The sequence below is a fragment of the Phocoena sinus genome, chromosome 4, assembly GCF_008692025.1.
Source record: "Phocoena sinus isolate mPhoSin1 chromosome 4, mPhoSin1.pri, whole genome shotgun sequence".
NCBI classification, from domain to species: Eukaryota; Metazoa; Chordata; class Mammalia; order Artiodactyla; family Phocoenidae; genus Phocoena; species Phocoena sinus.
In genome coordinates, this window is record NC_045766.1 from 18,968,305 (window position 1) to 19,039,991 (window position 71,687).

Genomic DNA, 71,687 nt, shown 5'->3' on the forward strand with positions numbered 1-71,687 from the left:
ATTAATTAATTAAAAACAAAAAGAAGAGAAGAGAAATAGAAAAGAAAAAATATATATGAAAAAAAAATACATGGTGAGGAGCCAGGGCTCCAGAGCCAGCTGGCCAGGTCAGATCTCAGTCATACCGTTTACTGGAGACAGGACTCAAAGCAAGTTTAACTGCTCTGTGTCTCACGTCCTAGTCCTAAAATGACTGTAATAGCAGCACCTCCTCAAAGAGTTACTGTCAGGTTCAATCAGTGAATTTTGCGTGTGTGTGTGTGTGGCCGCACCACATGGCATGCAGGATCTTAGTTCCCCGACCAGGGATGGAAACCGTGTCCCCTACAGTGGAAGCTCAGAGTCTTAACCACTGGACCGCCAGGCAAGCCCTCAGTCAGTGAATATTCGTGAGAAACTTGGACCAGTGCCTGGCATATAGTGCTGGCTTTCATTACAATGTTGGTCCTGCAACCTCACTTATCCTTATCCTTATCCTAAGGAAATTAAGACTTATCCTAAGTCCTTATCCTAAGGAAATCTTTCTTAAGCTCACAAAGATGTATATACACATTTGTTTATCATTCCATGATTTATCAAAGGCCCAACGTAGGAAAGCTTGGCTAAATAAATTTTTGTAATCTTTACCTTGTGATACTATGTGACCATTAAATATAATTATGTTGATACATGCGTATTGATGTAAGGACATTTATAATCTATTTTCAAGAAGGAAAATCAAGTTAGAGAAGAATTAATATAGTTGAACTCTAGGAAGGAGACATATGTATGTTTTTAATCAGTGCATGCATACCTAGTAGTTGACTCTGGATTTGGGGGTTATTCAAATTTATTTTTCTTTTTATCTGTGTTTTCTAATTTTTCTACATCAAGCTTACTGCTTGGATAATTTTAAAATAATTTACTATGTTACATATTGTGATGGTTAATTTTACATCAGGGTCAACTTGACTAGGCTAAGGGATGCCCAGATAGCTGGGAAAACTTTATTTTTGGGTGTGTCTCTCAGGGTGCTTCCGGAAGAGATTAGCATTTGAATCAGTAGACTGAGCAAAGAAATTCCACCCTCACCAGCCTGGCTGGGCATCATCCAATCCATTGAGAGCCCAAATAGAATGAAAAGGCAGAGGAAGGATAAAGGACGATTTAGCTCTCTCTTCTTGAGCTGGGACGTCCATCTTCTGCCCTTGAGACTTGTAATTCCTGGTTCTCAGGCCTTCACCCTCCAAGACTGAGAAGCTTTCCTGGTTCTCCAGCCTGCAGACACCAGATCATGGGACTTCTCGGCCTCTATAACTGCATGAACCAATTCCTGTAATAAATATCCTCTTCATATATCTATATGTATATCTGAACCTATATCTATATCCTATTGCTTCTGTTTTTCTGGAGAACCCTAATACACATATGTTGCAAAGTTCTTATAAATCTTGCCCCCCAAAAAGTTTAATGTATTTGAAAGTAGGGAGGGGTAAACAGCATAGAAATGCGAAACTAATATGTGAGTCTCCAGAGTAGATAGAGAAACACATTTGGGGACATAGAACTTGATAATGTACATTCAAGAACAGAGTCATTCTGTACAGGTGATTATCACTAGCATGTGTAAGCACATGCAAAAGACATGGGTACTCACATCTATTTCACTTGGGTCCCCCTGAAAGCGGAACCTGAGGCAAGGACTTGGGTACAGGTTTTATTTATTTCAGAGATGCTCCCAAGAAGCGGAAGCGAGAGGGTGAGAAAAATGAAACCAGAGGGAGAAAGGCCAATAAAGGGTGTGTTACTAAATTGTAACTGTTGCAGGAGACTGGGATTCACTCCCCCTGGGGACTTTGAGAAACTGCAGAATTAACCTCAGAACTGTCCCACCAAAGCATGGGAAGGCTGGAGCGATTACTCACCAACTCCCACTCCACCTTGGGTGTGGGCTGCCCTGGTAGAGACAGCTCTCCAGCATTAGCAGGCTGTACCTGCAAGTAGCCTGTGCAACCTCCCACCAGAGACAACCCTGAGGCCGAAAAGCAGAGGTCCCAGAGCGCATTGTGATGTGGGGGACCGGCAACGGTAGTGCACTCAGAGCTACAGGAAACCAGAATGTGGCGAGGGACCCCACAAGCACCTTTTTACACCTTCCTTGCCCAAAGCCTGTGAATAAGAAAGCATAACTTTGTCGGCAGAACTCTGCGAGAGGGATGAACTGCCCCCACCACTCCCCACTCACTGTCCCTTCCCCTCCTCACTTGCCACTGAGATCCTGGTTGTACACCTTCTCAGCTGCTCAAAGGTATGAGATCCAGGGCTTCCCTGGTGGCGCAGTGGTTGAGAGTCCGCCTGCCGACGCAGGGGACACGGGTTCGTGCCCCAGTCTGGGAAGATCCCACATGCCGTGGAGCGGCTGGGCCCGTGAGCCATGGCCGCTGAGCCTGCGCGTCCGGAGCCTGTGCTCCGCAACGGGAGAGGCCACAACAGTGAGAGGCCTGTGCACCTCAAAAAAAGTAAAAAAAAAAAAAAACGTATGAGATCCACAAAGGGAACTTACTCCCCAGGAGCTAAGGGGTGGGCTGACCCGAGTCCCACGTAAGGCCCTTCATAAGCTAGCCTCTGGCCTCACTGAACAGCCTGGCACCATGATACCCCCAAGCCTCCTTTGCCCCAGATCCCCTTTGCCCTCTGCAGTGCCTTCCCTCCTCACTTTCCCTGGTTCCTCTTGCTAGAACTTCAGGGCTTAGCCCAGGTATCAGGACCACGCAGAGGTCAAAAGAAGCCTGGATGGAGGGCTGGGGAGAGGGACAGACCCGAGGTAGTGGGGAGAGATAGGTGACGCAAGACTGGCCACGAGCTGAGTGGACAATGGTTGAAGTTGGGTGTTGGGAACGTGGGTTCATCACGCTATTCCCTCTACTCGTGAGGCCTGGAGGTGCACGGCTGGGTTTCCCTTTAGGGAAAACAGTGGCTGTTCAACTAGGTCTCACTCGCCTGGGCACCCCAGTCAATGGCCAAGCTGGCTGGGGGCACGAGGTCCTGGCCATTCCTGCCCAGTGGGGACTCCCTGGTGGGCAGTGCCTGCTCTGGAGCTCCCACAGGGTTGGTGGAGATGTCAGCCGCAAGGCGGTCTGGGGCTCCCCTCTCCCCACTCCTGCTTCCCGCTCTCCCTTCTCCCACAGGGGTCAGACCTGCATTACACGTGAGCGCTTTCCCTGCCCGATCCGGCTTCTTCCGCCGGTGTGACTCCCCAGCAAACCGACTGCAATCCTATCTCCATCTTGGCAACTGCACCCCAAAGGCCCTAAACTGACACAGTTGGGGTACAGATGTCTCCAGCCCCCACCCAGCCCCTGCTAAAGTGCCCAAAACAGGAAGAAATACCAGAGAGTGAGAAACATTGTACTGTATTTAAAGGTTTACATATAATAAATTAAAGCTTTTCAAATTTTAAAAAAAAGTAGTTATATACATAACCTAATTTTAGAAATAATATCAAAAATTTAATTTGTGGTTCTTTGGGGATATGAGGCCCTCCTTCCCTCCCACCCACGAGCAGGCCCTGCCAGACATCAGCTCTGGGAAGCTCTCCAAGGTCACCCCAGGCTGCACTGGGAGGCTCTGTCTGCGCTCCCATAGCATCCTCATCTCTGTCAACAGATTATGACCCTGTACTTTTCACCCCCCATCTCTGCCTCTACCCCAACTCAGCAGTCAGAGGCTGGAGGACCTCAGTAAATGGCTTTGGGTCAATCAGTGAATGACTGGCTCAGGCATAAGTCCCCAAAAGGACCCCATAAAAGACCCATCTCTACAGCGTTTCTGCAGGTTTACAAAACACTCCGGACTAGAGACCAGGTGTTTCCTTTCAGTCTGGAGTGAACATGGAGGTGGAGGAAGGATGCTCCTCTGAGGTCCTGTTACAACCCTTTCTCAAGCCCTGGGACCCAGGGGCACTGCCAGGGCCCCTCACAGGGGGCGGGAGAGATCATATCCATCTTCTGCTCTGCTTCTCTCCAGGGGAGAAGACCTCTCGGTTACTGGTGACGACAAGAGGCCCAGCAGCCCCATCTGTTGCGGTGGGGGGGGGGGACCGTGAGCCAGCCCCACCCCGCTGGGCGACGAGGCTGGTCCTCTGGCCGCCAGGCTCTGGGACAGGATCACCAGCCAGGGGCCCTGGGCTGACCAGGGCTCCAGGAGCTGGCACCAATCTTCTCTGGGAGCTTCGAGCGAGACAAGGGCTTTGGTTTCTCTCTCTGGATCACGTCCTGGGGGAGATCTTCCAAGGAAGAGGTCTCCAAGTCACTCTCATCTTCAGAAAGCTGCAGGGAGGGGAGGGGGAGAAGAAAATGCATCTGACAAGGGGGGATGGAGGGAGGGGAGGGGGAGAAGAAAATGCATCTGACAAGAGAGGATGGAGGGAGGGGAGGGGGAGAAGAAAATGCATCTGACAAGAGAGGATGCAGGGAGGGGAGGGGGCGAAGAAAATGCATCTGACAAGAGAGGATGGATGTGCAGGACGGACATGGGGACAAAATGCGGATTTGGAAGAAAGCAGGAGAGGGATGCTTCTCCTCCTGCCTTCTCATTCCCCTGAGAACCTGCTTCAGAGACCTGGGGTCACAGCAACGCAAACACCCCTGAAATTCCACTGGCCACACCAAGGCAAGCTCCTTGGAGAGGCCTGTGGCAGAGCAGGTTGCTCTTGTTGTAATTTAAACTTCGTCCAGACTTTTTAACTGCCCGCAGTGATGGATCTAGAAGCCTAGAGCCTCAACTTCTCCAAATTCCTGAGCTGATGCACCAGGGGCTAACACGCCCAACCCACCCGCCACAGACTTCTTGTCTAGGGGCTGGGAAACACTCTGACCATAGGAGCGTGAGGGGAACTCGAAGTGCCAGGAATCTTTCGGCCTGGAAAGGGTCTGCGCTGGGGCCAACTGAGGAGCCCAGAATGGGCCAAGGTCCCAGGCTGTCCTGGAACCAGAGCCACGGTCATCCCCCCAGAGCTCTCAGTGCCCAGGTCATTTGCCTGGAATGTAAGGCCAACCAATCAGAAACCAGCAGGGCCCGGGGGCGGCAAGCAGGCTCTGAGCAGTGCCTCAACCTGCTTAGGGCTGTCAGTGTTCTTTCACAACATGGGAAAAGGGATGAATACTTTTTAAATCCTTTAGACTCATTACTCTCAAACACACATGGGCTGCATAATAAACCAAACATGTTACGTAGTACAAGGCAGGTATTTGGGGTTGGGGGAGTATGCTAGGGAGAACCAAAAAGTGATGGCCCACTCCTTCTGGATTTTAGGGCAATAGCATCCCAGGATGCATCTTCTTGATTGAGAAAGGAGTGTAAAGTAATAAGAGTGCAAAATGTTTCTGCCTAAGACAGCAACAGGAATATGGAAGTTGTTCCCTGATGGGGGGTGGGCAGCGAAGAGGACGTCCTGACGGGAATGGTCTGGAAGGCTGAGCATCTGAGTTCTAAATCTGATGGCAGCGGGAGCCTGAGAGAGGCAAGGCCATCGAGACATTCTTAGTGATGAGAAATGGCCTTGAATATTTAGCCTAAATATCCCCCTTGTGTGCTGTGACCTACTCTGACGTACTGTGTGATGCTACTCCAACACCCCGCCCTGTGAAGAAATCTGCTCTGCACACAGCCTCGCGCTGGGGTCCTCGGGCATGAAGGAAGGGGGAGGGGTTGGCTGTGGGGTGAGGCGGAGCCGGAAGAGAGCAGCTACTGCCGGAAGCCAGACACAGAGCTGGGTCCAGGCTCTATCAGAGGCAGGAAGTGGGAGCGTGTGCGGCCCGGAGACACAACCCACTGAGCGGTTGTTCGTTTAATGAAACAACAAGCACTGGAAAGTGGCCATCGCTCTACCTGTGCAAGGGCAGAGGAGACAGTGAAGTCACCCGCAGTGTCACACCAGGGCCCAGGCTGACGCTCGCTGGGCCCTCCCTCAGGCCCCCAAACTCAGAGCTGGCTCTGTAGGGAATTGCAGGGCAGCCTCCAAGGTCCTACAGCCTACCTGGGGCTTCCCTCCTGGCACAGCAGCCCTCTGTGGCCCGGCATTGGGCTTGCAGAATAGACTGACCTCTCCAGCAGGTTTCTTGGTCGAAGCCCCCAGCTGCATCTCATGATTCCTGACCATCGACCGCACCAGTGTTCCTGGAAGGCAATCAAGGGGAAAAGCCCGGAGTCTGAATGCATCATCCTTATGGGTCACATCCAAGCCCTGGTGTGGATAAAGGGAGCGTGGAAAAGGGTCAAGAGGAAGAAGGAAGGGCAGAAACAGTACAAGAGGGGCCGAGAGAGAGAGGCCGAGGCCGGCGTGTGCTTGGAACATCCTGTAAGCGTACTGTGCACTTAAGGACACGGCTGGCTACACAGGCTTAGGAAGCTGCCCTTCCCTCTCCACGGGAGGCCGGGAGGAATCCCTGCTCAGTTGGTACATGAACTGCAAGACCAACGTGCAGTTCCTCCTCCAACACCTTCACAGAGAAACGAAGAAATATCATCGATATAAATTCGCACAGGAGGGCTGCGGGCCAGACACGCTTTCTGTGATCTCCACGCAAGAAGGGGGCTAAGCAGTGACTGCGTCATCAACGGACTCTGGTGACGTTGGGAGAGCAAGGTGGGTGTCCAGACCTCAGGACCGGCCAAGAAGCAGGGAGCTAGCCACGGACTTCCAGGATTCAAACATCTGGGGCCTGAGCAGAGGTCCGGAGCTACGACAGCCCTCGGCTCATTGATTCATTCAAAAACTGTTTGTTAAGGGCCTAATGTGTACCTCGCCCCTCATTACCCATCTTGTCCGGAAACCTCATTTTACAACAAAGGAACCGAAACCCTTCACACAAGCACACGCAGGGAGCAAGTGACAGAGGCTGAAGCGTGTCCGAGGACTCCAGATTCCCGGTTCCTAGATGTTTACACCCTATCATCTCGCCTGGCAGGTCGTCAGTACTTCTCCAGAGATCTGGTTCTAGTGGTCGATGGATTGGCAGGCTTGGAACACACTGTGGACAAGATGAAGTACTGCAGAATCCATGGACACTGGACTTGGCAGATAGAGCTGGGCTTACACCCCAGCGCTTCCACTTACTGACTTTGGAAAGACAAAAGTTCCATATTCTTTCATCTTTGGCTAGAAAATGCAACTGAAGCCAGAAGCTACAAGCCTCTTAACATTTTTATAAGAAACCTTCCTCTCCTGAGGAAGCCAGCGCACCTGAGCTCTTGCCAGGTGTCTGGGCGCTCCCCTCCGAGGTCTCGGTGTCAGACCAGTCTGAGTCATCCTGCGGCCGGGGCCCCATCCTCGAAGGAACTCTCGGGGGCTGGAGGGACGCATGAGAGCCGGTATCTGCCTCCGAGGCCTCTTCAGAACTGAACGGGGGCGTACTGCTGAGGAAAAGAAGAAACGGGCGATGTGTGGGCCAGAAGGAGGACGTTCAACACCACACTTCACCACTTGCAAGCTTGTCTGGTTTGCCCAGAGCCAGCCCTGCTCCCTCCCTGGGCCCAGACACCAGCCAGGAGTCATCTGGAGAGTGGCAGCCACACCAGCTCCTCCGTGAGCAGATGAAGACCCAGTGTGGCAACCGAGGCTTGGGGACAGGTGAGTAAGGGGAGGGTAGGTGTGTCCTGGCTGGGAGCAAAGGACCCCGGTCTCTTCATGGGAGGTAGGGCTGGACCGCACCTGAGGCCCTTCCTGTTCACTTCTGCCTCTGCCCCTCCCCTGTCTGCAGAAGGCTGTGGGGGGCCCACGACAGCGCGGGAGCCACACCACAGACCAAGGGAGAGCGCAGAGCCTGGCTCACCTCAGCCCGGGCCCCAGGGGAGGCGGGGTGCTGGAGGGTCCAGGCGCTCTGGAGCCAGGAGTAGGGGTGGGCCCCTGGGCCAGGCCCGGGCCATGGCTGCCGCGGCTCTGAAGAGGTGACACGGGGGACTCTGCCGGCTTGGATGACTGTGCCACGTGCAGGGTCCTGGCCTTTGTCTGGGCCTCTTTGGTGACCGGTGTGCTCTGCTGGCTTTTGACTAGAAACACAGGTAAGAGTGAGTTTCAGAGCATACCCATCTGGGCCCTCGAGCCTGAGAGAAGCAGAAAGAGGCTCCACACACGGGAACTGGGCAAGTCACTCTGTGCAGAGTACCGTCATAATCACAGCGGACTTAATAATTTCCCCCACCCCAGGGGTCCTGCTGCTGGCCAGACCTGGGGCCGGGACCCACGGTTTCATCAGAGACCAAGAGAGCAACTGGTGTTCCAGGGTTATGGCATCGTTTCGGGAGACCCGCGGGAGGCAGAAGGTCTGAAGAGGGTCCAACATGTCTGCAGCTCCCCCGACACAATCGTAGAAGCTGGCCTCGCCAAGGCCACCTACTCCCCTCTCTACCCAACCCAAGTGGCTGCTGCTGGAGTGCAGGCAGCCCTGCAGGAAGGCTCTGCTGCCACCAGAGGGCGCCGGTGGACCACCTGGCCCATCGAGATCCACACACCCGCCTCCCAGAACTCAGCTTGTGCAGGAGTGCTTAAGGCAGGCAATTAGATACAGCCCCTCCAGTTAGCGAATCACAAGGGGCGGGCAGTAATGCAGGATTGGCAGTTTTTTTATGGGAAGAGACGAGGAGAGAAAGTGCATCACAGGGAGTCCGAGTAAGTACTGTTTCATCAAACCCTTACGTGTGGACTGAGCCACAGCATAAAATGCATTTCTTACTGTAGTTCACAGTTCGAAAAGACGGTTCAAAATGCACAGCTCTCGGAGAATGCACTTACACAGAAGTGGGGTTTCTAGGAAAGAGTAAACTGAAAGGAGGGTGAACTTGCTGAGGGAAAATAACAACAGCTACAGTTACTATGCGCAGACCAAGCTAAGCACTTTACACCCAACATCCATTTAGCCCCAGGCAGGCTTCCAGGGATTCGGGAACACTCAAGACCCACGATTCCATGGAAGTCAGCGGCAGATGCAAACCCAGGTCATCAGTCATCCCAAATCTAGGGCTCTTGCCACTGCCTTGGCTGCACCCCGCAGCTTTGCCCCAAAACAAAAGAGGCATACTCTGAGCAGAGACAGGAGGTGAGCTTTCGTACAGCACTCATGGGGCCTAGAAAGAGAACACGTGGGTGCAGAGCTGGACGGAAGCCTACAAAATGCCGAGAGAACAGTGTTCATCTCACAGGTCAGTGATGGGCCCTGGAGAAGGCAGGACCCAAGGCCAGGGAAGCGGAGACAGAAGGTGGGGGCCAGGGGAGGTTCCCACTGCAGGCTCTGGGACCAAGCACTGGAGGGGAGGGTAGCACCTTGAAGAGCAAGAAAACTTTCTCTTCTTTTGGAAACCAGGACTCAGAGGGGGCTTCCATTCACCCTCCTTCGGGGCCCGTCCCCTCTCCGAGCTGCCCCAGCCTGTGCTTGGCCCTGTCACATCACCTAGTCCTGGCTGGTTTCCAGCTAAGGGAGCCGGCCCCAGCCCAGGTCAACCTCAATAAATACTGCACTCAATTAAACAAATTAGGAATGAGTGAGCATTTGAGGCAGAGGGTTATGTGAAAGGCAGGTTAGCAGCCAGGACAAACACCCTTCACTCTGAGATTTCTGTACAAGACTAAAAACTGTCCTTTCCTTAGAGCTTTTAAGGCCAGAAATTTAAACCAAATACAACAGAGTTACCCAGATCATCGACACAATTTTCACCATATTCTCAAAGGAACTGTCCTGTTCTCTATTTAACATTTTTATATAAAATGACACCACTTTTAAACATAAAGTACCCACTTCATACTTATGCAAGTAATAATTTTCATGAGCTCTCAGGATTGCTATGTTAGTAATATTTTTCCAATGTACATGAAGAAAAATAAAGATTAAATCTTGAAATTATTGATTCACGTACCAACTAAAATCAACCCTCAAAGCCACCAGCGATGGGTGGACCACACTCTGGAAACTTCCTTTGCATACAGAGCTCAGGTTGGGGCCTGCCTGGACACAAGGAGACAGCAGAAGCGATGTTCCTCTGGCTGCACACGTCCATGACCGAAAGGAGCTGGGGCATCACCCGGCCTGTGGATCTGAATCTAGAGGTGGGGGCTCCTGAGCCAAAGAACACAGTTCCCTTGCTCCCTGAGTGCCCTGAGGACAGAGCGCAGAGGGTCCTCGCCCACATACTTCAGTCCTCCACAAGACCCACAGGGCCTTTCAATATCACAAATTCCAGGGACAAAGCAGCGGCTGGACCCAGCCCAGGAGACATCTGAGTTCTGAGGACTTGTCCACCTGCCAAACTGTCCCAACCACTGCCCCAGAGCCGAGTATTCATTTGATAGATCCTTGCCTCCACCTGCAGCCTCTGTGCTGACAGGCCTGGTTTATAGAGCCACAAACAGAATGGGCTGCTCTCTGTTGCGGCAAAGCTCAACTTGTGATCCAAGCAAGTAAAACACTGCAGAGCTAAGCTGCTGAAGGGGGCAGCGCGTCGGAGCAGGGCCAGCTCAGGGCTGAGCACAGCTCTGGTCCTGGCTCTCCTCTGCTTCCCCGAGGGATTCTGGTGCCCACCCCACCCCATCCACAGACTCTGTTTTTCCAGCAGAAGACTTTTGGACTCAGACACCTGGGAGGACCCTGTCGTCTGGCCCTTCAGAGCAAAGCCCTGGATGTGGACGGGGGGGGATTACGCACCCCCTTATACGCAAACAAGCCTGCACCCTCGCAGGTCACAGCCCCGAGCAAGCCCACTCGCCAGCTCACCTGGAGCCTCGCCGTCTGGCTGGGACACCGGGGCCCTGTTCCACTGTCTCTCCTCCTTCACTCTGCTGCTGGCTTCCTTGATGAGCTTCTCCCTCAGACTCAGAAATTCAGAAAACCTCCCCGCCTTCTGCTCCCGCTGGGTTCGCAGGAGGGACTCCAGGTGTCGGAGGGTGTGAGCAGGGATTCCCTTTGCGTCCTGGAAGACCACAGAGGTTCCCTCTGGAGATGGGCTCCCCTTCTCCTTCCCTAAGCCTCTCAAAGCTTTTGCTGGCCTGGGAGTCACTGGGATCAGGGCCGGTGCTTCTGGGAGAGGAGCTGAGCATTAGAGCAGGGCGAGCAGGACCTGGGGGCCCCAGCAAAGCACACACAGCAGGATGGTGCAAAGGGGCTACGCACCAGTCCATCGACATCAAGCATACAGGCTTAGGTGGGACATGCCTCTCCACCACCCGACCGAATCCTACAGTGGGGAGACCATGGCTTGCTCCTTTTTGTACCCCTATGCACTATCGTTATGCTGGACACATTGTCCTCCGTGGCTAACAAGATTTGAAAACATCAACTGCAAAAAAACAAAGCCAGGCACCCTTCCAAAACCTACTGGAACTTGCTTGGGCTTTTGACATCCACCTAGAGCCCATGAGAAATCATTTAAGATTAGAAAGAACTGGTTTAATCAAGTCTGAACATAAGGCCAGAGTTAGATAGAGCAGTAGTTGAAAACAGTCAGTGATTAGGGGGCATCCTTGCTACATTAAACCTAGGTGTCTGTTGTTGTTGTTTTTTTTTTTTTGGAATTCTCAATGATGCGATGCTCAGCTTCTTTGATAACAAGATGTGTTTTTTAATAATAGATGTCACTGGGCTTCCCCGGTGGCGCAGTGGTTGAGAATCCACCTGCCAATGCAGGGGACACGGGTTTGAGCCCTGGTCTGGGAAGATCCCACATGCCGCGGAGCAACTAATAAGCTCATGCACTGCAGCTACTGAGCCTGCGCTCTAGAGCCCGTGAGCCACAACTGCTGAGCCTGCGAGCCACAACTACTGAGCTCACGTGCCACAACTACTGAATCCCGTGTGCCTAGAGCCCGTGCTCTGCAATAAGAGAAGACACTGCAATGAGAAGCCCGCATACCGCAGCTAGAAAAAGCCCGCGTACAGCAATGAAGACCCAACACAGCCAAAAATAATGCCTTTCACGATAATATGCATACTCTGGTTGAACACGGGCATGTAGGGACAATGGTGTTCAAATGCTAATTTGTACCAGAATGTTCAGAGCCTGCTCCACCCACAGCCACCTGCTGAGTGGGCATGGCCACGTGTGCCACCGATGATGGACACTTCACCCAAGGGGCCCCTCCAAAGGCCACACTGAGCCAATTAAATTCCCTCTGTCAGAAACAGAGACACAGTCCTTTGGGGTACATATAGTCCCTTTGTGCAGGAGAAGATGGGACATCTTGTTTGATAGTTCCACTGAGACTCTATCCAGTTGGAGAGGAGTAATCTGTCAAAGTAATATCCACGTATTGTCCACCGTCACACCTGGACCTTCAAGCTAAGGCACATCCCCTTATTATTCATTCCTATAGCATCCAATACCTCTCTTGCAGAGTTATTTCTCACAATGGTAAGTTATTAAATTTCTGGACAATCACTGTTTAATACCTGAGTTCCCTACCATTTGTAAACTCGGTGAAAACAATGACCAGTTCTGTCTAACTCATCACTGTATTCTCAGCATCTAGTACACTACTTAGCACAAAGGTGCTCAGTAAATATTCCTCGAGTACGTGAGCAACAACAACAAAACAGAGACGCAGAAGAAAGTAGCCAATGAGTGGAGAGCACGGAGAAGTCAGGACACAGGGTGACATCTCAGGAAGCCACTGGAGGAAACAGAGAAGCGACCACAGTGTCAGCTGTGCAGGTTTATATTCCTGGATACCAAAGGTGCCCCACTGGAACAAATAAGATGAATCAGCTTACCACGTAAAGAACAATCGACCCCTTGTCGGTTCAAGAATGCCCTGTGTCTAAACGGTAGGTACCGGCCCTGGAACTCACTCGCTTTATCCCCATGCTTTCCAGCTTCTCCTCCAGGGTGTCCTCCAGGACTGGCCTGAACTGCTTCAGCAAGGTGGGGTTTCGACTGAGAGCTGCCAGCACCTTCTGCTGTCCACTGCCAGAGTCCTCCAGCTCTGCAGCACAAGACGACCACCAAGGTCAGCCTGGATGCCCGAAACCTCTACTCCCAAAGCCACACCACACCCAGCCAGGGATCCTGGTCTCCAGCCTGTGCACCCAGGGCCACCAATCCCCTCTGAGTGTCCATCCCCGGGTCCTTCTCCTCCTGGGAACCACTGCTGCAGACCCCCGACCCACCTTCAGGATCCTCATCCCCTGCCGGTCTGGACCTTCAAGATCTGGCTCAGTCCTGTCCCAGGTTAACTGAGAGATCTCAGGCTTTTGACTCACAGTTGAGGCCTGACAGCAGTTTGTTCCCTGGGCTCTGGTCTTCACGCCCCCCGCCCCCGCCCCAGCTTCATTGAGCTATAACTGACATACAGCACTGTATAAGTCTAAGATGTACAACATAATGATTTGGCTTACATGCATGATGTATGTATACATATACATATGGTGGACAGATAGCTCCCTGCTCCCCTTGTTTACTGCCTAAATCAGGCGTTCTCCCTCCAATTACATACATCAGAATTGCCTGGGTTTAAAGTGTACATTCCCTGGCCCCATCCTCCAGAGAGTCTGATGCCATAGGTCTGGGGAAGGGCCCTGGAATCTGCATTTTAACTTGCCCAGATGATTCTGATGGAGGTGAGCCACAGGCTGCACCTTGAGAAATACCGACCCAGCGGGTAACAAGATAAGCAATTACAATAAAATGTGATAACTGCTACAAAGGGGCCATCCCGGGTGAGTCAGGGAAGGCCTCCCAGAAGTGCCCTTCAGGTCCAATGCCGGGGGCCACTGTGGTTACAGAGGGACCAGCCTTTTGATTCACTCAGTAGACGTTTACTGACAAGTAATGTGGAGCTTGAACAGGCCAGTGCTGAGGACACTAAAGAAAACCCTCAAGGAGCTCACAGTCAAGGCGATGGCCTTAACCCTGGCTGCCTATCAGAATCACCTGGGCTCCATCCCAAGCTAATTATAGCAGAATCTCGGAGGGTGGGCCCCAGGCCTTAAGATCTATTTGTGAAACTCCCCAGACCTAACAACAGCCATGCCTGAGAACCAGCTGTTCTAGAGCAGCGGTTCTCAAAGTGTGAGCCACGGCATCGGCACCACCTGTCACTTATTAGAAACGCAGATTCTCAGATCCCAGTCCAACCTACTGAATCAAAAATTCTGGAGCTAGGGGCTTCCCTGGTGGCGCAGTGGTTGAGAGTCCGCCTGCCGATGCAGGGGATGCGGGTTCGTGCCCCAGTCCGGGAAGATCCCACATGCCGCGGAGCGGCTGGGCCCGTAAGCCATGGCCGCTGAGCCTGCGCGTCCGGAGCCTGTGCTCCGCAACGGGAGAGGCCACAACACTGAGAGGCCCGCATACTGCAAAAAAAAAAAAAAAATTCTGGAGGTAGATCCCAGCAATCTGTGTTTTAACAAGCCCCCCACTGCCCCTCAGGGTTGACGCTCTTCCATAAAGTTTGCACAGGGCATGAGCCCCAGTTTGGGCTGCATGTTGAAATCACCTGTGGAGGTTTAAGTACTACTGATGCCTGGGATGCCCCTCACCGCGTGTTGTGATTTAGGTAGTAGGGGACTGGCATGGTCCTCCAGGGAGCTGCAAGCAGCCTGGGAGCTTCTTAGTGTACAGCCAGTTGCAGAGAGCCGTGGGCCCCGCAGCGGTCCTCAAACTAGAGCAAGTCCCAGAATGCCCTGGAGGGCGGGTGCAGACAGAGATGGCTGGGCCCTGCCCCAGAAGTTCTCATTCAGTCTGTGTGGCATGGGGCTGAGAATTTGAAAATTCTACATTTCTAATAAGTTCCCCAGGGATGCTGCTCTACTGGTCTGGGACCAGCAAGTGAAGAAGCACAGCACAGCCTGACAAAGGTCTAGGTCCCGCCTGCAACAGGATGGGGCGTGGAGGGGGTGGGGAGACATCTCCCTAACTCGCCCTTCTCAGCCTCCTTCTCTTCGAACTCTAGGCCCCCACTGGAGGATTTGGTTCATCCCCACTGTGGAGCTTGTGTAACTCTAATTTTTGCTACTGTATCCCAAGGTTAAACGCACTGGGTGGGGAGGGAGGTAGCAGAGGACTGATTAGGTAAATTTAGGTTCATCCATCCAATGGAATACTGTGAAGTCCTGAAAAATTAATGCAGCGGCTCTATATAAAGGGATTAAGCAATAACCACAGAAAAATATGTACACTGTGCTCCCGTTTAGGAAAAAGGAAAAGAACGCGTACATCTATGTGCCTGTGTTTGCACCAAGTATCTCTGGAAAGGTGCGTGACAAACCATTAACAATGGAATCTCTGGGCGGAGACTGGATGGCCCGGCAGGAGGGAGACCTACTTCTCACTGTGCACCCTTTTGCTTTTCTTTCCTTCTCCCTTCCTTCCTTCCTTCCTTCCTTTTTTTTTTTTTTTTGGTCAATAGCATAGATTACTGTCTCAAAAGTAAACTACTACATTAAAAAACAAAATAAAACACCCCACGATGAACTCTTTGGTGACACCAATAAAACCCTTTCCTGGGTGCACCTGTTGGGTCGCTCTGGGACTGTCACATCACAGCCTGGCTGGGCAGGCAGGCCTGGTCAGCAGGTTGGCTGTGAGCTCTCTGACCTTTCCTGGGAGCTCCTTCTTCCTGACCCTCTCAGGAGAGTCTATTTTTTTCACTTCTCCTCCTTTGCATTCCCTGGAAACATCTGGTTGGGAGCTCGGCAGAGGGAGTGAATTAAAGCAGCAGGTACCCAGGGCTCTGCAGAGGGCGCCTAACTGATTCCTGCACATCAGTTAGGTCCCGTGTGATCTGTCTGCAGCACGCTCGCCATGCAAAATAAAACCGCAAAGGTCATTTGAAGCCCACGCAGGGAGGCTGCATCCACTGCTCTGGGTAGTACCAGGCAAGTGGTGGGGCAGGCACCAGGGACAGGCTATGCAGCAGACACCGCGCCAAATCCTGACTCCACCACCTGCCGGCTCTGTGACTCTGGGAAAGTCACTGACCCTCTCTGAGCCTGGGTGAACCAGCAGGCTGCACGTTAGTACCTGTGTGTCATGTGCCTGGCAAGCACAAAGTGCTTAAGAAATATTGATTTCACGTCCCTAGTTCCCATGCCCCAGCCTCAGGTAGCCAGATCCCGTTAAGCAGGGACAAGCTAAACAATGAAGAGCGCAGCCCCCAGGGAAGAAAAGGGAGCCTCACCTTCCTCGGAAGAGTCCTTCTCTGTGTCCACAGCTTTCGGGCCCTTGCGGATCCCTGAGGAGAGCAGGAGTAGTTAGTGTCTCCAATGCCTTGGACCCCATCCCCGCCTTAGAGGAAAGCACGGGACAGCGTGTGAGTGCCCTGCCAGACACGGCAAGCCCTCGAGTCGGTTCTCTAGCAGAGAGAGGCAGGATGGAGCAGCAGTCACAACCATGGACCCTGGAGGCAGAAAGATCAGGGTCCACGTTCCAGCTCTGCCCCCCAACTAGCTGCACAGGACACGGTAAGTCCTTGAACTTCTCTAAGCCTCAGGCTCCTCATCCAGAAAGTGAGAACAATAATACCCGCCCCATGTTAAATCACGGGGACAATGGATTTGAAGTCCATGGCACACAGCTCCTATGAATGGCACACACCCCAGCCCCAGCACCCAGGAGATCAAGGCCATAGGAATAGTGCCTCTCTGAACTGGTTGTGAGGCTGGGAAAGAAATGTCTAGCCTCGAGGCAGGGGACGGGGGAGATGTGTGGGTCTGCAAGGAGAGGCAGAAGGGAAGCTACAGACATAGGGCAGAAGAGGCGGGGTGGAGTAGAAGGGCCAGGTTTCATAAGCAGGAGCGGTCCCCTGTAGGTTGCTGGCGCCCTTTAAACGCCAGCGCCTGTGTCCATCAGACACACACAAGCACGCACACCAGCACGCCGGAGTACCCAAGAGGAGGAGGGCGTACCCTCCAGACAGGCCACGTTCACACAGATTCGCAGAGACTTGGGGTCAACTCGCTACACGCTGGAAACAAGGTAAAGCTGGAGGGAACTGAATCACAGGCACGGTGAAGTAGAAAGAGCCTGTTCAGGAGCCCTGCCTGCCCCATCCATCACTGCCCCCAAGATCCTCACTCCCTGCTCCCACCTCATGCCTCCACCGTCCTACAGAGAAGAGCAGGCCAGGCAAGAAACCCTGCCAGCCACATGGAACGCCTTCAGCACAAACCTGGGCTGCAGCCCTGTCTGTCCCAGAAACCGACGTCTTCTCACCCTCCTCCACCCAGCCAGAGAGCCTGACGCTACAGGTTCCTGAGCTGCTGCCACCAGCCTCGTCCTATACATTGACTGGTGGAGGACAAGAGACAGGAGAGGCCAAGACGATAGCCACGATTGTTACAAACCTCCCCGTACAGACTTACCCTCCACCTTCCTGAGAGACATGGTCTGGATCTGCAAAGATGTGGAACAGAGCAGGTTACAGCCAGCAGGGGACTCCGCTGTGAGCGGTGGCTCTGCCTAGTTCTGTGAAGAAGGGACGGCCAGTGTTTCCATGCCAACCACTGGGAACTAGAGGGAGCTCACAGTACTCTGCCCCAGCCCCTCAATGGCACCAAGGGTGAACAGCAGCAACTGAGATGGCACCATGCTCCACTTTCCCTTGGTGAGGAGACAAGAATGCCCCTCTTCAGAGAGGCCTGTGGTTTGAAGGGCAGGAGCCCCATGCAAGCAGAGGGGGCAGGCACACAGGCAGTACTGTTGGTATAATTGGTGGAAATCAGCCAGGGCAAGGGAGGCTCCCCTCCTGCGATGTGGGCATCTGAGCTGAGTGCCCCGTGGGAGGGAGGAGGCATGATGTGGACGGTCACCGACTCTCTGCTCAACCCCTCTTTTCCAGGAAGTGCTTCTTCCTCCTCCTTCCACGTAGTTGCAGACAGGACAGCCCCTTGTGGCAACGAGTCCCCCACACCACAGCCAGGTTTGGGCAGAGAATTCTGGACTGGTAACATGTGAACTCAAGAGCTCTTGACAGCCAACTGGTTTGAGTTTTGGTTGTCACTGTTTATTTGTTTGCTTATTTGTTTTGCCATGTAGGGCAGACACGGAGTGGAAGCTGACCTTCAGAGTAAAAGAAAAAATCGAAGTGGATACAGAGAGAGGAAAAGAGACACACAGCAGAGGAAAACTCCTGACTACACTCATGTCTCTGGTCCCAATTCATTCCTAGACTTGGCTGCACCCCTGCCTCGAGCTCTCTGAGACACCCCGTCTACCCTTATGACAAATCCCCTCTTCTGCTTAGGCTTGAGTTGTTTTTCATTACCTACTGATGAATGACTCATCCAACATCCATTTCTAACTATTCCTCCTTTGCTTACCTCTACCCTAGAAAGTATAAAACGAATTATTCCCTTTCTAACCTTCCTTGCAACTATAGTTGCCCATATAACACAGCTTTGAACAGTAAAATATAAGTAGAAGTCTTGGGAAAGAGCCTTTTCATCAACTGCTTCCATTGGATATGACTGTGATGGTTGGGGCTATGGCAGCCATCTTGCAACTATGAGAGTCAAGCATGAGAACAAAAGTCAATATGCTGAAGATGGTAATTAAAACAAAGAAAAAAAGAAAAAAGAAACAGAGTCTGCGTTTCCAATGGCATAATCTTGCAGCTAAACCAAGGCCATCAACTGTCACCTCTTTTGGTGTTACAATAAAAATAAACCCCTGTTAACCTATTCTGCTATGTTTAGCCAGTGGGTTCCTAACTGAAACACGTGCAAACAAGAGTTCTGGGTAACATAAGGAGGAACCCTCCAGACTGGACCTGAGGCGGCCATAGCTGTGAAGAGTTAAGTGTGTTGGGGGAGAAACAGTAAAAAGAAAAGCAGCAGGGCCATGGTTAATAAGATATGTTGACGGTGAAGTACAGCTGGGAGAACAGAAAGGCACAAATAGCAAGAGGTACAGGAACAGTGGATTAGACAGTGACAGTGGGTGCTCAGCCCAGGGAAGCTGTGTGGAGGGTGGTATCGGACCCATGGCAAAGGACCTGAGGCCACAGGAGGGCCCAGCTGGGGACAGATACTCGTCTCCACCGACCTGGGGCTCAGAAGGAGGAGCTGAGCCCAGGCTGGGCAGACAGTGATCTGCATTAGATGAAGAGTCACAGGGGCCAGTTCTAGGAGAGGGTGCTTAGTGAGTGACGCCTTTTCATCACACTAGTTTATCTGACAACTTCATCAGAGGCAGTCAATTTATGAAAAAGGAATTAGTTAAGAAATGATGTCTGAGGACACAGTGAAAGGGGCACACGCTTTGCATTCCACCTGCCTGGCGAGGGTTGAATCTCACCCCTGTAATTTATAACGTGCCCCGTGTGGACTCGAGTGAGGCGCTTGACTTCTCCTGCCTGTTTCATCATCTGTCAAATGAAGATGGGGAGAAGGTAATGTCTACCTTGAAGGGCAGCAGTGAGGCTTCCACAGAGGGATAAGCAAAGTATCAACCAGGTGCTGGCCCTCACAAGGTCTCTGGTGGTACCGTGAACCCACTAACACAGGACAGCAGGCACGTCTTCAGCACCCTCATCACTTCCTGCCCCTCAAATCTGAGGACTCTTCTCTCTCCTCAAAGAGTCTGACTAATGAGGCTAGTGCCGATAAGTCCAGAAGAATCTAAGGAAATCCTCACAGGGAAGAGGCCTAGGGCTCCAGGTCCTGGCTGGGAGGAGGGACACACCTACCATCTCCTCCTGGGAGGCGATGAGCCTGGTTTGTTCCTGGAGCTGGGCGCGAAGGGCAGTGATCTGGCGCTGGGCCTGGAGAGCTGCTTTCCTCTGATCCTGAGACAGGGAGGCCTGGAGCCTCTTGTTCTGCTCCTGCAGCTGGTGGCACAAGATGGTCGGTCAGTCACATGTTTGCAGGGACCTCTGAGTGCCCAGTGCCTGCAGGGCCTGCACCTGTAGGCAAACGCTGGTCGGGGTTTCACCTGAAGCAGGTGGAGTGTCTCCAGACCTGGGCAGGTGGCTTTCTAACAAGACTGACTTCCTTCCCATTTGAGAACATTTCAAGTGGTGCCTGAGAAGTGAGAACTGAATGCAGGCCCCTAAGATCAGGGCAAAAGGCTCCCTGTCAGGTGTGCCACCCACTGAAGGACTGTCAAGTTGAGGTCATTCGAAAATCATCAAATGGATGTTTTTAGGTGAAGACAAAAGGTGAAGGAAATGCGGTCTAAGAGCAGAGAGAAAATGACACTATTTATTTTTAAATAAAACCTCTGATGTAAGAGCAGAGAGAAAATGACACTGTTTATTTTTGCATAAAGAACCTCTAGAAGAATACAAGAAAGCAATAAAAGTGGTCACCTGTGGGGTGGGTGTCGGGGACAGGGAGATGGAAACGGAGCGGAAGTAAGACTTTATTCCATGTACCTTGATATAGTTCTTCTGCTTTTGGAACAAACTTGAATGCATTTCCCATTTTTAAATGTTTCAAATAAGATAAACCCATCAGATGGGAATTACTGGAACGGGGGGAATCCATCCTGCACCAGATTCAGACCTAAGCACCTTCACCTTCTGAGCTTTCCACAGCAGAACCTGGGGCTCCTGTTAACCGGCTTCCTCCTCAACTTGCCTCCTTGTCAGGGACATTTTTAGAGAAGCTGTTTTCTCTGCCCTGAGGCCTGCTGCTCTCTGCCCACTGGTCTCAGTGTCTGAACCCTTCCATTTGAGCTGCCCGTGAACTATCACTGAGGTCCACAGCCACCGGGGTCTCTCCTGGTTGGAGTTTCAAAGGAGGGCCCAAACACAGAAAGACCAGGCAGCTCTCTGAGTTGTACAGCACCACCCTCCTTGGAGCACCTTACGGGGTCACTGCAGAGGAAACCACAGAGAAAGGATGTGTTGGTTTCAGAAGAGAAGGCCCAGAGGCCCCTGCTCCCTGCCAGGGAAGTTGCTCTCTGGGCGGCTGACCCCTCCGTGTATTGATGGGGGTCAGCAGCCAGGAACAGTATCAGCAAAAAATTATCTGCCAATGAGTTCAAGGGGGGCGGGGCTGAAGGATGGGGAGGGCAGGATGAGAGGACGTCGTGGGAAACCAGGCTCCCCAAAACGGTCCAGTGAGACCTACCTCTCTCTTCTGAGCTGCATGCTCTTCCTGCAATACCTTCATTTTTCTCTTCCATTCTGTTTTCTGGAAAAGATTAAATGCTTATCAAGTGGGCCCCTCTAGATATTAAAATATACTATAAAGCTACACGAGTAGTAGAAAACCCAGACAAAGATGGGGAAAAAATGGAATCTTAGTCTGGGGGAAGATGGATTATTGACAAATGATGTTCAAACAAGTAGTTAATTGCCTGAAAAAAAATATGAATTTGGATCCTTATTTCATATCTTAAACGAGAATAAATTCTAGGTGGTCAAAGATTTCAACTTAAAACATGTAAGTGACGTCAGCAAGATGATGGACCAGGAGGTTCCAGCTCTCAAAACACCCACAGATGAGACCTTTATGGGAGCCTGGGAATCCAGCTGAGAGGTCCCAGCACCTCGGTGAAGCAAAAAAACCCAAGAATAGACACACTGAAGAGGGGAAGAAGAACAGTTTTCACCTCACCTGTGTCACCCCTCACCCAGGTTGGCACAGCTCAGTGCCAAGAGAGACCCACTCAGCCCACAATCTCTCCCATGGGGAAAGTGAGAGCAAGTGAGCACCCAACTGCCCCAGCCTTGAAGGATGCTGCCCAGGAGGCCCACTTCTGCCTCACCCCACCCAGAACTGAGGGAATCAGCACGGCTGACTCGGTTTTTGGTACTGGCACATGGATCTCAACACCAGCTCTAGATCCTACTAGCTAGCTTGTGGACAGTGGAAGGTGTGGAGGAGGAAAAGTAAAAGTGTAGACTATTTGTATGCAGTCAAAGTTAAGTTGTTTTTGGCTTAAAACAGAGTGCTGTAATTATAAGATGTTTTATATAATCTAATACTAATCACAAAGAAAAAACCTGTAGCAGATATACAAAAGAGAAAGAGAAAGGAATCAAAGCATACTGTGACAAAAAAATCATCAACTCACAAATGAAGACAGCAAGAGAAAAAGAAAGGGACAAAGTAACTACAGAACAGTCTGAAAACCATTAACAAAACGGCAATAGAAAATCCTTACCTAACAGTGATTACGGATTAAATTCTCCAACCAAAAGATCAAAAGTGGCTAAATGGATTTTTAAAAAAAGATCCAACTATATGCTGTGTACAAGAGACTCAGGTTAGCTTTAAGGACACACATAGGCTGAAACTGAAGGAATGAGAGAAGACATTTCATGCAAATGGTAAACAAAAGAGAACAGGATACCTATACTTATATCAGACAAAATAAGTCAAAAACTGTTACTAGAGACAAAGAAGGTCACTACATATAGGGATCAATTCATCAGGAGGATATAACGACTGTAAATATACAGTCAGCCCTCTATATCCACAGGTTCCACATCTGTGTATCCCACATCCATGGATTTAACCAACCATGGATTGAAAATATTTGGAAAAAAAGTTCCAAAAAGCAAAGCTTGAATTTGCCTCATGCTGGCAACTATTTACATAGCATTTACATTGTATTACAATATTTACAACTAGTTACATAGAATTTACATTGTATTAGGTATTATAAGTAATTAGAAGTAATCTATAGATGATGTAGAGTATATGGGAGGATGTGCAAAACATAAGGGACTTGGGTATCTGAGAACTTTGGTATCCACAGCTGGTCTGGAACCAATCTCCTATGAATGGATACTGAGGGATGACTATATACTCACCCAACATAGGAGCACCTAAATATATAAAGCAAATATTAACAGAACTGAAGGGAGAAATAGACAGTAATACAATAATAGTAGGGGATTTCAATACTCCACTTTCAACAATGGATATATCATCTAGACAGAAAATCAATAAGTAAACCATGGACTTGAACAGCACTATAGACCAAGTGTACTGAACAGACATATACAGAACATCCCATCCAAGTAGCAGAGTACACATTCTCCTCAAATGCCCAAAGAACATTCCCCAGGACAGATCACACATTAGCCCACAAAACAAGTCTTGCCAATTTAAGCTTGAAATCATATCAAGTTAATCTTTTCCAACCACAATGCTATGAAACTAGAAATCAATAATAGGAGAGAAACGGGATAATTTACAAATGTGTAGATATTAAACAACACATTCCTGAACAAAGAAGAAATCAAAAGAGAAACAAAAAAAATAACTTGTGACAAACAAAAATGGAAACACAACATACCAAAACTTCTGGCATGCAGCAAAAGCAGTTCTACGAGGGAAGTTTACAGTCATAATATTTTACATTAAGAAAAAGGAAAGATCTCAAATAAATAACCTAACTTTATACCCCAAGGACCTAGAAAAAGAAGAATAAACTAAACCCAAAGTTAGCAAAAGGCAGGAAGTAATAAAGAGTAGATCAGACATAAATGAAATAGAGAATAGGAAAACAATAGACAAGATCAACAAAAGTAAGAGTTAGTTTTTGAAAAGATAAACAAAATTGACAAATCCTTGGCTAGATTAAGAAAAAAAGAGAAGTCTCAAACATATAAAATCAGAAATAAAAGAGGAGACACTACAACTGTTATCACAGAAATGCAAAGGATTACAAGAGATGTCTATAAACAGTTACACACCAATAAATTGGATAACCTAGAAAAAAATAGACAAGTTCCTAGAAACATACAACCAACCAAGACTGAATCATAAAAAAATAGAAAATCTGAACAGACCAATAATGAGTAGGGAGATTGAATCAGTGGTCAAAAATCTCCCAACAAAGAAAATCCCAGAACTGGATGGCTTCACTGGTGAATTCTACCAAATGTTTAAAGAATTAATGCAAATTCTTCCCAAAAATTGAAGAGGAAGAAACTTCCAAACACATTTTATGAGGCCAGTATTACCCTTGTCAAATGCCAGAGAAGGACACTACAAGAAAAAAAAATTATAGGCCAATATCCTTAAAGAACATAGATGCAAAAATATTCAACAAAATACAAGCACATTAAAAGGATCATACAACATGATCAAGTAGGATTCATCCCCAGGATACAAGAATGGTTCAACATACACAAATCAATACATGTGATACACTACATTAACAAAATAAAGGATAAAATTATATGATCATTTCAATAGATGTAGAAAAAACATTTGACAAAATTCAATATCCTTTTATGATAAAAAAAAACTCTCATCAAAATGTGTATAGAAGGAATATACCTCAACATAATAAAGGCCATATATATGACAAACCCAGAGGTAACATCATACTCAACAGTGAAAGCTGAACACTTTTCCTCCAAGATCAGAAACAAGACAAGAATGTTCACTCTCACCATTCTTATTCAACATGGTACTGGAAGTCCTAGCCAGAGCACTGAGACAAGAAAAAGAAATAAAAGGCATCCAAATTGGGAAGGAAGAAGTAAAATGATCTGTTTGCAGACGAGATGACTGATGACCTTACAAATGGAAAATCCTAAAGACTCCACCAAAAAAAAAAAAAAAAACTGGGCTTTCCTGGTGGCGCAGTGGTTGCGAGTCCGCCTGCCGATGCAGGGGACACGGGTTCGTGCCCCGGTCCGGGAGGATCCCACATGCCACGGAGCAGCTGGGCCCGTGAGCCATGGCCGTTGAGCCTGCACGTCCGGAGCCTGTGCTCCGCAATAGGAGGCCACAACAGTGAGAGGCCCACATACCGCAAGAAAAAAAAAAAAAAAAACAAATCCTAAAATTCATGTGGAACCACAAAAGACCACAAATAGCCAAACCAATCTTTAGCAAGAAGACAAACTGGAGGCATCACTTCCTGATTTCAAATTATATTACAAAGCTACAGTAATTAAAACAGTATGGTACTGGCATAAAAACAGGCACACAGACCAATGGAACAGAATACGAAACCCAAAATTAAACCCACATATGCACGGTCAACAAATCTTCAACAAGGGCACCCAGAATACAAAATAGGAAAAGGATAGTCTCTTCAGTAAATGGTGTTGGGGAAAATGGATATCCACATGCAAAAGAATGAAATTGGACCAATATCTTACACCATACACAAAAGCCAACTCAAAATGGATTAAAGACTTAAATGTAAGACCTGAAACCCTAAAAATCCTAGAAGAAAACAGGGACATTGATCTTGTCAATGATTTTTGGATGTGATACCAAAAGCACAGGCAACAAAAGCAAAAATAAACAAATGGGACTACATCAAACTAAAGTTTCTTTACAGCAAAGGAAACCATCAACTGATGAAAAGATGACCTATGAAACGGAAGAAAATATTTGCAAACCATGTATCTCATAAGGAGTTAATATCCAAAATACAAGGAACTCATATAACTCAACAGTAAAAACCAATCCAGTTAAAAATGGACAAAGGACTTGAATAGACATTTCTCCAAAGAAGACCTACAAATAGTCAACAGGTATATGAAAATGTGCTCAACATCATTATTCAGCAGAAAAATGCAAATCAAACTACAATGAGATTATCACCTCATACCTGTCAGAAGGGCTACTATTTTTAAAAGTAACAAAAGATAATAAGTGTTGGCAAGGATATGGAGAGAAGGAAACATTTTACACTGTTGGTGGAAATGTAAATTGGTAGTCATTATGGAAAAACAGTATGGAGGCTCCTCAAAAAAATTAAAGACCAAGAGAGTTACTCATTTTCCCAGGGGAATCTCCCATGTATTCATGAGGTATACATGTTAATAAACTTGTTTGTTTTCCTCTTATTAAAAAAATTAAAAACAGAACTACCATATAATCCAGCAATCCCACTTCTTGATTTTGATTCAAAGGAATTGAAATCAGGATCTCAAAGAAATACTCACACTCCCATGTTCATTGCAGCAGTATTCACAATAGCCAAAATATAGCTACACTTACCCCCAGATTCAATGAGTTATATACATTAAATATGCACAGCTTTTTACATGTGAATCGTACCTCAATAAAGTGACATGTATGAATGAATGAATGGATGAATGAATGAGCAAACAAACTAACAAAAAGAAAACACAGGAATATTTTCTTTTTCTCTTTTTGGCCACACTGCGCAGCTTGTGGGATCTTAGTTGCCTGACTAGGGATCGAACCCAGGACCCTGCCAGTGGAAGCATGGGGTCCTAATCACTGTACAGCCAGGGAATTCCCATGATTATTTTCTTTTTAAATCTCAGAGTGGGCATATGCAAAAGACTGATAATCTGATCATTTTGACCACATAAACATTATTAATTTTGTATGGTCAAGACCATGATAAACAAAGTTTAAGGATGACTAGAAAACAGGGGAAAATAGCCACAACAAGAGCAGCAAAGGGTTGGTTAATTTCCATACATTATACAAACTCACAAATTGGTAAGGAAATCAACACAAAAAATAGGCAAAGGATGTGAAAGAGTTCATAGAAAAAGAACAGCTTTTTTAAATGTGAAACTTGAAACATCAAGCAGTGGAAACGCTTCACCTCTGCTAGTTAAATGTTAAGCTCTTTCTTAACAGTCTTGGAGAGCAGAAGCAGGACATGATTGAATGACTGTGCCAACTGCCCTTCCTTGCTATGGAACTATCAGTGATACAGACCATATGTAACTGGACTGATGTAAGGTTCATCCAGTGGAGGCCAGGCCAACCCCTCCCAGCCCATGACAGCAGATCATGCATAAGTCTTCCCAGTTCCATATCCAGTGACCTCACATTAGCAGCATGAAATCAGCCATGGTGGGAATATTTACACCACAGAAAATGGCAAATGCTACAAATCAAAGCTTTTTTAGTTCCAGACAACCGGTTGTTAAGTATTTAACATCACACCATTAGACCCATGCCAAATATCTTTAAAGCCAGAAGACTGTCACACTTTCTAAGAATTGTTTTCAACTGGGTTGGAATCAAAATGAGGGCAAGGGTGTCCAGTAAGATACACGGCTGAATGTATTTTGAAAAAACTCCCAGGCAAATCTGACACTGCACACATTTATGTCACCAGCCTCACCTGAGAATCCTAAGAACCCTACTCTATGCTTTCATGAATTGGCAGAAGGTCTGAAAATATAGAACTTTGATGTCTTTCAACTTCCCTTAAACCACAGAGCAAAACCGACAAACTCTGTTGGAAGACAGCATGGTTCTCGCCTGGCTCTGGGAAGAAAGGCACGGGGCATCGGCTCACCTGAATCTCCATCTTCTCCTTCAGGCCCCGGAGCTCCTGAGCCTGGCTGAGTCGTTCCTCGGGCTCCTCATCCTGCAGGGACCCAAGGCTGGACTTCATCACCTTGTGGGACTGCAGTGCCTGCAGTTTCTGAAAAGATCAGGGTGCAGTTTCATTCAGATGAATATCTAATCATGATGTTGTCTTTTATACCCGGAGCAGTGTCAGAAGGGCACATCTAACCCCAACCACAAAGCCCCAGCCTGAACTCACTAGGTATCTGCATGCCTGCAAACATTCACACAAGTTCACACTCCCCTTCACTAGTGTTCTCCTGAGAGCTCAGCCCTAGCGCAGGAGAAGCAAATTCCCGTGGAAGAACAGGATTCAAGAGTGTCATTTCCATCGCGCTGAAATTCTGCTGGACTTCAAACCCGGAACTTGCCTGACGGCTTTCCCATTTCTTCCTCAGTCTCGAATAGGCTGAAGAGAATCAGACTATCGGAGCTTTGAGGAGGGTCTCAGGCACTCCAGACCACTCCCTGAGGACTCCTGGCCCTCTTCCCACAAAGAAAAATCCTGGCTGTCACCAAGAAGGCCTGGCTTTTCACAACATGGAGTCATGTCACCAAAGCCTAGTGCTCCCCAAGCTAATAGCGTATGGTGTGAAGGAAAAGGCATGGAAAAGTGGATCAAAGACAAGGTGCCCTTCCACCCCACTATGGTTGTATTTTTAAATATATCACTACTGCAGTGACAAAAGCAATTATCTCCATCTCTATTACTATATCAAACTCATAAGCCCTATTCAAGCTTTAGAGAACAGTTAAGTCCCTGAGTTTAACTTCTCACTCTTGCTAATCTTTAACTCTTCTCAGTTCCTGCTAAAGCAATATTGGGTCCAAGTGTTAACCATTTCTAAACCCCTTGAATATTTTTGTAGAGTCAAATGCTTGATCAGATGTATGCACAACTTTTGGCCCCTGATGTGTCACTTCTGTCTTCACACTGCTGCTTATGACACACCAGAGAGCTGGCTTTCTTTGCATCACAAACCTTCGTGGTGTTTTCCTTTCAACTGGGGTAAAGTGGACTTACAGTGTTTTTCACAATCACTCTAAATGGAATCTTATATCTTTCGCCATCCCCCAGAATTTTTAAAAAATAAATCAACAAGATAATTATCCAACTACACTGAGAATCTCGTATCCAGTTTGGTTCCTATACTTTAATAAAAGTGAAATAATAAAATGTCAGGTGAGAGGAGATGGGCGGGGGAGATACACAAACACAAAAATACAACAGAAGCCATCCTATAGGGGAAAGGCAAAAAAAAAAAAAAAATGGAATGTTCCAGTTTAGGACAGTGTGATCCAAGTTAAAAGGAAACCATGGATGGTAGTAAGAATTATGTCCTCATTTACCACAACCCAGAATTTCCTAACCAAAAGTAACCTTTTGATTTTTGAGGACATGGTTTATGAACAACAACTCCAAATTCAAATCAATACCTAGGTATCTAATGTGTCTAGTCAGCGAGTACCATGTCAGGGGAAGCATGAGAGTCAGGGAGTTTCAGATGAGCTCAGAGATGATGGGTGTGGAGCTGGGGGTTAGGAGTGTTACATCCACATGGTGGGGCAGCATCTTGTCCTCCACAGATTATCCCTGTCCACCCTGGGGGAACATTTAGGAATGGGAGGACTTGGGTCACTATCGATACACACACACACACACACACACACACACACACACACATGCAGAGCTCGCATTGCACTCCCACCGCCCTCCATCCTTGGCTTTCCGTCTCAGGTTGAGGCCACCAAGGCTCCACGCATATCCTACGACAATCCCCTTCTAGAAAAGTTGTCTAGGTGTTTCTTTAGGCAAAGCATGCAATGATCATGAGAAACACTATTACACAATTCATTTTCAAATCAAGAAAAGATTCTCCTTGATGTTCAGTGGACAAATAAGAGCTAAATACATCCTGAAAATACTTCTCCTCAAACATTATCCCTGATACGGTTTTAGTTATACAGGTTTATATGGGAAGATACAGTCCACGGATAACTTTAATAAGGTTCTCTTGAATAAACTTAATAATATATCCAGTAGAAGAGCAGGGGCTTTGAAGTTTAAGGAGCTGGGTTCAAATCCCAGCGCTACCTCTTAACAGCTGTGTGACCTTAGGCAAGTTATGCGACCTCAGTGTCTTGGCCTGTAAAGGAGGAATGATAATAGCTTTTTTTTTTTAATTTTTGGCCATACTGTGCAGCACGTGGGATCTTCGTTCCCTGACCAGGGATCCCTGCGGTGAAAGCGCAGAGCCCTAACCACTGGACTGCCAGGGAATTCCCCAAAAAAAGAACTTTCAAAAAGAAATTAATAAACTAATGACATACCTACCTTTAGAATGTTATAGTTGTTTGGTTGTTATGAGGATTAAAAGTTAGTGTATATAAAGTACTCTGCACAGGGGCTAGAAAAGTTTCAGTAAATGTTAGCTATTATGTGTGACCCCCACAGACCCCAACAGAGAGCCTGGCCTGTAGCCAGGGCTCAGCAAGTACTCGTTAGAAGAAAAATGCATTCATTTACATTTTGCCTCATTTCTTGTCCAGTGATGAAAGCCCTTTGAGAAAATAAGGATAATATCTCAGGAGCTCTTACTATATGCCAGATAATGTTAAGTGCTGTCTATGTGTTAATTTAACCCTTTCAGAAACCTATCCTGCAGAAAATAAACTGAGGCAGAGGAAGGTTAGGTAACTAGCCTAAGATCACACAGCCAGTATATGATGGAGCAGGGATTCAATCCTGGACACTGGCCTCTAGTACCTGGCCTCACAGTGTATTACCCACCCCCAATGGCAGATGACAGAGAACTAGTACAAACAAAGAAATGAATTTTGAGAACAAATAAGCAGGTTTTCAACTAAAGAACTCTGAGAAGCCTTTTAGGTTGGGTACCTCTTCTAGCGCAGAGTTCTGGTTGGCAACACTTTTAAATTCATCCCAAAATAATTTTTTGAGCTTGTCTATTTCCCCGTATAGCTTGGCCCGCTCTTTTTCTTTCCATTCATCAAATTCTTTCTTAGCTTCTGCTTCCCTCTGGCGAGTGATCTCTGCTTCCTACAAAGAAAAAGCAAGAACAAGAGAATCATTAATTCCACATTATGACCAATATTTACCGAGAAACTGCTAGGGCTCCTTGTCCGTGCAAGCCACTATGGAGACCCAAAGAACATTCATCCCCCGGTCCCCAGTGCTGGGACAGGGAGTGGGATTAGTCTTATCTGAACCGTAAAGGCCCTCGAGGATGGGGATCATGTCTTTTCTCTCTTTATATTCCTCACAATGCCTGGCATAGTTGGTGCTCAGTAAATGCACGCTGAGGGAAGGAGTGATGAATGAATAAGTGCCGGAAGGATTGAGGCAAGTTTATGCATTTTCGTTCTACACATACTTACTGAGTACCTCCTCTGGGCTGCCTTTGGGAGCTTATCCAGTCTTGGTCCTCAAAAAGCTAACATTATATTGTAAGAAGTTAAAATTCAGGTTCAAATGCTCTCAGAAGGTGCTGGTGCAAAAAGCTGCAGTTCTCTTTTGGCCATACAGGTCTGACCAAGTAACTGAATTTTCCTTGCCAAACTACCAAAAATCATTTAGCACATCCAGGAAGACGCCATCATAGCTCTGTCTCCTGCTCTATGAAACAGCCAGAATTTTGGCCCTGTGGGATGCGAGTGCATCATGGGCCTCCCAGCTAGTCCGTGACCAAGCCCCTGCCGTTTCCTCTCCACACCCACCTGAAGCTGCCGCTGCCTCTCCGCTGCCCTCTGCGCTTCCAGCTCCCCTTGGGTCCACTTCAGCTTGGCCCACAGCTCTTCCAACACCTCCTCCACTGGCTGCTCCTGCTTCTTCTGCTTTCCTGTGGGATCCACTCGAAGAGAGGGTGACGGCATAAGTCAAAGTCAGTGGAATGTATACCGTCACACCTCAGTCTGAGTTCACCTTTGCCACTTACACTGTACACTGACTTTGGGCAAATGACAGAACCTCCCTGACCCTCTGTTTCTCCAAACTGGAAAATGGACATAGTAATAGCACCTAACCCAGAGAGTTACTGTGAGGATGAAATGTGATAATGTAAAGGGCTTAGCGTAGTGCCTGGCAGGACAGCTCAATCCATGTGAACTACTGTTGTCATTTAAAATAACTATTTTGACAGTACTAACACATGGTAATGTGAATGCAAAATCAGCAGAGTAACAGAAGCAGAATACCAAATAGGGTGTACACACTGATTATTGATACAAAGAACATATCTATGTATCCTGACAGCAATCAGAGGGGAATTTAAAATAGTGATAATAATTGTAGTTTTAATTTCACTCTTTTCAGGAATATAGTGTAGTTTAAAGGTGTAGTTTTAAATTTCCAGTGGAAAAAAGGCAGCATGCATTATGAAGAAACCTTAAATTACAGAAGAATATTCTAACTAAATCACATGATGATAAACTAAGAGTTAATGAAAAAGACACCAATTGTTCTTGAACATTTGTTACTTTTTTTTTTAATTTATTTATTTACTTTTGGCTGTGTGCCAGGGCTTTCTCTAGTTGTGGCAAGCAGGGGCCACTCTTCATCACGGTGCGCGGGCCTCTCACTATCGTGGCCTCTCTCGTTGCGAAGCACAGGCTCCAGACGCACAGGCTCAGTAGTTGTGGCTCACGGGCCTAGTTGCTCCGCAGCATGGGGGATTCTCCCAGACCAAGGCTCGAACCCATGTTCCTTGCACTAGCAGGCAGATTCTCAACCACTGTGCCACCAGGGAAGCCCAACATTTGTTACTTTTTAAAGTACATTTAGAGACTATTAGATGGTACTGTTACTGAAACTTTAAGCTTTACTTTGAAAAGAAATATATGGCTTTTCTCAGATGGGACTTTTTAGAAACAAGCAACTTTTAGAGGCAGTGCAAATTAATTTGGGTTAATTAAGTGATCTGAGGTGAGTCTGGAATGGGAGGGCTGGGTTATCTGAGAAGCCAGCTGCCTGACAATAAATTAATGAACATTAATGTAGCAAAAGTTGCCTTAAGAACATATTTTTCCTCTCCTTACAGCACTTTACATTAAGGAAATAACAAGGAATACGCACAACGGTTTATGTACAAGAATGTTATCATCATGTGATTTATAATAGGAAAATTTTTTAGTAGCCCATATAAATTGAGAAATAATTCAACTGTGAAATATATTATGATCGCCACATTATGAAATACTATTCAGCCATTAAAAATCATGTTTTCAAAGATGATTTACTGACTTTGGGAAAGGTGATATATTCTTAATTGAAAATAAGCAGTGTCAAAACTGCATCCTATATGACTATATTTGTATAAAGAAAAATAATGACTGCGAACATACCAACATATTAACTGCAGGTGATATTGTCCACAGTTTTTATTTTCTCTTTTCTACCTTTCTGTATTTAAATTTTCTAGATCAAAGGATGTTTTTTCCAATTTCTTTATTGTGATGAAATATACATAACACAAAATTTACCGCCTTAGCCATTCTTAAATGTATAGTTCGGTGGTATTACATACATTCATAATGTTGTGCAAACATCACCACCATCCATCTTCAGAATGCTTTTCATCTTGTAAAACAGAGACTCTATTCTCACTAAACGCTAACTCCCCATTCCCCCTTCCTCTAGCCCCTGGCAACCACCATTCTACTTTCTGTTCCTATGAATTTGACTATTCTAGGTACCTCATTTAAGTAAAATCATATAGTATTTGTCCTTCTGTGACTGGCTTAGCTCACTTAGCATAATACCCTGTTGTAGCATATTGCAGAAGTACCTTTCTTTTTAAGGCTGAATAGTATTTCTTTGTATCTATATATCACACATTGCTTATCCATTCATCTGTCAATGGACATTTGGGTTCTTCTGCATCTTAGCTCTTAGCTACTATAAATATGTGTATAAATACCTCTCCAAAGATATATATCTCTATCAGAAAAAAATATTTAATAAGTGGAAAATCTGTTTTTCTTTAGCAGCCTCTAATGCAGAACCAAGAAGAATTAGATATATAATAAATGCATAGTAACTACGTGAATTGTGCTGTTTTAAAACTCTGTTCTTTGAGAAAGAAATTAAGATAAAGGGAAAAATATTTTATTCAATGGGATTTTTATATTTAATTTATATTATATTTTATCACATTATATTTTCATATCTATATTTATTTTACGTTTTAACAGCTACTTCTTATTGAACCTCAAAAAACAGATATAAAGTATGCAAACTTCTTAATAGGAAAAACATACAGCCTTGCTACTCATTTTAGAATTTGAAACAGTAAAATTACAGTGATTAAGTCATAATAAGCTCATGACATTAAAAAAGTCAAAGAATTGGTCTGACTGCTCATTAAGCCCAGTTAAGCTTATTCATAGTCAGCACCAGAGAACAGCAAATTCCAGAAGGCTGGGAGGTAAGGGCCCTTCAAAGTCACTCTGTCTTTTGTTTGTTTGTTTTTTGTTTTTTGTTTTTGCGGTACACGGGCCTCTCACTGTTGTGGCCTCTCCCGTTGCGGAGCACAGGCTCCGGACGCGCAGGCTCAGTGGCCATGGCTCACGGGCCCAGCCGCTCCGCAGCATGTGGGATCTTCCTGGACCGGGGCACGAACACGTGTCCCCTGCATCGGCAGGCGGACTCTCAACCACTGTGCCACCAGGGAAGCCCCAAAGTCACTCTGTCTGACTGCCCCATTCATAGTGAAGGACACAGAGGAGGAAACACTGACCATGGTCACATAACAGAAGGGGACAAAGCTAAGACTGGAACCTACCTGTCACTCCCAGCCCTTTTTCTCTAAACACGTGGTCAGAAACCCTCCCCGCCCCATGTGGGATCCCCCCATCCTCAACTGGATGATGAGGTTCTGAGGGCAGCTTTGGTGGTGTACATGCCCCTCACCCACTGAACACAAGCCCAGGCCCTTGCACGGTCCCAGGAGGGCCACCTGGACTCACCATCTTCCACCACGCCCGTATGTCTGCGCTGGATGTGGCCCCGGAGAAAGGTGGCGTTCATGAAGGTCTTGTCACACAGGTGGCACTACACAGAGGGAAGTAGTGGGAAGTGCAGGATTAGCTCACCTGAGTCAGCCAGGGATTCTCCCTCTATCAAAACTCTCATTCCTTGGGCCCCCTGGGCTGCTTCATATATAAAGAGTTTGATTTACTGAGTAAGACAGTGACTGAACCCAAAATATATATACTATATATTTTATCCCCCCCCAGTATATATATGTATTTTTTTTCTTTTTCTGAATTTTAAAACACTACCAGTGCTGTGGGGAGCTAGGAACAATGATTAGTATCATCCTTTGCTGATACTAAGGAATTTTTGTTGGTTTTTCAGGGCATGATGATGGTATTACATTTATGTTTAAAAGTGGGATGGGAGTCCCTGCCTTTTAGAGCTACATAGTGAAATATTTACAGATAAACTCATATGACTGATACACTTCAAAATAATACAGGGGCGGGGGAAATTGGGTAGAGGAACAAATGCGACAACATTGGCCATGAGTTGATAACTATTGGGCTGGAGAGTGTGAAGATGAAGGTTCATTATATTATTCTCTCTACTTTCACATATGTTTGAAATTTTCCACAATAAAAAGGTTTTTTTCAAAAAACACCAATGTCCAAGTCTCACCCAGAGTTGAGAACCACTGGAGCAAAGGGTAGTAAATATAGCATCTGAAATTCCACTTCACTCTCCTCAAGCATTTCAGACAATGCCAATCCAGCATATCATTTTTTCACTGTAAAACTTCAAAATTCTTCCCACACGGCTTTTCAGGCTGCCATTGCTAGTCAATCAGAGTAAGAGGGCAGATTATTTGCTGTCTTTACACAAAGGCAAATGTGACAGAAATTGCCAATCGTCCCCCAGTACCAGTTTTCCCTTTTCCCTTGGCAAAAGAAACCTTGATTTTTAGCTGACCGTGAGGCTAATGAGAATATATGTCACCTCCTCCCTTACAACCAGGTGTGGCCATGTGACTAAATTCTGGCCAATGGCATGTAAACAGAAGTGAAATATGCAACCACTTTTGGGAGGTGTCATTAAAGAAAGAGCCATGATATTCCTCACCCTCCCTCCTCCTGCTGAATGGAATGTGCACCTGACAGGTGGAACTCAGGCAGCCATCTTGGACCAGGAGGCAGAAGTCACACAATGAGGCTGGAGAGAAACAAATCCAGAACTGGGTCCGCGATTACATGCCACCCCTGGATTGTTTACCTCTAAACTTTGTTCATGAGAGGGAGAAACAAACTTCTATCTGGTTTAAACAATTATAATTTGAGGTTTCCTGTCACCCACAGCCAAACCTAATCCAGATGGATACAGCCTGGGTTGACGGACTCTGCCCACTCCTGAGTTCTAAAGTGACACATGAATTTCTAGTTGTTTGAAGGAATATCAGCTGGGGGGCAGGGAATATGTTACAATTATTCCAAATTATAAGCCCGTCCCCTCAACCCACCCCTCCCTGCTTCCCCTTTTCCACCCCAAGCAGCACACTCACAAACCAGGCACCAGACTAGTCCCTCCACCTTGCCAGCTTTGAACCTGGGAAAATGAGATGCTGGCATTGCAATGGCCCAACTTGCTGCCACACGGACAGAGTGTTTCTGAGAATGGAATCCACGCTGACAAAGAACTGCCAAGAGCTGCAGAGAGAGAAACTAGATTCTGGTGCCATCACCTAAGTCCCACTATAACCCTGGATTTTTCAGTTAAATTAACCAATAAATTCCTTATTGGCCTAAGCCAGGTTAGACTTCTGTTTTGTCCTTTACTGCTGGAAAGGTTCTGACCCTTTTACCATAATTAACATTATATTAATTATGTCAATTACCATTCAATCCACTAACATCATGTCCTAATGATTCCTTCTGTCCACCCACCCCCAAACTATGAATTTCTGTTAAACCTGAACCAGCATGATTTCTGTCTTCATCCTCAGAGCCTGGCAGAGGGCCGGGCCACCTGACAAGCTACTAAAGGGCAACTGTCCCCGATCCACTCTCTCCATAGAAAGAAACGCAAATGCTCAAATGCCACTCTGGGGAATGAACTGTCACTTGGCTGACTAATCGAGTCACTTTTCCAGAACAGGCCTGGATCTACCAGTCCCCTGTCACACACCTCTTACACACACCTTTACACATCACACTCTCTACACACACACACAGCCTTCATTCACACACACACACCATAAATATATCGTCACATGCAAGCACGTTACACACCACACACTCTACATATATACCTACACATACCATTCACAGATGTACCTTCCACACAATCACAGACACATCTTAGACACCATCCATAAACACACACACACACCCTGCATACATTCACACATGCACACGTGAGACATGAACTCATACACACACCTGCCACACATGTACAATCTACACACACACACACCATAGACTTGATGAGACACCCTGGGGTTCTCTGGCCACCAGCGGCATCTCTGAAATCTGCTCCCAGCCCCAGTGAGAAAAGCCACAGCAGCCTCAGGGGCCAGGCAGCGGTGCCGCCGGGGTGGCCGGTGGCCAGGCCCACAGCCCTCCTGGCGGCCCCGCCCGCAGAGATGCTCACCGCATGGTAGCTGTGAGCGCCCGTCTGCAGGAGCAGCTGCTGCAGGGCGCTGATCACCTTGCGCCGCCGGCGGCTCTCCTCCCGCACGCCCCTGAGCTCGTCGGCCTGGCGCCCCAGCTCCTGCTGGCCGCGCTCCTGCTGGCCCAGGCTGGCCTGCAGCCGCGCCTCCAGCTGGGCCACGCTGGTGCTCAGGCAGTCCTGGCAGTGCAGCAGGTACTCAATGCTGAGCTGCGCCAGACGCAGCACCTTGAGCAGCGCCGGGTCCACGGGCTGCCCGCAGCGGCCGCACACCTCCCGGTCCAGGTTGCAGAAGGTAACGCTGACGATGTTCTCCTGCAGGGTGGCCACATCCAGCTCCCGTGCCACGCGGTCCACGTCCAGGGCGCTAATGCGCCTCCAGTCCATTCTCTCACGGCGAGGTTGGAACTTGAAGGTGGGGAGAGTGTAGGCTGCAAACAGGGGGTCGCTGAGGCCCTGGGCGGTGGTAGCGTGGGACTGCATGGACGGGGGGAGCCCTGGGCTGACCACTGGGGAAGGGTGCCACCAAGGCCACGGCAGCAGGCACAAGAGCTGAGAGAGGGCCTGGAAAATGAGAGGAGGGTTGAAATTAGGCCTGGTGAGTGTGGCTCCATGTGCCACGCTGGCCAGCAGGAGCCTGTAGTGTGCATGCTGTGCACTGACACAGCCAGAGCAAGGGTGTGGGCTTTATGACACACAAATGTGGATTCAGATCCTCAGCCTGGAGCAAGATCCTTTATATCTTTAAGCCTCCGTGTGTATTGGGGATCAGGGGGCCTCCTCTTCAGGCTTGCAGTTAGGAATGAGGCAGGCGAAACACCCAGGCCAATGCCTGGCATATAGCAGGTCCTCGGTGAACCCCCCCGCCATGCCCAAGTCCACTGTAAGAGTGCCTGCCAGAGGGCTTGGTCAGGAGGGAGCTGTCCAATGTATAAGCAGGTCTTTCTGCAACCCTACATTGACCTCAGGATGAAGTCAAATAACTTGCCACGGGAGGCAGAGTCACTTAATGGTGGACATTAAGTGGCTCTCCTTCTGTAATTGCAACATTTAATGGCGGGGTGCGCTACAGTTCCCAGTTTCCCCAGCTGTCAGGTGTGATCGGTATGACTATGTTCTCTCTAGTGGGATGTGAGCGAAATGATGTCCGCCCCTGCCACGGGGTGGCACTCAAGAGAGCAGCCGTGTCTCTGCACAGAGATTGTGCCCAGTCCACGACGGTCTGTTTCAAACCTCATGGTTTAGAAAACAGCTCCAGTTTGTTGTTAAATGACTCAGATTCTACTCACCACTCTCTCGTTAGACAAAGAAATTGCTCTCTTTGGGGAGGAACTTGACAATAGCAACCGGAATCTAAAATGAACATTCCAGTACTAAGAATTACAATCTGCTCTACAGATAAACTCATACAAGTGTGCAAAGGTGCTTGTACAAAAATTGTCTTTGTAGTATTATTTGTAATAGCAAATTACAAGAAAATTACAAGAAAGCAAAGTACAAAGTACAGTGGGGATATGAATGGTATCTCTATATGATGAAATACTATGCAGCTATTGATAAGAAGAATAAGGCAGTTTTTTATGTACTGATTGATATGGAATAATGACTATATATATACATATATATCCATTTCTGTTTAAATAATATATTAATATGACATTTAATAATAATTAGCAAAAATAAAGGAGATATGTATATCTCACATATGTATGTGTATATGTATTATATATACACATATGCATAAATATATATCTCTCACATTAGAATGTTGCCTATGAGGCAGGAGGGAAATGGGAATGTGAAATGAGGATAAATAAATGAATAAAATAAATAAATAAAATAGACAGATGGTGCATGGGTAGGAGATGGATAGATAGACAGATAGGTCTTACATAGACCAATGATGATAATGATATATATATATAACACATACACATATATGAATGATTCATATTAGTTATTCATATATAATCATAATTAAGTATACTGATTTATTATTCCTAAATATGGTTCATTATCTATATTTTTTAATAAGCATAGACTATTTCTAGAAAAATAAGCTGTTAGCAATGGTTATACCTGGGAAGTGGGAACGGAGGTTAGAGGACTTTTATTTTCCACTCACCACCTCTCTATACTATTCAGTTCTTTGTGTCATCATCTATTACTTTTATAATTTCTTAAAGAAAAATATACAATTTCTGCCCTTAAAGAACTTAGAATCTGACTGAACAGGAAATACATGTGACCCTATTCAATCAAGTTCTTTTTAGATCATGTGATTTACACTTTCAAGTACAGCAGAAAGTCAGAGAAGAAAAAGGTCATTGACCTCAGGAAGCTGAAAGGCCTTGAAGAAACAGTCAGGCTCGGTTTGCAAAGAGGGGAAGGCCTCCAGGAAAGGCCCCTGAGCGCCCTGAGCCTGTCTTCATCTGGGAAAGGTGGCAGTGGGAGGTGACAAGCCTGCCCCCACCTGCCCTGGGGTAATCTGGGGACTGGAGGAGAGGCAAGGGGAGGGTGCTCGGTAAGAAAACTGGCCGCAGTGCAGGGAGTGCCAGCCTCCAAGCCAGACACACACTCTAAAGGCAAACCTACCAACAGGTAGAACTATCCTCACTTTACAAACAAGGAAACTGATGTCTGGAAAGGTTAAGTGTCTTCCCCAGGTAGGGAGGTCAGAGTTGAAGTACAGCTGGAGGTGTATCTGGCTCCAAAGCTTGTGGACTTTGAACCATCCAACGTCGATTCTTGAGGCTATTCGTCTTAAAACTTTGCTTGGACATTTCTATGTCCTTTCTGCCCCCACCCCTGTCCCACCACATCCCCAGCTATGAGCTCCACAGGGGCTGAGACCATGGCTTATTCACATCTGTTGGATTCTAGCCCTTAGCATATTACCCGCAGCCCAGATTGCTATTGACCTGAATGGAACTGTCAAGATCCTAAAACTACCCATCGAACTCATTCATTCATTCACTCACCCCCTCCCCCGCTCCTTTAGAACATGCCTAGCTTGGCCAGGCCCGGTGCCAGGCACTGGGGCCACCGAGATGCATTAATCACACACCTGCCCCCCAGCCCCCTCCTCGGCAGCTTAGCATGGCTCCTTGCTGCCCCAGTACCAAGTGCAAACAAACCCCTTAGCCTGGTCTTGAAGCTGCCACAGGATGCCACGGACCCACCTTTTGCATTTCAGCTCCAATGTTTCCCCTTCTCAGATACTCCTCCCCAACACACACTCCAGAAACAAAACCATGCAGCCACGAGCATCCCCATCACGGCCATGAGGAGAAGACCAGCACATTCCTCTTAATATGTCACGTTATTTTTTAAAAAGGAGGCAGGTGACAAGACACTCACCATGCTCAGATGCAGGCTCTAACTGTGTCACCAGAGCCTCAGAGACAATTGCCACAACAAGCTGTGCTTTGGAGCAACAGCACGTTACCAGGTGTGCTGTGGGCCAGGGTAACAGGACACCTGCTTCCTGTCCTCCCACAGACCAGGAGCTCGCCTGAGAACTCGCTGTTGAACTATTTAATATTTAAGCTTTGGCCTCAGATGTCTGCCCACAGTCCCCTCTCTCATAATAAGGCCAAGAATGTTCCACCAGCCACTCTCTCAGCTCTCCTCCCACCTCTTCGAATGCCCCTTCCAGCCTCTTCCTTGAACAAGGAAGAGCCTACTATCCTTGCACCCTTCCTTTAAGGCAGGGTGTGCCAGTGCCCCTGTGGCAGTCTGCTGTTCACCCATCACCCATCTCTCCCTGCACACTCTCCCTGGGGATGAGCTCACACGTAACCATAGCTTCAGCTACCATAGGCCTGCTATAGGCTGAGCCTCAGCCACTCCCAAATCTCCTTCTCACAGGCCTGTCTCTTGGGACCTTTAGACTTAGCCTTCTAATACTGATTATACCAGAAATTGCAAATCTAAATTCCACCAGGACCAGGAAGGTACTATTAAAGGTAGGAAACATGCCAGGTGTAAGAGAAACCAAATACAAGCTTGATGATAAGTGGCAACTGATTCCCTATCTTAGTGTCCGAGATACACGTGGGCAGTGGTTCCCAAAGTGTAGTCACTGACCAGCAGCATCAGCATCAACTGGACACTCGTTAGAAATGCAGATCTCCAGACTAACTGCTTCAGAACCATTGCAGTAGGGAGTGCTGGCATAGGGAGCATTAAGGACTGTGGCAAAATGGGAAGTGCGTGCCCTGTTTACAAGGGGCAGCCACCACTGAGCTTCAGCCATATGGGAAGTGATGTTCTGTGCTCCTCATGGGCTAATTCCAAATTCACTAAGTAGATATTCAAGCAAGTATGGCCAACATGGTGAAGTAGGAAGACCCTAGCTCACCTCCTCCCACAGACACACTAAAATTACAACTATTTACACACCGGCTATCTATAAGAATGACCTGGAGACTAGCAAAAATGGTTTTCCCCAACTAAAGATATAAAGAAGGAACCACAAGATGGGTAAAAGGAGTGGGGACGCAAATTAGTCAAGACCCACACCCCTCGGTGAGCAACCCACAAACAAGAGGATAATTACAACTGCAGAGGTTCTCCCCAAGGAGGGAGGGGTCTGAGCCCCACCTCAGGGCTCCCCAGCCCAGAGGTCCTGCACTGTGAAGATGAGTTCCCAGAACACCTGGCTTTGAAGGCCAGCAAGGCTTGCATATGGGAGAGCTGGCACCAGCCCTGGGCCCCTCTGGCCCCCACAGCCAGCTGTCCCAGGACTCAACCCCGATCACCAGGGGGCTGGCAGCCACCACATGAGGCAGGGCCAGCCACGCCTACCAGCACACTCACAGCAGCCAGCCCAGCCACACAGAAGGGCCCACTCAGCCCACATGGCTGGCACCCATGGAGCATATAGCTCTGGGGACCAGAAGGGAGTGTGGTACTAGGCTCCATAGGACGTTTCCTACATGAGGCCACTTCTCCAAGATCTAGAAACAAAACTGACCTACCTAATACATAGAAATAAACACAGAGAATTAGACAAAATGAGGAGACAGAGAAATATGTTTCAAACGAAGGAACAAGACAAAACTCCAAAAGGAATGAGTGGAGATAAGCAATCTACCCAATAGAGAGTTCAAGGTCATGATCATAAAGATGCTCCACAAACTCAGGAGAAGAATGGATGAACACAGCGAGAAGTTTAACGAGAGTTAGAAAATATAAAGAACCAAACAGATCTGAAGAAGACAATAACTGAAATAAAAACACACTAGAAGGGAATCAACAGTAGATTAGATAATACAGAGGAATGGATCAATGAACTGGAAGACAGAGGAGTGGAAATCACCGAAGGTGAAAACTAAAAAATAATTTTAAAAAATGAGGACCGTTTAAGAGACCTCTTGGACAAGATCAAGTGTACTGACATTCACAATATAGGAGTCCCAGAAGGAGAAGAGAGACACAGGGGAAGAGAACTTAACTGGAGAAATAATACCTGAAAAGTTCCCTAATGTGGAAAAGAAAACAGACATCCAGGTCCAGGAGGCACAGAGAGTCCCAAGCAAGATGAACCCAAAGAGTTCCATACCAAGACACATTATAATTAAAAATGGTAAAAACTCAAGATAACGAGAGAATCTTAAATGCAGCAAGAGAAAAGCAACTAGTTGTGTACAGGGAACTCCCCTAAAACTATGACCTGACTTTTCAGCAGAACTTTGCAGGCCAGAAGGGAGTGGCACAACAAGAAAAGATGCTCAACATCACTCATCATCAGGGAAATGCAAATCAAAACCACAGGGAGATATCACCTCACACCTGTCAGAATGGCTATTATCAAAAAGACAAGAAATAACAAGTGTTGGAGGATGTGGAGAAAAGTGAGCCCTCATGCACTGCTGGTGGGATTGTAAATTAGTACAGCTTTATGGAAAACAGTATGGAGGGTCCTCAAAAAATTAAACATAGAACTACCATACAATCCAGAAATTCTACTTCTGGGTATTTTTCTGAAGAAAACAAAAGCACTAATTCAAAAACATAAATGCAGCCCTATGTTCATTGCAGCATTACTTACAATAGCCAACATATGGAAGCAACCTAAGTGTCCATCAACAGATGAATGGATAAAGAAGATATAGATAGATAATTACTCAGCCATAAAAAAGAATGAAATCTTGCCATCTGTGACAACATCGATGGACATGGAGGGTATTATGCTAGGTGAAATAAATCAGAGAAAGACAAATACTGTATGATTTCACTTACATGTGGAATCTAAGAGACAAAACAAATGAACAAACATAACAAAACAGAAACAGACTCATAGATACAGAGAACAAACTGGTGAGTGCCAAAGGGGAGGGGGCAGAGGGATGAGTGCAATAGGTGAGGGAGATTAAGAGGTACAAACTTTTAGTTATCAAATAAGTCACCGGGATGTCATGTACAGCATAAGGAATGTAGTCAATAATATTGTAATAACTTTGTATGGTGACAGACGGTAACTAGACTTATTGTGGAGATCATTCTGTAATGTATAAAAATATTGAATCACTATGTTATATACCTGAAACTAATATAATATTGTAAGTCAAATATAATTCAATAAAAAATAAGATAGTCAAAGACCTCTATGAACTGTTTCCAAACTACCTTTCTAGCTGCATCTCCCACCTACCATTTACTTGCTGTCCATACTTTCATATCTATGGGCAATTTATTCATAGGCACTATTTTTAAATGCTTTATAAAGAATAACTCATGTAATCCTCACAACAACCCTTCAAGGAGGTACTATTATTATCTAAGCCACAAAGAAGTGAAGAAGCTTGCCCCAGGTGCAGGAAGCAGGATCCATCCCACGCAGCCTGGTTACAGAGTTGCGCTCTGAGCCACTATGCCATGCTGCCTCTTGGGATAGACGGCCCTCCGCCACTTCCTTCTGCTTCTCGTGCAGGTGAACTCATGCTCAAGGCCTTGCTCAGACATGAATGCCACCATAAATACCTCCCAGGCCCATAGGCAGAATCCCTGGCCTCTCCCCTGGGCTCCCAGAGCACAGAGCGTACACTCCTTTGGTCGCCCTCACCACACTCTGGTCTGTGCTGGGTGGCTGTGCAACATTCATTCACCCATCCCACCAACAAATGGCTCCTGAGCCCCTACTAAGTGCCAGGCACCGTGACTGGCCCTTGGGACGGATGGTGACCCAGGCAACGGTCCCTGCCATTGTTTTTGTTTGTTTGTTTGTTTGTTTTTGGCTGCGTTGGGTCTTCGTTGCTGCATGCAGGCTTTCTCTAGCTGCAGCAAGCGGGGTCTACTCTTCGTTGCGGGGCACAGGCTCTAGGTGCATGGGCTTCATTAGTTGTGGTGCACGGGCTCAGTAGTTGTGGCTTGCGGGCTCTAGAGCGCAGGCTCAGTAGCTGTGGCGCACGGGCTTAGCTGCTCTGCGGCATGGGGGATCTTCCCCAACCAGGGCTCGTACCCATGTCCCCTGCATCGGCAGGCGGATGCTTATGCACTGCGCCACCAGGGACGTCCCCCCTGCCATTGTTAATAAAAATCGTGAACACTTCTGGAACTGTGTGCTTCACACACAGTTGTAAGACTTTGCATGAATTATCCCATTTGATTCCCACAACAACCCAGTGGACAGATGAAGAAATTTCAAGGTGAACAAAGAGGGCAGATGACTTTCCCACAATCACACGACTAGTTAAGTGTTGGGGTCTGGCTCCAGATTTTGTTCTCCAGAAAGTCAGAAAAATACACCGAATTACCCCCCAGAGCATTAAGTGCCAGGGAAGGAGCTAGGACAGGGAGCCCCAAGGAGGGGCCATACAGGACATTTCTATGTCCTTTCTGCCCCCACCCCTGTCCCACCACATCCCCAGCTATGAGCTCCACAGGGGCTGAGACCATGGCTTATTCACATCTGTTGGATTCCAGCCCTTAGCATATTACCCGCAGCCCAGATTGCTATTGACCTGAATGGAACTGTCAAAATCTTAGATATCTGTTTCAAGATTCTATATTCTCGGGGTCTTGGGGAACTGAGGCTATGGACCAACAAGAATTAGGATAAAGAGTAAGAATGGACTTAGGGGCACTTAAGTTGTACTCCTTGGAGAGAAACGCCATTCAGACTTAGTAAAATGCTTGATGTGTTGACCATCTGTGTCCATAGCCTAATCCTCCAGGCCGCTAATGAAAGCTTAGAGGGCAGGAGCCCTCGTGGGTGGGCACAGGCTCGTCAGTGAGTAAGTGTCCCACACTGACTGTCAAGAGGTGGCAGCAGTGCTCTAGCTGGCTTCCTGAGCAGTCCATAAACCCTCATGTTTACACTCTGAGCATAGTCTGTAAATACCCAAGGTGGCAGCCCCACTCCCAGTTATACAGAATTCTGAATCAGGGATCTGAGTTCCTGAGTTTTTACTAAATCCCAAAAGTACCACCCATTTTTGTCACTAGAACCCCAAGAGTCCAATTCTCAGAAGTCCTAGGGTTCTGACATCAAATGGTGAGCAGAACTGTGGGAATTTTTTTTTAATTGGAGTAAAATTGCTTTACAATGTTGTGTTAGTTTCTGCTGTACAATAAAGTGAATCCGCTATATGTACACCTATATCCCCTCCCTCTTGGACCTCCCTCCCACCCACTCCCCATCCCACCCATCTAGGTCATCACAGAGCACCGAGTTGAGTTCCTTGTGCTATACAGCAGGTTCCCACTAGCTATTTATTTTACACATGGTAGTGCATTTATCTCAAACCTAATCTCCCAATTCATCTCACCCTCCCCTTTCCCCACCGTGTCCACGTGTCCATTCTCTACATCTACATCTCTATTCCTGCCCTACAAATAGGTTCATCTATACCATCTTTCTAGATTCCATATATATGCGTTAATATATGATATTTGTTTTTCTCTTTCTGGCTCACTTCACTCTGTATGACAGACTCTAGGTCCATCCACATCTCTACAAATGACCCAATTTCATTCCTTTTTATGGCTGAGTAATATTCCATTGTAATCGTACATATGTACCACATCTTCTTTATCCATTCATCTATCGTTGGACATTTAGGTTGTTTCTATGTCCTGGCTATTGTCAATAGTGCTGCAATGAACAATGGGATACACTCTCTGACGAAAACCACAGTAAGATCTTTTTTGACCCATCTCCTAGAGTAATGAAAATAATGGGAACTAATTAAACTTAAAACTTAAAAAATAATGGGACCTAATTAAACTTAAAACTTAAAATAGCAAAGGAAATCATAAACAAGATGAAAAGACAACCCTCAGAATAGTAGAAAATATTTGCAAATGAAGCAACGGACAAAGGATTAATCTCCAAAACATACAAACACAGCTCATGGGGCTCAATATCAAAAAAACAAACAACCCAATTAAAAAATAAGTGTAAGACCCAAACAGGCATTTCACCAAAGAAGACATACAGATGGCCAAGAGGCACATGAAAAGATGCTCAACATCACTAATTATTAGAGAAATGCAAATCAAAACTACAATGAGGTATCACCTCACACCGGTCAGAATGGCCATCATCAAAAAATCTACAAAAAACAACTGCTGGAGAGGGTGTGGAGGGTTCCCTTTTGGAGCCCTTTTGCACTTTTCGTGGGAATGTAAACTGGTACAGCCACTATGGAGAACAGTATGAGGTTCCTTAAAAAACTAAAAATAGAGCTACCATATGACCCAGCAGTCCCACTACTGGGCATACACCCTGAACTGTGGGAATTGAAGTTGATGAGGATGATAGCAGCTATAATTTATTAAGTATCCATGCACCAGGCACTGTGCCAGCCTTTAATATTTCTATTTCTAGCCATCATACAACCTTGTATGTAGCTATGATTTGCCTCATCTGATAGATGTAGAAACTGAGGCTCAGAGAAGCTAAGGGCCCTGACCCAAGTCCTTCAGTTACTAAGTAAGGAAGCCAAGATCCAAATCTAGTTCTGACTCCAAAACTTCTAATTATGCCAAACTACCTCCCAATGATGATAATGATAATACATAAATCCCTTCCCATTTTGTAAATTACAATACCTGAGATTTCTTGACCAAACTGTAAGGACTGAAGGAGTTTACAGCAAATCACAACAGGGTCTATGCTGGAGACCCTAAAGCCTCCCTGTATCCTGGCAGAACTTAGCCAAATACAACTCAGCTCCACAGGTTGGGTCCTGGTTGGGATGGGCAGAAGACAAAGCCAAACGAGAATGCTGCTGGTTACCTGGAAACTACACATCCCAGAGGGCAGGCACGCCGTACTTTCTGCAGACTGAATTATCAGCAGACTTCTTTTCCCACATCTGGGAATAGAAACACAAGGCAAAAATGACTCACTGTGGGACTTCCCTGGCAGACCAGTGGTTAAGACCCTGTGCTTCCACTGCAGGGGGCGCGGGTTCAATCCCTGATTGGGGAACTAAGATCCCACAAGCAGTTAAATAAATAAATAAATAAATAAATAAATAAATAAATAAATAAATAAAATGACTCACCGTCATGAGGAAATCTAGAACTATTAACCATCTCTAGATGTTTTGATGGGTCCCAGGAACTTCCCAATCCTAGACCATTGTCATGAATTAGTGGGACCCAAAAGAATATTTACGCTAGCATTCCAAACTCACTTCATTATTGAAGAGACAGTTTCTACCTGGGGCAATCCCACGGCCAAGAAAACAAGCCTGTCTACCACCTAGCTTTGCACACTCCCAGTGACGGGATGCTCACTACCTCACAAGGCAGCCATTCCACAGTGAAACAACTCCTGGAAACTTTACAATTCTTCTGAAACCTGCTCACCTATAATCTGTCAAAGAGAACATCCAGAAAAATGACAAAAATGACCAAAGAGCCGATTTTTTTAAACAAAATTCTGGCTGATTTTTTTAACATAAATTAACAGATAGACTACACCACCACCGCTGCCACCTTGCTGTCTGTTCTGCTTCCTCAAGAATGCTGCCAAGCTACAAGGAGCACTTGGAGGAGCCAAGCTCCCAAGGTAGCTGCCAGGCGATCATTTACAAGCCTGCCCTGACTCCCAGCTAACTTCAGCGGTGCCGTCCCAGGAGCTCAGGCGTGTCATTAGTGCTAACTGTTCTGGCTGCCAAGGAAACCCTCGCACAGTTTGCAAACAGGCCGTGCACACACCGTAGGCAAGGGAGCGCTAGAGACCCCAACGGAGACAAGAGTGACCCAGGAGCTCTCCTGAAAGCACTACCGTTACAGACCTTGTTCTGCTTTGCTCTCTGTTTCTGCTGTTTTCTAAAGAAAGGAGTCCCCCTTTCCACTCTTTCTTACCCATAAAGTAGCAAGAGAGAGATCCACTCCACCAGGCTCACAGCTGTCCCTTACACCAGGTCTCCCATTTCCTCCCTAGAAACTTTGGAGATACTTTTAAGAGATGACGTCCTTGGTTTGGTCAAAAGCCCATTTTAAGTTTTTGCCACAAAAGGATTTTCTTTAAAATAAAAATGGGAGGTAGGGATTTGACTGACGTCTCTTCAAAGTATTTTAGAGACGACTACATACTGACAAGACCTATCTTCCCAGGTGCAAAACTGTGAAAAACCAACACTAGTTTTCACATCTAAAAGAATAGCAGTTTAGAACATACTGGTGTTTTCTTTCCCATGGAGAAGTCATTGCTTCTTGGTAGTGTTTCTCCAGCTTCAGAGCCTGGGACATCAGACCCCACAAAATCCTCTCTAGAGGTAGGAGGCCTAGTGACAGATGGCACTGCAAGCGGTAAACCCTGTTGACCAGGACTGGCCCTCCCTGCAAGGGGCCCACAGGGAGGTTCAGAACAGCCCACCAAGTTGTCCCCTTCCCTCCTCCTGTGTCAGTTGAGCAACAAGCCTTTGGACCAAATTCCAGCTCCCTGGCAGAACCCAGGTATTCTGCACAAGTGAGTTCTGTTTCTGTTCCCAACCTGAAGTACGTAACTTCATGCGACCATTTTATCAAGCTGGATGGTATCCAAAAAGATTCCCATGTGAGGGAGAGGTCTCCAGAGCGTTGCTGCTGACAGAGACAGACAGAAGACCGCTTATCAGCTGCTTGATTGGAGAACCGGCCTTCTCTAGGTGGGGCTGTTCTCACTGGCCAGTCCCCAGCTCTAGGGGCAGGTGTGAGGGGCTGTGACAAAGGAGAGAAACCACCCACCCCGTCTGTGGACGGAAGTGTAGGAGGCCACAGTCGGAGCACCTGACACTCATCAGGCCTCTCTTCAAAGTCCTGTTAGATACCACATTTCAAGAGACCGTGCAGGGGCAGGCAGGCCCTGCGCCTTAAGGTACAGGCCTGCGTAACCCCTGCCCAGGCCCCGCAGACCCCTCCTCTGACCCGCGTTCCGGGCCCTTGTCCCGTACCCAGCAAGTTCCCCTGGCCTTTTATCTGCAGCCACCTCAAAAGGAAAATACGGTGGCTGCCTCCTGCTACACTCCTGCCTCGGAGCGCAAGGCGGAGGAACCAGAGATGCTAATCTGTTTGTTTTTATCAATAACTCATCTCATCGCTAAAAGATCCCCCTTTTCCTACAGAACGCAAAGCAGCAACCCCACCCCCGCCCCCAATCATTTTACTTTTTTGGAAAACTGAAAATCCGAGGCCATCCTCCCAGAGAAGGCCAGTCCGGCGGGTTCAGTCATTCTTGCTCCCTTCCGGGTACCTCGGTCCGGAGCCGGCCAGGCTGGAGGCCGCGGGTCCCGAGGCGCAGCTCCCCGCCTGGACCCCGCAGGGCGCCCGAGCCGCTGCTGTTGAACCCCCTGCGGCCCTTGGCTCCGGTATCGGACTGCACGACGCTCCCCACCCGCGCCCCTCCCGGGCTGCATTCCTGGCATAGCTCTCCCACGCGGCGCGGCTCACCTGGGGGTCCCCGGAGCCTGGGGAGCGGGCAGAGGTCGCGAGCCGGCGGCTCAGCTCCTCCGCCCCGGCCCAGCCTCCCGACTCGCTCCACCGCCCCGGACAGAGGCCGTTCCCGGAATCCTCGCCGCCGCGCCGGCCTGGGCTGCTTCCTCGGCCCCGAGTAGCGCGGGCTCTCGAGGGCGCGTGACAGAGCCTCCCGGCCACCCAGTGCTGCCAACCTGCGGGTCCGGGGACGCAGAGAACCTTTGGCGCCAGCAGCCGGAGGCCCGGGGTCTCTGATGCCTCCCGCTCCCGCGACAGCCGCCCCACCCCAGCCCAAAGAGGGGCGGAGCCTCTCCCTAGCCCCTCTGGGACGAGCTATTTTTAGGCCTGTTACGGAAGCGGGAAGGAGGGAATGCCACGTTTAATCCGTCAGGAAAATCCGGCATCCTAGTGAGTGGCTCCCAGGCCTTGCTGAGAGGCGGGGACGTCCTCCCGTCTACACAGACACACACAGACACATAGACACACACACACACACACACACTCATCGCCCCCCACCCAGTACAGCTGCCGGCCTGCTGAAAGCTGGGGGCAGCTGTAGCCTCCTGGGCAGACAGCCCTGCCCCACCCGTCCTAAACTAAAGGGACCGTCTTGGTTTCTGATCCGAATTGGTCCTTTGAGTAAATCCCAGGTCTGTTCAGATGGCAACCATTTTCCCCCCAACTCCCAACCTTCTGGCCAGCCTTGTGGATCCAGCTGGGAAACCCAGAACCAAAGAACTCTCTCTTTCTGGATAACAGTCTCTGACCCCTTCCTATAGCCATCTGTTGCTTTACTGAGACTCAGATTTCTGGGAATTCTTTTTTTCCTTAAGCCTTCCTCCCACCCCAGCCTCAGTCTGCCAAGCTGTGTCACGGGGTATTCAAAACAAAATTTCATGGGAACAAGTGTTGGCAAGAATGTGAAGAAATTGGAACCCTTATGCACTGCTGTGAGAATGTAAAACGGTACAGCCACTGTGGAAAGGAGAATAGTGGCTCCTCAAAAGATTAAACATGGAATTACCATATGATCCAGCAATTCCACTTCTGGGTATATACACAAAAGAATTAAAAGCAGAGGCTCAAACAGGTATTTGTACACCCACGTTCATAACAGCATTATTCACGACAGCCAAAAGTTGGAAACAACCCAAGTGTCCGTTGACAGATGAATGGATCAACAAAATGTTATGCATATATTATATACATACGTATATATTTCAGCCCTTAAAAGGGAATGAAATTCTGACACATGCTATAATATGAATCAACCTTGAAAATGTTATGCTAAATGAAATAAGCCAGACACAAAAGGACATATATTATATGATTCCACTTACACAACGTACCTAGTATAGTCAGGTTCATAGAGACAGAAAGTAGAATGGTGGTTGACAGGGCTGGGGGGAGGAGGGAATGGAAATTATTGCCTAATGGGTACAGATTTTCAGTCAGGGATAATGGAAACTTCTAGAGGCAGATGGTGGTGCTGGTTGCACAGCAATGTGAATGCAGTCAATGCCATTGAATGGTACACCTGAAAATGGTTAAAATTGTAAAGTTTACGGAATGTATATTTTACCACAATTTTTTAAATGTAAAAAAAACCAAAAAGGGTGGACAGGGGCCAGGCCCAAGTAGGGATGACTGTCAGCCACCAGTTCTTGATGGGGAGTCTTGTTCATCCTCTGCTCTTCTGGTTGGGGCACCCCTTTCCCTCCAGGACTTCCTGCAGGAGGGCAGAGAAGAATCCAGGCTGTGGAGTCAAAGACGCATTTAAATTCCACCTTCCCAGGCGGTGTAATCCTGGGAAGTCGCTTACCCTCTCTGTAAAATTGGGAAAATAAACTCTACCTAGCAGGTAATTATGAGAACCAACTTAGTTAAAACATCTCAGCCCAGGGCCTGGCAGTCACGGGTGTGTCCTCCCAAGTTCAGTCAAGTGTCAGGGTTGATAGCTTTTGCTTCTCAACTCGCTTCCCTGAAGTATACAAAAAGTAGCTCTGTGCGTGTGTGTGTGTGTGTGTGTGTGTGTGTGTGCACGCGCGAGCGCATGCGCACGCATGCACACATGTGTCATTCCCACCAGCTTCAATTTCCCCATGTGGAAATGGGTGCCATCTTTTGCAGGGCTGTTGTGAGCAAGTGAACTTGACATGCACCCAGAACCACCTTTTCGGTAACGCCAAAAGCAAAAGTATTTAGATTCCTTCTTCAGCTGACCAAGACCTCGCGTGCGTGGAACCCGCACACTCTCCCTTTACTGGGCCACAGTTTGACATTCAGTACAGCCAAGAGTTACTGAGTGCCTACTACATGCCGGGTTCTGTTCTAAGACCCGAGGAAACCGAGAGTTTATAGAGCACTAGATCACTTAGCACTAGGAAACTGTCACCTTCTGCTGTGCCACCTGTGCTACAACACACAAGATTTGGTGGCACAAGTGGGAACAGGTGTATCATCCAAGACACAGGAACAAGCCAAAGGAGACTGGCCCTAGTGGGCCACTCCCGGGGACATTCCTTTCACCCTGAGCAGCTGAGCTGTAACTATTGGATGGACAGAAGAGTGGGTTCTCGATATCTGTGGTTTCCATTTTGCCATGTAGCCTCTCACCTCTTCCTCAGGCCAGTGCCAGATACCAGCTCTCTGACCAGCATAGACACCATCACAACTGGTCTCCTTCTTACACTTAGGGATGTGTCAGGAAACTGTGGGACATGTCTGCTAAATGAGGGTCTACTTTACACTCTAGGGAGCACATAGTAGTAGTGCCCTCTGCTGTCAACTGCTAGCATCACACCTTGGAAGTCAGCACACCTTGGAAGTCAGCTCCCGTTCCAGATCCCACTTTCCTAAAGGGCATATGAGGTATAGAGGACAGGCCTCTCAGTGCTGGGATGCTGGCCACTAATGGTCCTGGAGGTGATTTTAGGTCAAAGGTGTATTGTTGAGTTTTCACGGTATTGATGTATAGATAGACAGACAGGCGTATAGTTCGAAGGGCATTTTACATAAAAACCTGGTTTGCTGGTTTCTTCTTGAAAAATCTGAGAATCTAGCAACAAAAGGCCCGCACTCTCACATGTCAAGAATCAGCTGGAACTGAGGGGGAACCTCTTCCCTAGGCAGAGCTTACACTCTAACCCATTCTCTGAAAAAGATCACTTTGGAGGATGTCTCTGCACTTATAAAAAGACCTCTTTCCTCCTCTTTTGCAAAATGAGAATGCAGGGTCATTTTAACCAGGACCCACTCTCTGAGTCTTGAAACAAACACTAGGTGGGGAGGGCTGAGACAGACTGCACAAATTGCGACAAAATAGTAAACTGTTTGTGTCCTTGATGTACAAAGACTAGTTAAGTCACTAAGAAATAGAAAAACAATCCCATAGAAAAGTGAACAAAAGATTAGGCAAGACACAGAATAAAAAAATATATCAATTGAACATGTGAAACACTCAACCTCACCAAAAGTAACATAACAATTAGAGACATTTTTAAACAATAATATTGGCTAAAATTAAGTAGCGTTTTGGCACTGGTGAAGGATGGGAAAATGAGCAATTTCAAACAGGCACTTCGAAAACAATTTTGCAGCACATATCACAATTTAAAGTCCCCAAAATGTGGTAATCAGGACTACAGTATTTCTTGTACGATTAAAATTAGAATCAATTTAAATGTTCACCAGTTGGGGTTTAAGTAAATAGATTATGATATATCCTACAATGAAACACTCTGCAGCCCTTACAAAGAATATATCTTGGTATGTTAATGAAAAAAAGGTATCCAAGACAAATGTATTGTTAAATTAAAAACAACTGACATAATAATATGTATTATATGAATCCATTTATGTTTTTTTAAACTATACATATGAGAAATTCAGGGGTGATATTCAAAATATTTAACCACTGGCTGACACAGGGACTGGCACGTCGGGGCTGGTCTTCACGCTTTAACATATTCTTTTTTTTTTGGTTGAGCAGCATGCAGGATCTTCCCCAGCCAGGGACTGAACTCATGCCCCGTGCACTGGGAGTGTGGAGTTGTAACCACTGGACTGCCAGGGAAGTCACCATCTTCACCCTTTAGTTGCTGCATTATGGGGGTCCTGGTGGGACAGAGCTAGGGCAGATGAGGCGATAGTGGTGGATACTTGGAAGCCTGTGGCCAAGACTTTTTACAAATAGCGTGGATATATATGCAGAGAAAAGTGAGAGACATACCAAACTTGACAGTGGTACAAGAGAGATTTTCACCTTTTCCTCTGTACAATCTTACTGTTTGAAATTCTAAGAATGAGTGTCGGATTTGGAAAAAAATTAACACAGGGGAGAACACCAGAATGGCCTATATTCAAAATGTATCATGATGTAAACGTGTGGCTTAGACTCACCGAAGGCCAGAAGGAATCCAGGATCATCTGGAATCCCACGCTTCTTACCACTCACTACTCTTTTTACTTTGCCCAATACCCCCCTCACCACCATGTTTTCTTTCCAGCTTTATTGAGAAATGATTGTCATACATCACTGTGTAAGTTTAAGGTATACAGCATGATTTACATATATTGTGAAATGACAGCCACAGTAGATTCAGCTAGCATCCATATTCTCATATAGATACAGTAAAAAGAAAGAGAAAGAGGAAAAAATATTTCTCCTTGTGATGAGAAATCCTAGGATTTATTCTGGTTTTTTTTGTTTGTTTGGTTGGTTTTTTTCTTGCGGTACGCAGGCCTCTCACTGTCGTGGCCTCTCCTGTTGTGGAGCACAGGCTCCAGATGCGCAGTCTCAGCGGCCATGGCTCACGGGCCCAGCCGCTCCGCAGAATGTGGGATCTTCCTGGACCGGGACACGAACCCGTGTCCCCTGCATCGGCAGGCAGACTCTCAACCACTGCACCACCAGGGAAGCCCTAGGATTTATTCTCTTAACAACTGTCCTATATATCACACAGCAGTGTTAGCTATAGTCATCATGTTGTACATTACATCTCTAGTGCTTATTTTTATTAATCATATACGTTTTAGTCTATGCATTTTTTCCCAGCACCACCAAGTTTTGAAATATTCTTTTCTACTTAACAAACTGCATTTATTAAGTAATACATTATTAACTTATTCCCCACATTTTATTAATCAAAAACATTTTGCTGCCATGTAAAACTCCCTACAAATGTCAAATTATCAATATTGCCACAGTGAATTCATATAATCACACCCCAGCATAAAGAAATGTGACATTCAGGTTGACTTATTTGGTCTCATCATAAAACAGTTCATATGTTTTTGAAATATTGAAAATGTTTCTAATTAAACCCTTCCAAACCCTAGGGACTGGGAATGTTAGTTGGAGGACCATTTGTCATGCATTCTCCAGATGTGGAAATTAGACCCAGCGTGTGTGACCCTGCTCCTCCCTCAGAGGGCTAGCCCTAGGAAGCCTCACCTGTGGAGAGACTCAGGTGAGCTGAAACCCAGCAGGGGTTCTGGGGACACAGGTCAGAGGGCAGCCATGGGGAGTAGCAGCAGGCCTCAGAGTCTCACTCTGGGGTCAGGCTGGACCTAAGAATCCAGAGCAAGTAGCTGGGAATAAATAAAGCTGGGGCAGGAGGCATGACTTGCAGGTAGTTTTTAATAAGACAGTCAGAACAGTGATTCTCAAAGGGGGAAATATCAGAATGAAAGGGGATGGGTGGATGTCATTTGAAAAAGCATCATAATTTTATATATGGAGAAAAATATAAACTTATGTTTCCGTTAAAGCAGCTACCAAAAAGAAAGTTCTAGAAAATCTTGGTTGATGAGTATTTGTAGAAGAAATATTAATTCTCATACCTCCTAGAAAGAGGAGGTTAACTTTTATGTGACTGTAGAAGGGCCAGCAGTTTTTAAAATTTGAATTTGTAATTTGCTTTTATAAGCCAACTGGGGTAGAGTAGGGAACAGCAGACACCCTGGGGAGCAGAGGACACTATCCCAGGGGGGATGTGGCCAGTTATTACGATGTAAGTACTAGGGACCTGCAATGGACTGAATGTTTGTGTCCCCCCCCAAATTCAGATGTTGAAGTCCTACCCCCAAAGTGATGATATTAGGAAGTGGGGCCTTTGGGAGGTTTAGGACGTGAGGGTGGAACCCTCATGAATGGGATTAGTTCCCCTATAAAAGCGACCCCAGAGAGCTTTCTTGCCGCTTTCCACCATATGAGGATTCAACAAGAAGTGTGCCATCTGCCACTCAGAAGTGGATCCTCACTAGAACCCAACCATGCTGCCAACCTGATCTTGGACTTCCAGCTTCCAGAACTGTGACAAATAAATTGTTGTTGTTTATAAACCACCTGGTGAATAGCACTTTGTTATTGCAGCCCAAGCTGTTTTAGACAGGACCTTGTCTGCTTGATCCAGCAGCATCTAAATCAGTGCTTGGCACACGGAAGGGACTCAATTTAATATTACTGACTGAATGTTTTAATGAGTATCAAATTCAGGACTAGAAATCAAGTCTCTTTTTTCCCCAGCCAGTTCTCTAACAGATCCTGTAATTAACCTTACAAAAGTAAATATAACACGTAGCAAAACCATTAGCTGCCTATCCTAACACCCATTTTCTCTTCCTTCTTGAATGTCCCAGCCTCTCCTGCAGCTACATTCTGGTCAATGAGATGTAAGAGGAAGTGTTATATGGTACTCGCAGGAAGTCTTCATAAAATAAGGGAAGTGCACCTTTCCTCTTTCCTTCGTCCTGCTGCCTGAAATGCAGAAATGATGGGCTGGAGATCAAGCTGCCATATGGACCATGGGCAGGATGGCAAACAGAAAGATGGAAGAAGCCTAGGTCCCTGATGACTGCAGTGACCATACCCGCCCTGATCTGCCTGCCTTCAGACTACTTTTACGTGACAGAGAAATGAACTTCTATACTACGTCAACGGTCTTCTTTGGGAGTGTTCTATTATACTCACAGAAAGCCCACTCTTACTGACATGCGCTACCTGCACGTCCCCACCCCTGCCAGCAGGAGGCGCTGATCCCGCCTCTATGACACGGAGCACGTGAGAGTTTCATCCTCGCTCGGCTACCAGGAGCTCCACCTCCTCCGGCACCTGTAGGACTTTGGCTTCCGGACAGGGACGGCAACGTAGCTGTCAGTGCTCAGTCTCCTTAGAACCCGCTGGGGTTTCAGCTTGAGGACAACACTGGGCTGCATCCATGCGGACAGGAGCACAGTTTTCTCAGGACCGTCCCAGGGAGGTCCCACTGGGAGAGAACGGTGAGGAAAAAAGTGAAGAGAAGTGAGGAAAAGTGGGGAGAAACTTCCTGTGTGCGACTGACTGCTCGGGGCTGGGGGGATCCCTCTTCAGAGGACCCAGGAGAGAAAGGTCTTGATGTAGAAAATGTGGGGTTTTAGTCCCTGTTGTGTGCAGTGTAGACTGTGTCCAGTGTGGTTCTTTGGTGTGTGGTGTCCAGCTTTCCTGGTGCTGTTTATTGAGGGGACTGCCCTTTCCCTGTTGTATGTTCTTGGCCCTTTTGTCGTAAATAAACTGATCACACCCGTGTAGATTTATTTCTGGGCTCTCTGTTCTGTTCATCTGGTCCGTGTGTCTGTTTTTGTGCCAGGACCACACAACTGTTTTGGTTACTGTAGCTTTGTAATATTGTTTGAGGTCAGGGAGCGAGATGCCACCAGGCTGTTCTCCTTTCTGAGAATCGCTTTGTCTGTTCCTGGTCCTTTGTTGTTCCACACAAATATTAGGATCCTTTGCTCTATTTCTGAGAAATATGCCATTGGAATTTTGGTAGGGATTGCTTTCAGTGTGTACATGGCTCTGGGTAGAATGGACATTTTAACAATATTCATCCTGCCAACCCATGAGCATGTGATATCTTTCTATTTCCTTGTATCTTCTTCAATTTCTTCATCAACGTCCTAAAGTTTTCAATGTGCAGGCCTTTCACATCCTTGGTTAAACTTATTCCTAGGTGTTTTGTTCTTTTTGGTGCAGATGTCATTCGGATTGTTTTCTTTTTCTTTTTGATGGTGCATTATTAGTGGTTAGAAATGCAGCTGTTTTTTGCGTATCGACTGTCACTTTACTGAATTCCTTTACTAGTTCTAATAGTTTTTTGGTGGAATGATGTGGAAAATTGTAACTGTAACTGATATGTGGGTGAGCATCCGCACACCTAGGGGAAGTGGAGATCAGGTGAAAGCCTGGCACTCCAGGAAGTGGCCAGTTCCACGATGTAGCACCAACGACCCAACATTGGCTCTATTTGTTACCTGGGCCCCGGTCCCCAGTCACCGAGCTCTCTGGACCTTGAAGCAGGTCCCTATAAGACTTGGGACAGTGCTTACGGTAGAGATTTTCCACCAGTGTGTTGCTTCCTCTGACCACAGCCCTCCCTTCCTGGTTCATGTAGTTCCACAGATGCAGTGCGTAGGAGTCGTTGAAGCTCGGCTCTGTGTCCCAGGCTTCATAGTAGCGCCTCCACGCTTCATAGGGGATGGGATAAAATCTTTGGGGGTGTAAGAAGGAGAAATTTAAACACTTGAGGTCGCTCACCTCCTGGAAGTCTCTGAGTTTGCACCATACTCTCAAAATCCTTGTCATCAATTCGGGACCCTGGTGGCCCCAAATATCTGAATTGTAATTTTCCACAAAGCTTTCCATGCACTGCCACAGGAAAGGGTGGTGGGGGAGGAATCCAAACACCCCATTACTGGAGAACTGAGATGTCTGCGCAGCCAGAAAGTTGTCCTCGGGGATGGGTCTGATGGAGATGACATCAGTATCCATGTAGACACCGCCGTACTTCCAGATGAAGGCCAGGCGGGATGCATCTGAACTGACGTGGAGCCAGTATCTCTCTGCGCTGCTGTTGATCTGCAGGAACAGGTGCAAATCAGCCCCCAGGCAGGGGAAGAGGGAGGAGTGTCACAGCAGGAGGCCAGGCACAGGGTAGCTGAGCAGGAAGCAAGCCAACTTCCCAAAACTCTATTTGCCAAAAGCCCAATATTACAAATGTACCAAAATTACCTCCACCCAAAAAAGTTGCCTTTAAGTGAAAAGTGTACAGCAACCAGTATCCATGGGAAGGTTTTAGCAGCTTTTAAAGATTTCATGAAATTGTTTTTTGAAAAAAGCAGTAGAAAGATGAAACCCAGAAGGGATTTCACAATGAACCCTATGAGTCACTTTCAGCAGGATGGAAATTAACCACAAATATGAAACTGTGAAGGAAGAATTTTTTGGTAAGTCCTAAAAGTGCTGAGAACTGATAAAGAAAAAAAATAAATATGAAAATATAAGATAGATTAATAGCTATGCTCTTTGAGAAATTGATAAAAGAATCTTAAAATGCATCCATGCCTTCATCCACTAATTAATTCCTTTAATAATATTCATTGAAGGCCTACTTGCTATTCGCCAAGCTCTAAGCTGCTAAGGATACAGCAGTGAACAAACAGATAAAAATCTTTACTGGCAGGAGATAGACAACAAACAAATAAATATATCATATGTTGGGTGTTCATAAGGAATATGAAGGAAAAAAAGTCAGGCGAGGGGGCTATGAAGGGGGCAGGATACAGCACTATCTTATCTTGTGTTCGAGCAGAACATTGGATGAAGTGGGTGGATGAACCATGCTGCTATCTCCGAGAAGAGGGCTCTAGGTAGAGGAAACAGCAAGTGCAAGGGCCCTGGGGCAGGAGCACGCTCACTATGTACAGGAACTGGAAAACAGCAGTGCAGAGTAGTGAAGGGAGAAGGGTAGGAAACCAGATCAGAGCGGGGCCAGGGGCGGAAGTGAGGGAGGATCCCGTAGGCTGGGATAAAGACTGAAATGATTTGGAAGGTTTGAAAGAAAGGAGTGGTGTGATCTGAATTAGTCTAAAAGGGGTCACACTGGATGCAGTGTGGAAAATAGATGGGCAGGGGGCAGGGGGCAAGGGCAGAAGCAAAGAGGCAAGTTAGGAAGCTGTTGAAATAATCCAAGCAGGAGATGATGGTGGTTTAGACCAGGGTGACGATAAAGGAGATGAGAGAAGTGGTCACATTCTGGGCACACGGTAAAGATAAAGCCGGTCAGGATGTGCTGCTGGATTGGATATGGAGCCGGAGACAGAGGAGTCAAGGATAACTGAAAACGCTGAAATGTGAACAAAACAGAAATTGACTTTGAAACGAATAAAAATAAACCATTATAAATGCCAGTGTCCCCAAATGGAATGCTAAAATTTTGAATACAGAAAACACAGTAGATTTTTCTGAATTTAAATATGTTGATTAAAAGATTAAACAATGACCCTTGGCTTTTGACAAAAGAAACATTTTTTTTAATTCTACTATAAAGCCAAACGAAAGCAAGTCCGCTAAGACTTTGCAGAAATCTTCACCTGAGCTATTAACGTCGTTATATTGTATACAATTGCTGAAAACCTCATGAATAATAATAGCTATAATTTATCAATAACTGTGGTGGTGGGATGAATTGGGAGATTGGGATTGACATGTATACACTAATATGTATAAAATGGATAACTAATAAGAACCTGCTGTATAAAAAAATAAATATAATTCAAAAATTCAAAAAAAAATTTATCAATAACTGTTCTGATCTCTTATAATCTACACAAATCCTCAGAAATAGGTACTATTATTAGTCCTATTTTTCAAGTGAAAAATTAAAAGGAAAGACCAAGAAGTTCAGTCATTTGTGCAAGGTAAGAGAGGCAGAGGTTAGATTTTAACCCAGGCAGTCTGACTCCAGAGAGACCCACTTACTTTCAGTAAAAATAAGTAAAGTTGATTCTTTGGTAAATTGGCGATTATTAGTGAATAGACCCAGATATCAAAAGCCGCACAGACGGAAGGAAGTCTACCTTGATGTGGGCATTGGACTAACATCAATGTAAAACACAAGGCTCCCCCAGAGGTGAGCACCAGAAAGGGGATTAGGATTCTGTTTGCTCATTCCCTCCACCCCCTCAGTACTCATCCCTGGGCATCTTCAAGGGCTACTACAGTTGCCCAAATCAGTGCAGCAAATCCAGTGGTCACCAGCAAGTGATGGCACGCTAGGCCATCCTAACAGCTGGCCGCCAGCTATCCTATTGTAGCCTAACTGGAGCAGAAGATACCACAGCCCGACTCCCCCAAGGTGCAAATGTGTCCCCCACCCAGGACAGCCCACCCAGTCCCCAGGTGAATGAGAGAGGGTGGGACAAGAGTTTTCTCTTTTTTTACACAAATACTGTAGTAGGCTGAATAACAGCCACTCAGTGGTCCTAATTCCTGAAACCTGTAAATATTACCTCCTATAGGAAAAGGATCTTTGCCAATGTGATTAAATTAAGGATCTTGGGACTTCCCTGGAGGCCCGTGCTTCCACCACAGGGGGCGTGGGTTCGATCCCTGGTCAGGTAAGTAAGATCCCACATGCCACACGGTGTGGCCAAAAAAAAAAAAAAAAAATTAAGGATCTTGAGCTGAGATTATCCTGGATTATCATGGGCCCTAAATGCTACCACAAGTGTCCTTTAAAGGGAAAGGTAGAGGGAGTTTCATACAAAATTCCTAAGAGCTCCAGGAGTTTCTTGATCGTATCTCAATGTAACCCAATCTCATACAGCAGCACCCATCTGATCTTTCATGAATTTTCTATTTACATCATTTTCCAGTTAAATATTGCCTTATTTCCCCCCTTAGGTGCAAAAAAGTTTAACATAGATGGGTTTAAAACTGTCAGTGAAAAATGAATGGTCTATACACCTAGAAAAGATGTAGAAACTCATTCAGTTAAGAATAGTCTCAAGAAATCCTAAGAAATAAGGTGAAAGCAAAAGGCAGCAGGGTAAAGATAAGCCTAAATCAAGTCTCTCCTGTTTCCTTGAATCAGGACTCAACACCGTAGAATGAAGACCAGGCAAGAGTCAAAAGATCTGGGTTCTAGCCTATCTCTGACAATCTAGCCTTACCCTCAGTCTACCCATCTATAAAATGGCTAGATTGGACCCATTTTCTATGGTCCTTCCCAACACCGACATTCTGAGATTCTCTGAACACTTACTTGAGTGTACCACGAAAACAACGGTGTGTCTCCAAACAGGCTTTTCATATCCAAAGGGAAGAGGAAAACATTGTCTATTGCCGAGAGGAGGGAAAGGGCTGGGGAAGTGGAGTTTGGGGGCAGCTGCATGGAATTGTTGAGCCCTTTCATAAGTAACAGCACAGGCTGCTCAGCGTAGACCTTGGCCGCAGACTCCACAGCACAGGAGACCAGCGGGGATAGCTCCGTTCTCTCTGAGGTCTCTAGGAACACGATGCTGCGCCCATGGCCCAGGAGGGCTTCCAGCCCCTGCTGGGACTTGTAGGGAGGCAGGTGGGGGAAGAGGCAGCTGGACTTCAGGGTGAACTTGTAGAGGAAGCCACAGGCAAGCAGCAGGATGACCGACAGGGAGAGCTGAAGCTTCATAAGCATGTCCACCCCTCTCTCCTGTCCTGCTCCCTAAAATCAACACTATTAATTAAAAATTATAGTCACAAAGCCTGATAAAGATAGCACGCAAGAAGATGATACCTGAATATCACTTTCAAGCTTAGATTTTTTAATTGAAATATAGTTGATTTATAATATGAGATTACTTTCAGGTGTATAGCATAGTGATTCAGTATTTTTACAGATTATATTTCATTAAAAATTCTTACAAAATAATGGCTATAATTCCCTGGCTAAACAATATATCCTTGTTGCTTGTCAATTTTATACCTAGTATAGTTCATATTTCTTAATCCCCTACCCCTGTTTGCCCCCTGGCCCCTTCCCTCTCCCCTTTGGTCACCACTAGTTTGTTTTCTCTACCTTTGAGTCTGTTTTGGTGTTGCATGTGTGTTCATTTGTATTATTTTTTACATTCTGCATGTAAGTGATATCATACAGTATTTATCTTTCTCTGTCTGACTTATTTTAGTAAGTGTAATATCCTCTAGGTCCATCCACGTTGCTGCAAATGGCAGAATTTCATTATTTTTATGGCTGAGTAATAATTCCATTGTATATACATATGTATATACCGCATCTTCTTTATCCATTCATCTTTTGATGGACACTTGGCTTGCTTCCGTATCTTGCCTGTTGTAAATAGTGCTGCTATGTACATTGGGGTGCATGTATCTTTTCAAATTAGTGTTTTTGTTTTCTTTGGTTATATACCAAGGAGTGGAGTTGCTGGATCATATGGTACTTCTGTTATATTTTTAGTTTTTTCAGGAACCTCCATACTGTTTTCCATAGTGGCTGCACCAATTTACATTCCCACCAACAGTGTATGAGGGTTCCCTATTCTCTACCTCCTCGCCAACATTTGTTATTTGTAGACTTTTTGATGCTAGCCAATCTGACAGATGAAAGGTGATATGTCATTGTGGTTTTGATTTGCATTTCTCTAATAATTATAAGTTTTGATTTTTTAAATTCTAAATAAAATATGATCAAATCAAATCCAGCAATGTTAAAAAGAAAGGTGCATTGATTAGGTTTTATTTGAGGAATGTAAGGATGATTTGTAATAGGAAAATAATGAATTAATAGGAAAACTATTAATGAAATGCATTATTTCCACAGATTAAAGAAGAAAAGCTGTATGATCATTTTGGCTCAGTAGATGCTAACAACAGCATGCTAAAATTTGACATCCATTCATGCTTTTTAAAAAGCACAAGGAAACTTTCTTAAGCTGACAATGTCTACCAGAACATATAGCAATGATCATCCTTAATGTGAAGCATTTGAAATATCCCCATTAAGACCAGGAATATGACATGGATGTCCATTATCACTGTTACTTTCACCGTCATTCTGCTAAGTCTAACCGATGCAGTGAAACAAGAGAAAAGAGTTTCTACTATGAATATTAGGAAGAGACAAAAATATCACTAGTTGTAGAAAATAGGATTGCCTACCTAGAAAATCCAAGATAACTTACCAAAAAACTAATAGAACTAAGAAGAAGCAAACTGAAGGTTAAATAACTTGCCAAGATCACACGGTTAGCGGAGCCATGACTTTAACTAGGGTCTGCCTGTCCCCAAAGCTCAGGCTCTGAGCAGTTACCTGCAGTACCACCCTCTCCTTCAACATAAGCTCTAACTCCAGCCAACTCCAGAACAGCAGAGATCTCCATTCATCAGTAGTCTATTTTTTGCTTGACATGTAACTCTTTCAGAAAATACAAATCCAGTAAATCAGAGCTTACCTTCTAGCCAGAAACATGTAGTTAGCCAATAGCTGCTGTCTTAGCAACGATGACAAGATTTTTCCTGCTACACTTTCTGATTAATCACCACCTAACCTTCAATTCAACAGTGCTGAAGGAAGTAAATGATTGGCAGAAGATTATGCCAAACACAGGAAGTTCCCAGGAAGCTCCTCCCTTTGCTAAGTTGCCCTAAACACAGAGACTTGCATATTGTAAGGGGTTCACATGATTTTTCAGGTGACCTACACACTAATCCTGCTGGTTTGTGGGCCTATCAGGAGGGTTACAAGGCAACAATTTCACCTGAAGAAAACTGTATAGTAGCACAATCCTGGCGCCAACAAAGTGTGCACAAAGTGTGCACCTAAGCAGTCAAAATCATGGGCAGAGACTTGGGGAAGTTCCTTCACCAGACAACCCTATAACTTGGTCCAAACTTTGCAAACAAAAGATTTTGTTGAACGAAAAGAAAATCCATCTCCACAAATAAGTAGGTAATGTAGAAACCCCAGCAGTCCAAGGGCCTGGTGATCTGGAACGAGAATTGATTCCCCGATTTCAGTTATGGTGGCTTCCCTTTGCCGAGAAGTCCCCCCTGTGGGATGTGAGCTTCCTCCCCGTCTCATGAGGTCGGCGTCACCACACTCCACTGATGGGGTAATCCCCACATTTCCCGAGATAGTGTGACTCTCCTGTGGTCTGGTCCCTATCACCCCTGACAGGCACGCTTAGTAATCCTCTTGCGAGCCACCCTCTGCTCTGTCTTCATCCAGAGCCTTCTCTCAGCCATGAACAGGTATCCACAGAATGCTCTGGTGTGAACAGGGAGGTTCCCTTCAAAGCAGACTTTGGATCCTGATATAGCAGCTCCTACATCAAGGGAAGTAAAGCTGTCCCACTTGTCAGTGGCTTCTCATTTTCTATGTGCCTGAGGTTCTCCAGGAACAGCTCTTTGGGTCTCCACACACTCCTATTCCTTTTGGAGCTGAATTTCTTCTCTGGACCTTGTCATTTCTAGGGTCAGGGTACCTTGGCATCTTTGCCAAGATTGGTTGTTCTTTCCTTATGGAGGGGCAGGGGAAGCAGAGCTCCTGGGCCGCACTCTGGGGTAACCAGAGGACTCCATTTGTGGGAGTGATACGTTCCTAGTGCCCACATTTCAGGTGGGTCACAGATCCTGGTGCCTTCTAGCTGCTTGCAAGATAGCCAACACCATCGAACAAGTGGTCGAGGCAGAGAGCAGGGAAGTAGTTGGTGATCTTTGTCACAGGGATGAAAGTGAGCGTTAGCGATGCAGTGAAATACTAAACACAAAAAGTAGGACCTGTCTGACCAAGAACCAAGTAGAGGGTATGATGAAAAGAGCAATGAGCTTGGAGTCATGCCTCTACCCACTGTAGCCAAGAGTACTAGAGCAAGTCCTGAAACTGCCCAGAGCCTCAGCTCCTGCTGACCTCAGGCACATTGTGAGGGTGAAAGGGCTCTATAAGCCAAAGAAGCAACTCCCACTTTCCACCAAGGATAAAAATAGAATACTATTACTGTAGATGGCCTGGACTCCCTGATGACAAACATTAAGTCATTGTTGCTTTCAGATGAATGAAGTCTGTTTCCCAGTGAATAGCTGAGAAGGAAATCCTCAGCCCCGTGTGAGAATTGTTGAGATGTGTGCAGAAGTCGGCAGTCAGCCTCTGGTGCCTGGGATCTTTCTGGGTCACAGCCTGATGTCCTTGCTGACTCTTTCCAAGGAGGCCTCCTGTCATCTGAGGCACTCTACCAGGAACGTCCCAGGGACCCTGGATCCTTTCAGCCTTCCCTCTCGTGTTCAGAGCAGAACCGCCTTCCCTTCCATCTGCTCCCTCTTCTGCCTTCTCTGACCTGTACCACACTAGCTTTCTGTCTGTGCAGGCAGATGGCACAGCAGCGGCTCCTAACCTGGACTCCACAGATCCCTAGAGGCTCAAGGATACGTTTCAGGAGACCCTGGACCCTGAAGCCATAGCTTTCATCAGTACCTTTACCCTGGACGCCATTTATCCACAGCTTCTCCTACATATCCCCTGAGGAAGGTCCCTGCTCTTTGACACTCCTTTTAATTATGTTTAAAATTCCCACAGATATCTTCACCATACAATCTCAGGCCTTCTTCAACCAGCCAAGCAACCCCTAGGAACCTCAGTACAGATATCTGAGTAGAGATGTACCCAGAGCTATTTACCTTTAAGCAATGGATGGGTCTGAATACACTGGTGACAGTCACACGTGCATCCAGCTATTATCTACTTTCCTAGAGTTTAGGTCTCCTGTGAGAGAGCTCTTACTTCCTACATTGCAACCTAAGCCAGACTTGGTCAATCCAATGGATTATGGAGGCTTGGTAATTATTGCTGAGTGATGAGACCTTAGGAAACATGGATTGGTGTAGCCCCAAATAAATGAACAGGATGGGAAAAAATTCTGAATCCATTGTTCTTTCTATTGTATTTTACAATGCTGTTCTTTGGGTGTTTGAAGCAAGTACAGAGAAAAGGCAGTACCGGGAAGAAAATCAAGGAACCAGCAGAGATCTCGGCACTCGTTGGCTCTGCAGATAACCTCTGATAACCTCAGTTGGAAATAATTCAGTGTTTGGATCTAGACTCCCTCTGCTATAAAGGACACACTGTGTCAAGAAGGAAACATTAAAAGAATTTTTAACAATAAATTTTTGTTGCCTACAATTACACGTGAAATGCCTACCACTCAATTCTGTAGCTTATTTGAACTCCAATTTACTGCAAGAAGGAAATGTTCAAGTTTACAGCCCTTGTCCTGTTTTCTTTGGAGCTGTTGGAACCACAGTTCCGGTTTTTAACATTTGTTAAATAAGTGGGACTGATATGCTTGTTAAAGCATTCAGCTGTTCACAGGGCAAAACAAATACACAGAGAGTAATAGCTTATCAACGTTGCCAATTCCTTTCACCACTCTTCTGACGCAGAAACAGAGACTGGAGTGTTGGGTTTCCATGACAAGAGAGGAGACCGCTGGACAGAGGCAGTTCACTGCAGACCGAGAAAGAATCCATAGCCTAACCCTTGGGACACACTGAGGAGTGACATTATCAACATCAAATCTGGAAAACAATTTTTTTTTTTTACTAAAACTCAGTGAGTTCATGCGAGAGTAAAATCTCCTTGTCCTGTGGCAATATTTTAAACTATTCTGCATTTCCAAGAAAAAATGCTTCTAGCCTTGTGTTTCTGGAGATAATGGTTTTTGTTCTCCACACAGCCACACTAATCAAACATGCTTCTGCTTACAAAACCTTATATAGCCACCAAGAATACGCTTCTGGGTTTATTCTGGGTATTACTCGATTCACACATGTAATTCCCCTCCCTTTTAAAATTTACTTGCAGATAACAAAGGGGTTGGGGAGAAGGGCAGGGAGATAAGGGGAAATAATTGTTCTCAGTGAATCAGTTGTGCCTCAGACACCACTCTACCAGCTTGAAGAACAGGGTCTGCAAGAAGCCCACAGAAGTCAGTGCAACCAGTCTGATCATGGAGGGCTGTTCAAAGGGGCTTTGCTATTAACTTTTATAAGTCAGTGCTTAATTTCTTCTTCCTGTAAGGAATTGGGAACATCTTGGAGCCACCTACACCAAGTGTCCACATGACGCGGGTACCTTTATAAAGACTGAGTGGCCACGAGATTGAGCACTTCCCATTCTGGCTGAAAGAAACTGTTATGGACTGAATGTTTGTGGCCCTACCCCCCAACCCGTACCATCACCAAAATTCCTAGTTAAAGCCCTAACCCCCAATGTGATGGTATTTGGGGGTAGGGCCTTTCAGAAGCCATCAGCCTTAGATGAGATCATGAGGGTGGGATCCTTATAAGAAGAGGAAAATAGATCCCTCTCCCCATGAGCACAAGGAAAGTGCAAGGGAAGACCCAGCAAGAAGGTAGTTGTCTACGATCCAGGAAGAGGGTCCTCACCAGGAACCCAATCTGTACCTTTATCTTGGACTTCCCAGCCTCCAGAACTGGGAGGAGTAAGGGTCTGTTGATGAAGCCACCAGTCTGAAGTATTTTGTATAGCAGCCCAAGCTGACTGAGACAGAAACCTCACAGTAAGCTTCTTCTCTCTGATCTCCATCCATATGCTTTCCTGAGAATCTGTTTTTGCAGTTGGAGCTGTTTTTTAAGGTTTGGAGAACTGAGACCAGGCCTCCAGTGGGGAAAGGGCAAATTCATCTGCAACAGAAACCCATAATAGGTGGAAGCGTCCTCCTTACCTGAGACCTCTCAGCCTTCTCCTCCTCTTGTCCTTCTGCACACCCCACAATCTGTCCTCTTGTTATACCTTTTCTATTTAAATGGAGATCCTTGGTCTCCCTTATCTCAGTGCCTGACAATCACCATGCACCCACTACCCAAGTCAGAAATCACGAAGTCATTCTTTTTTCTTTAATCCTCTTCTTAATTGAAGTATAATTGATTTACAATATTACATTAGTTTCAGGTGTACAGCATAGCGATTCAACATTTTATAGATTATATTCCATTTAAAGTTATTATAAAATAATAGCTATATTTCCCTCTGCTGTACAATATATCCTTGTTCCTTATCAATGTTATACATAGTAATTTGTACCTCTTAATCCCCTACCCCTATCTTGCCCCTCCTCCCTTCTCTCACCCTCACTGGTAACCACTTCTTTGTTCTCTATATCTGTGAGTCTGTTTCTGTTTTGTTATATACATTCATTTGTTTTATTTTTCAGATTCCACATATAAACAATATCATACAGTATTTGTCTTTCTCTGACTTATTTCACTAGGCATAATATTCTGTAGGTCCATCCACATTGGTGCAAATGCTGTGAAATTTCATTCTTTTTATGGATGAGTAATATTTCAGTGTATGTGTGTGTGTGTGTGTGTGTGTGTGTATCTCACATCTTCTTTATTCGTTAATCTGCTGATGGACATAGGTTACTCCCATATGTTAGCTCTTGTAAATAATGCTGCTATGAGCATTGGGATGCATGTATCTTTTCGAGTTAGTATTTTAGTTTTTTTCAGATATATATATCCAGGAGTGAAATTTCTGGGTCGCATGGTAGTTCTATTTTTATTTTTTTGAGGAACCTCCATATTGTTTTCCACAGTGGCTACACCAGTTTACATTCCCACCAACAGTGTGCAGCGGTTCCCTTTTTTCCACATCCTCACCAACATTTGTTATTTGTAGACTTTTTCATGTTAGCCATTCTGACAGGTGTGAGGTAATGTTTCATTGTGGTTTTGATGTGCATTTCTCTACTGGCAATATTTAACATATTTTCATGTGCCTGTTAGCAATCTGTATATCTTCTTTGGAAAAATATTTATTCAGGTCTTCTGGCCATTTTTTAATCGGGGTATTTGTTTTTTGATATTGAGTTCTATGAGCTGTTCATAGACTTTGGATGTTAACTCCTTATTGATCATAACATTTGCAAATATTTTATCCCATTTAGTAGGCTGTCTTTTTGTTTTCTCAGTGGTTTCCTTTGCTGTGCAAAAGCTTCCAAGTTTAATTAGGTTCTGTTTATTTATTTTTGCTTTTATTTATTTTTTTGCCTTAGGAGACAGATCCCAAAAAATATTGCTACAATTTGTGTCAAAGAGTGTTCTGCCTATGCTCTCTTCTAGAAGTGTTATGGTTTCATGTCTTACATTTAGGTCTTTAGTCCATTTTGAGTTTATTTTTGTATATGGTATGAGGAAATGTTCTAATCTCATTCTTTCATGTGTAGCTGTCCAGTTTTCCCAACACAACTTATTGAGGAGACTGTGTTTTCTCCACTGCATAGTCTTGCCTCCATTGTTGTAGATTAATTGACCATAGGTGTGTGGGTTTATTTCTGAACTCTCTATTCTAATCCATTTAATCTGTTTTTGTGCCAGTACAATGCTGTTTTGATTACTGTAGCTTTATCATATAGTCTGAAATCAGGGCCCATGATACCACGAGCTTTGTTCTTTTTTCTCAAGATTGCTTTTTCAATTCATGGTCTTTTGTGGTTTCATATAAATTTTAGGATTATTTGTTCTAGTTCTATGAAAAGTGTCATGGAGACTTTTGGGTTTCCTATATATAGTATCATGTCATCTGCAAACAGTGACAGTTTTACTTCTCTTCCAATTTGGATGCTTTTTTTTTTTTCTTGTCTGATTGCTGTGGCTAGGACTTCCAGTACTACATTAAATAGAAAAGTGGCAAGAGTGGGAATCCTTGTTTGTTCCAGATTTTAAAGGAAAGGCTTTCAGTTTTTCAGCATGGAGTATGATATTAGCTGTGGATTTGGCCTTTATTATGTTACAATATGTTCCCTCTTTTTCAACTTAGGTGAGAGTTCTCATCATGGATGGATGTTGAATTTTGTCAAATGCTTTTTCTGCATCTGTTGAGATGATAATGTGATTTTTATCCTTCCTTTTGCTAATATGGTTATCACATTGATTGATTTGGAAATATTGAACCATCCTTGCATCCCCTGAGTAAATCCCACTTGATCATGATGTATGATCCTTTTTATTTATTGTTGGATTTGCTTTGCTCATATTTTTTGGCAATTTTGGCATCTATATTCATCAGCAATATTGCCGTGTAATTTTCCTTTTTTGTAATATCTTTGGTTTTGGTATCAAGGTTATGGTGGTGTTGTAGAATGAATTTGGGAGTGTTCCATCCTCTTCTAATTTTTGGAATAGTTTGAGAAGGATAGGTATTAGGTCTTCTTTATATGTTTGGTAGAATTTACCTGTGAAGCCATCCAGTCCTGGACTTTAGTTAGCTGGGAGTTCTTTTGATTACAAATTCAATTTCACTACTAGTGGTCAGTCTGTTCAAAGTGTCTGTTTCTTCTTGGCAGGTTGTATTTTTCTAGAAATTTGTCCATTTCTTCTAGGTTGTTCAATGTGTCGCCATATAACTGTTCAAAGTATTCTCTTATGATTTTTTGTATCTCTGTGGAATCAATTGTTATTTTTGTTCTTTCATCTCTTATTTTACTTATTTTGGTCCTCTCTCTTTTCTTCTTGATAAGTTTGGCCAAAGGTTTATCAATTTTGTTTATCTTTTCAAAAAACCAGCTCTTGGTTTCATTGATCTTTTCTATTAAGTCCAACTGGTCTGTTGTGTCATTTAAGACCACTGTTGCTTTATTGATTTTATTTCTGGATGATCTGTCCATTGATATAAGTGGGGTGGTAGAGTTCCCTACTATTATTGTATTATTGTCAATTTCCACCTTTATGTCTGCTAGTATTTATTTTATATATTTAGGTGCTCCTATATTAGATGCACATATGTTAATGAGTGTAATATCTGCTTCTTATATTGACCCTTTATCATTATATAATGCCCTCCTTTGTCTTTTGTTATAGCCTCTGTTTTAAATTCTATTTTGTCTGATATGAGTATTCCTACCCCGGCCTTCTTGTCACTTCTGTTTGCATGAAATAGCTTTTTCCATCTCTTCACTTTCAGTCTATGTGTGTCTTTAGCTCTGAAGTGAGTCTTTAGAAGGCAGCATGTAGAAGAGTTTTGCTTTTTTATCCAATTAGCCACTCTATATCTTTT

General features: G+C 45.9%; 2 protein-coding genes across 17 annotated transcripts; both read right to left on the reverse strand.

Annotated features, from left to right (window-relative positions):
- Positions 1 to 3,382: 3,382 nt before the first annotated feature.
- On the reverse strand, positions 3,383 to 50,507 carry DZIP1L (DAZ interacting zinc finger protein 1 like). Of its 16 annotated transcripts, none has more exons than XM_032630881.1 (17): positions 49,774 to 50,118; positions 47,129 to 47,207; positions 36,865 to 37,446; positions 34,209 to 34,293; positions 30,963 to 31,084; positions 30,124 to 30,285; positions 27,172 to 27,300; positions 21,033 to 21,095; positions 19,646 to 19,786; positions 17,322 to 17,352; positions 16,139 to 16,192; positions 12,813 to 12,946; positions 10,743 to 10,938; positions 7,812 to 8,028; positions 7,223 to 7,395; positions 6,017 to 6,156; positions 3,383 to 4,307 (listed from the first exon to the last, which is right to left on the reverse strand). In XM_032630881.1, the coding sequence occupies exons 2-17, from the start codon at positions 47,141 to 47,143 to the stop codon at positions 4,146 to 4,148; spliced, it is 2,406 nt and encodes an 801-aa protein (XP_032486772.1). In that variant the 5' UTR covers positions 47,144 to 47,207; positions 49,774 to 50,118; the 3' UTR covers positions 3,383 to 4,145. The 16 variants fall into 16 exon arrangements, 15 of the variants coding, with proteins under 15 accessions (XP_032486772.1, XP_032486770.1, XP_032486771.1 ...); XM_032630879.1 differs by having other exon boundaries at positions 30,963 to 31,093; XM_032630880.1 differs by lacking the exon at positions 49,774 to 50,118 and adding an exon at positions 49,577 to 49,619 and having other exon boundaries at positions 30,963 to 31,093.
- Positions 50,508 to 58,078: 7,571 nt separating this feature from the next.
- A4GNT (alpha-1,4-N-acetylglucosaminyltransferase) lies at positions 58,079 to 62,291 on the reverse strand. Its single transcript, XM_032629315.1, has 2 exons — positions 61,881 to 62,291; positions 58,079 to 58,693 (listed from the first exon to the last, which is right to left on the reverse strand). The coding sequence occupies exons 1-2, from the start codon at positions 62,289 to 62,291 to the stop codon at positions 58,079 to 58,081; spliced, it is 1,026 nt and encodes a 341-aa protein (XP_032485206.1).
- Positions 62,292 to 71,687: the final 9,396 nt, after the last annotated feature.

Excerpts from the sequence above, each read along its gene's own strand:
- DZIP1L (XM_032630875.1), bottom strand. The coding sequence starts at position 49,556 with ATGACTGAACCCGCCGGACTGGCCTTCTCTGGGAGGATGGCCTCGGAT. Across the intron at positions 16,193-17,321 it reads GTCTCTCAGGAAGGTGGAGG|GGATCCGCAAGGGCCCGAAA; the intron begins GTAAGTCTGTAC and ends TGCTCTCCTCAG. Across the intron at positions 6,157-7,222 it reads GACACCTGGCAAGAGCTCAG|GAACACTGGTGCGGTCGATG; the intron begins GTGCGCTGGCTT and ends ATTGCCTTCCAG.
- A4GNT (XM_032629315.1), bottom strand. The coding sequence starts at position 62,291 with ATGCTTATGAAGCTTCAGCTCTCCCTGTCGGTCATCCTGCTGCTTGCC. Across the intron at positions 58,694-61,880 it reads TGTTTTCGTGGTACACTCAA|ATCAACAGCAGCGCAGAGAG; the intron begins GTAAGTGTTCAG and ends CTGTTCCTGCAG.